Here is a 56295-nt window from a genome sequence, read left to right as displayed (position 1 = left end):
GAAGTTGGGAAAGCTGTGATGTTCTGTGGGTTTCTATGACCTGTGTCCCTTGAAAGTTGTCTTCTTTTGTTTTGTGGTGAAGCTTGTAAATAAATACCTCACTAGGTGTGATCTTCTTTGAAATGGAAAACATCTGGTTTATTTCAAGAGTTGCAGGGTTTCTTAATCCTGCAAAAAGAACCACCCCACAGCTGTACTTGGTTGTAAATAGAGCCAGGAAGGAGACATATCAAAATGACTTCCAGGCATCAGTTCTAGTCTATAGTGCTATGCAATCATATGTGATAACTGATACAGTGATCTAAAAGATTAACCAAAGCCGAATTCCTTTATGTCAAGAATATTGATGGCAATCAGTTAAAAGTATCCTTTCTAAGTGAGAAAAATTAAGTGGTGCTTGGACATTTGTGCTCATCAGCCCAGTTAGAAAAGTCCCAACACTCCACCTGCTGCAGCCTGAGAACTACTTTTGTTCTCCCGTTGAATTTTAGAAAACATGAACTCTAGAATTTATTTAGTTCAAACTTCATTTCTTCTTTTTGTTTTTTATAAGAAGATACTAAGCAATAGGATCATGACCAGAGCAGGATTCATGTAAGTTTGACTGCAATCCTGTGAGAGGATAAGGGATGCAGGTATTAGGGAAGACTTTGCCCACTCACCTGCTACGGCTGAGCCATGTAACAATCTGAAAGCAACTCTTCTTCAAATCCAGTACTCTGCAACACTGGGTTCTGAAAATGAATAGTCAGTTCCCAGATGTGTTTTTCTTTTAAAGTATGGTTGATTTACAATATTGTGCCAATTTGTGCTGTACAGCGAAGTGACCCAGTCATACATCTTTATACATTTTTTTTTTTTGTCTTTTGTCTTTTTTAGGGCTGCATTCTCAAGCATAGGGAGGTTCCCAGGCTAGGGGTTGAATCGGAGCTGTAGCTGCCAGCCTATACCACAGCCACAGCATCTCGGATCCAAGACACTTCTGCAACTTACATCACAGCTCACAGTAAGGCCAGATCTTTAACCCACTGAGAAAGGCCAGAGATTGAACCCACATCCTCATGGATACTAGTCAGGTTCGTTAACCACTAAGCCACGGCAGGAACTACTCTATATACATTCTTTTTCTCACATCATCCCCCATCATGTTCTATCTCAAGAGACTGGACACAGTCCCCTGTGCTGTACAGCAGGACCTCATTGCTTATCCGTTCTAAATGTAAGAGTTTGCATCTACTAACCCCAAACTCCCAGTCCATCCCACTCCCTTCCCCTCCCTGCTCCCAGATGTAGTATTGTTCATCATCATTACTGAGAACTCCTAGGCATTTTTGCCAACTACAACATGAGATATACGTATTATTCCCATTTTGCAGATGAGCTAAGGCTTAAAGTGGTGATCCAAAAGCAAGCAATTACTATGTAATGACATTGATGTCTTGCTCTACTCTCAACCACGAAATCAGTGTCTCCACACTGTGTTCTACAGTGTATGAAGAAGAAGGAATCCTATGGGCATGTTTGATTAGGAAACGTTGCATTACTGCATTTACATTTGAGAGATCCCCAGTGCACATCAGCACATTAAGAGTTTTGAGAAATATTGCAGGGGAAAATTAAAGCACACATTTAAAAGTTTAGTTTTGAAAAAAATAAAAAAGTTTAACTTGGAGTTCCCTTTGTGGCTTGGTGGTTAGCAAACCTGACTAGGATCCATGAGGACAAGGGTTCAATCCCTGGCTTCGATTAGTGAGTTAAGAATCTGGTATTGCCATGAGCTATGGTGTAGGTCGCAGACACAGCTCAGATCCCACGTTGCTGTGCTGTGGGGTAGGCCAGCAGCTATAGCTCCAGTTCTGGGAACTTCCATATGCCGAGGATGCAGCCATAAAAAGCGAAAAAAAAAAAAAAAGTTTAACTTTATTTAAACTTGAATTTACCAAACTAATTTGAACACTAAATCCTTTTTTTCAAGGAACAGCTGTTAAAATCTTGAGAAGTTTCTAATGGGGCAAATTGATCAATGCTTTACTAATGATAGGATTCAGGACATGCTTCCACAAAATATGGCACCTTGGCATATTGATGTTTTAAGGGAAAGAAGTTTGAGAAAACAGTAGAAGCAAAACGGTCACTCTGCCCTTCCCCCCACCCCTCTCCCACTCTTCTCTGAAATAGTTCAAAAAGCCTCCTGTGAGAGGTGTTTTCCCTATACCTATAGGAAAGGTGTATTCTTATCTCCAAAATCAAAGGACACAGAGAAGAATCCTAACAAACCAGACTTGCCGTTTCCCCCAGTTTACTACGATTGTCTCATACTCTTTGACCTATCATTTATCACCATGATTATCCACTCTTCATCAAACCTAGCATAAAGATATTCAGGTCTGTTTCTGCAGGTCTTCATTTCCTTATGAAGACTTCCATGTCATGCAAAACTTATGTTAAATAATTTTGTATGCTTTTCTCCTGTTCATCTGTCTTTTTCAGTTTCATTTTCAGACCCAACAAGGAACACTAACAGAATCAAGGAAAACTTTTTCTATCTATCTACCTACCATATATTCAATAAATATTACAAGGCACATGAGATGTCTTGGACATATCATGTAAATCTACACTGCCATGATATGAGATGTACACTGTGTTACAAATTTATCTCCCAACCAGATGTCAATGGACTCCTCCCCATAAGTGCACCACACACCCCCACACACCCCCAAACCAGTGTTACATATTGTACAAGGTGTGTATGAGATGTGATACTATGAGTAGCATAACATAATGGAGAAAGTAGTCCCCTCTACCCCAGGAAGTCAGGGAATGTTTCCTCCAGAGAAGACCATAAAGTTTGAGTTGACTCTTAAAGGCAAAAGAGGTGAACTGAGACCAAAGCTCAGGTGAAAAAATCTCAGAAGAATGAAACAACTTGGGAGAGGCACCAAGAGTTTAGCGGATGTGCAAACCCTGAGAAAACTACCTAATATCTATTATGTCATGCTATTTCTTTTTGAAAAGGTCTAACACACCAAGTTTATGCTGCTGTTGCCAAGATTTTGGTGATCCTGTTTGCAGTTTATTCTTGGGGAAGTTGAAATATTTATAATGTGCCCACCATAGTGCCAGGTACAAAGGAATTAAGTACCATTATTCTGGTTTTCAAGAGGTTTGCAATGGAAATATCTAGAGTAAAGGAATGTTGCTAAGAGAGTAGATCTTAAATGCTCTTACCACAAAGAAGAAATGGTAATTATGTGACATGGTGGGGGTATTAGCTGTGGTAATCATTCTGCAATTTATAAATGTATCAATCAATATGCTGTATGCATTGTTTGTCTTAAACTCACAGAATGTTATTTGCGAATTGTATCCCAAGAGAGCTGGAAAAAATAAATAAAATAGTAGACAACATTTTTCTTTTTAAGCAAAGGAAAATAAATACCATATCCTTTACTCTCCATCAGGAAATCACTACTGTATAGTTAAGTACATGGTCTTAAAATGTTGGTTTGAAAACCAATTTCAAGTTAGTGAAGTTTCCCAGCCTCATTTTTATCTTCTGTAGAATGGAACTACTGTGAGTGAGCTACTGCTACATGTCAAGGGCTAAGCACAATTCTTTACCCAGGATAAACACTATATAGCTTGACACTGGTAGCCCAGGAAGCTGTTACCACCTTATACATGAGTGAGAATTTTTTTTCCATTTTCTTCTTGCACATTTCTTCTGCTTTCTCTTCCTACCTAAAAAAAGTACTTTTAAGACAAAGACCATTTTTTAATTTATTTTGTATCACCTGCAGTTAATAATAATAATACAATGACTATACCTAATACATGCTACATAAATACTTATTTCTAACTAGTCGTTAGATACAAGAGTAGGAATCAAATATTCTGGGTCCAATGTTACAACCGTTTATGTAGGTTTTCATATTAGTGTGTATATATGAATGTTTGTATAACTGAATAAAATATTAAGAGCAGATCAAATACCTAGAAATAGACATTAATCAAAATAAAATAACGATAATAAAATTAAAGAATAGGGTGTTCCCGTCGTGGCTCAGTGGTTAATGAATCCGACTAGGAACCATGAGGTTGCGGGTTTGATCCCTGGTCTTGCTCAGTGGGTTAAGAATCCGGCAATGCCGTGGAGCTGTGGTGTAGGTCACAGACGTGGCTCAGATCCTGCTGTTGCTGTGGCTCTGGCTTTGGCTGGTGGCTACAGCTCCGATTAGACTCCTAGCCTGGGAACCTCCGTATGCCACAGGTGCAGCCCTAGAAAAGACAAAAAGGCAAAAAAAAAAAAAAAAAAAGGAATAAAGGGCACTTCTTTAATCATGCCTGGGTCACTGATTTATCATATAAACATAATTGATCAGTCAGAAAATTCTGTTTTGTTAAAGTATTTAGAGAATAAAGCTCTTGTCATGAAATAGAGGCTCAAAAATAAACATTGATCCTTAATATCCAAGCCTGTAAGATATCAAGTAGTAAAACTCAATATTATATTATGGAAATTATTTTAAGGAGATCTGGGAGTACTGCTGATGTTTTTCTGCCTTCTTTGCAAATGGAATACTGCTTCTGATAGAAGCCCAGGGTGAAGTGATGGTAAGGTAAATCCAACTGTTTTGGCTTGAACTTAAAATCACAGGGAGAACAAGCTTAAAAAACCTTGAGATTCTCAGAGCACTTAAAGAGAAACATGGAATGTTGAAAAAATCATAATATTAAATTCTGAGTGTGTTATCACCAAAAATCCCAGATGAGAAAGAGTGGGGCAAAGCATCCAAAAAAATCAATGGAGCTTCTCAGGGAGCTCAGCTATTAGAGAATATTCATAAACAGAGAGAAAATAACCAAAGAAATACTAGAAGAAATTAGTTTTGGTTGACTGTCTATGTTTTTCCTTTTGGGAACTTGTGGTTTGTTTTTGCCTGCAGGGCTGTGTGAGGAGTTCTAGAAATTGCCAAGTAACAAGACTCGGGTTTGTGTTTGAGTAAGTTGTTTCTGATTATTTCCCAGGTTTGAGTAGTTCTCTACAAGAGGTGTCAAGTTATTGCAGCAAGGAAGCTCACTGATCTATTAAGAGTATTAAAAACAAATCAGGAGTTCTCGTTGTGGCTCAGTGGTGATGAGCCTGACTGGTGTCCATGAGGAGGCAGCTTCGACCCCTGGCCTCACTCAGTGGGTAAATGCTGCGTCCAGCGCTGCAGGTCAATGGAGATCCTGAGAGGGACAGCGTGGCATCCAAAATACACAAGACTCTTTTACATTTTAGAAAAGTGGGGGATCAGGAGGCACTCTGTTTCTTAGAACAAAGGCCCCTATGCTTTACCCACATAGCTTTTATTAGAGAAGATGACGTATTTAGGCTAGTGGGCAGAAACAGGCACAGGCAGCTTCAAGGTTGCCTCCTCGTGAGATTACAGAAAGCTACTAGCAACAAAGTCACTGGTGCAGTTATCTAGGTCACAATGCATTTGCTTGCAGGACAGAAAAGTGATTGTATTAGTCCCTTAATTTATCTTAGCAGGAGACACTGTACTTTAGAACTCTGAGTCAGCATGTATGCCTATCTGACCATTGCCACCATAAGCATTCCTTGGCTTATTGTGCCCTTGCATGTCCCAAGTCTGCCTTCTGCAGAGCTCAGCAGTTCAGTGGTCTCCAACAGGTAAAGGATCTAGCATTGCTGAGCGCTGTTGTGTAGGTTGCAGACGTGTCTCAGATCCCACGTTGCAGTGGCTGTGGCGTACGTTGGCGGCTACAGCTCCGATTCAACCCCAGGCCTGGGAACTTCCATAGCCACAGGTAAGGCCCTAAAAAGATAAAAATAAATAAATAAACTTATCAAAGAGCTCAACTTTTTTTTTTTCAACTTAAATTTGTTTTCTATTTGGCCTTAGTGTACCTAATTATATGTAGGGACGTAATTTCCACTAAGACATATCTCAGTATAGAAAAGATTTCTGTTGAATTGTGTGTCACAGTCACAAGAAAGGGAAAATGCATCTGTGGGCAAGAAGATGTCCTGTAGACCAGTGCTTCTCAAACAGAAATGACCGTCTGAATCAGCCGCAGATCTTGTCAACATGCATTTCCTGATTCCACAGGTTGGGGGTAGAGGGTCTTCATTTTGAAAGCTGCTTGGTAATGCTGATGGGGCTGGTCCTTGGACTATACTCTGAGTTGCAAGGCTGTAGACTAATCAGTTCACTAAAGAACAAAGAGTGAGCAGAAATGGTCACTCCAGTGGAAGGGTACTGTGTGGTTCCGTCAGGGAGCACAGGGCCTCTTCCTCTTTGCCAGCCTGGGGCCTAGGTTCATGGAAGGAAGGGAAGGCATTTCTTGGTGTCCGTGGTAGACAGGACAACAGCAGTTCTTGTCTCTCATGCCATCTGTTTCAGAGAACAATGGCGCCTTGTCTGCAGCTAGGCTGCCATCACAGCTACTCTGAAATGGAGTAAGGAATAAGCCAGGAGGGTGAACGGGTCGAAATGACGCAAAAGTGGAAAGAGGAAGTAAGCAAAAGCCAGAAAAAAAAAAAAAAAGAATAGGACAAGTGTATTCAGGAACTTTGAAAGAAATATTCTTTCTCTTTCATTAGTTATTCATTTCAATTTATTCTAAATGGTTTGCCCTGGTGTACAAGGTAACAAGATAGAATGACCTCACACACAGGGCTCATTTTAATAACAAAATATCTGCATGGGGCAGTTTGATGATGTTGGACACATAAAGCCAGAGGTAATTCATCCCTTTGAGTGTTTAAACCCCTACAGAGAAATTATAAAGGAAAACAATCTTCATCCCCAATAAAAATAAAACAAAGAAGTGTACATCAGATCATATTGCTTGGTGACTTTATGAATTGGAACAGAAACATTATTGCGTGAGGTTGAGCTCAGCAGTTTTTCAACCATTTGAGGGATAAGAACTCTAATTTTGGTCCAACACTCAAAGCCAAGTTTTCTCAGGTGGATGAACAACAGTTGGCAGGTTGGCTTGTCATGGAAATTGCACCGCCTTAAATCACCAAGTGAACTGTACTAAGTCTCCACTCTGATTCTTACCAGCTCTGTGAATTCGAGCATATGCGATGGGTCTGACACATAATAGGTACTCAAAAAATGTGAGTTCCTGATCATTTTCCCCTTAAACTTTCTAAGGGTTTGTTTCTCAGTTTCCTCAAATGTAAAATGAAGATAATAATGTCTACTAACAATTATAGCATGTTTTGTAAGGTAATGTACATTAAAATGTTTTTTGAACAGTAAATGCGAAGTAAAATGATATTATTGATATTGTCTTTATAATTGATTTTCAGAGATAATTGTGAGATAGGAGAAATTTTTTTTTCTTTTAACAACGGTGGCATATGGAAGTTCCCAGTGCAGGAGTCAAACTGGAGCTGCAGCTGCCAACCTACACTACACCTACAGCAACACTGGATCCAAGCCACATCTGTGACTTACACTGCAGCTTGCAGCAGTGCCGGATCCTTAACCCACTAAGTGAGGTCAGAGATTGAACACACATCCTCAGAGACAATATCTGGTCCTTAACCCACTGAGCAACAAAGGGAACTCCTAGAAAGAAGAAATTAACTAGATAATTTAAATAATATTTAGGATCTCATGGGGTCACCAAGGCAATTACATAATTGGATGTGCAATGGACATGGTCACCTGCTGTCCCCTGAAAATGTACAATCCATGCTAGAAAGGGAGTCTGGACTGCAAAGACTTGCTTAGTTGCTGGTCTAGAATTAAATAGAATACGTAAGAATAAGTCAATCAAATACTAAGTTCAGAATTCATTCATATTCTCTTTTTCTCTCTCTTTCAACTATTTTTTCATATTATTTTGTGAACTTTATGTAAGATGGACAGGTAATTATTGAGCAGCTTTTTTTGTGGTCTAGTCTCTAACTTACCCTCCTGAAGATACCCCCAATAGCAAGGCAATTGTTCTTGTTCTTCCTCACTGGGCCCTTTCTGTGACCACTCTGCTGTCTCCTAGAGACAATGTGACCAGATGGCCCAGGCTTCTTAAGGCTCCATTTCAAATATTCTACCCAGTTTCATTCTGTGCCGCAGTCAATGTCTCTTTTCCTCCATACCCTATTGCATTAAAATTCATAGTTGATGTCTCGTTTCCACAGAAAACTTTTCACGATGGCTAATTTACATCTAGAATTTACCCTGCTAAAGCTCTCTTTTGTCCTTTCATCCTGCACATCCCACCCAGATATTCTGAAAGTGCTGTTGTCATCATGTCATTCCACACCTTAAGCACTTGCACATGACATCTAATATATACAACAAACTCCAGAGTGTAAGACCTATCCTTCTTCCCATGCTCCTAATCCCAAACCGTTTTCACAAGCTGGCTACGGCTTGTCTTTTTACTTTATAATTCATTACCCCTCTTCTCTGCCCAAATAAACAGTCAACTATCCAACTCCAGAACAGTTTTATCAACAATTTGATCTTCTTTCTTCCATCTTCTCCCTTTCCTGAGATGTTTTCCTTCTCCCTTCCTCTCTTTTCTGTTATTTCAGTCATATGGTTGTACAAGCAACCTTCTAACAAACACATTCCTTAAATGCAGTGGTGATATAAATGACTAATCAGTAGTGGACATTGAACCATCATAAAAGCTCTAGCCAACGTGCTGGATTGGTGTCCTAAAGAATCCCTTTGGGGAGTTTCTGTCGTGGCTCAGCGGAAATGAATCCGACTAGGAACCATGAGGTTGCAGGTTCAATCCCTGGCCTCGCTCAGTGGGTTAAGGATCTGGCATTGCCGTGAGCCATGGTTAGGTCGCAAACATGACTTGGATCCCGTGTTGCTGTGGCTGTGGCGCAGGTGGGTGGCTACAGCTCCAATTTGACCCCTAGCCTGAGAACCTCCATATGCCACAGGTGCGGCCTTAAAAAGCAAAAAAAGAATCCCTTTGGGCCAAGCATTAATCCTACAGTTACTAGACCCTAAAAGGTGAGGGTAAAAGTGTTGGGAATTCCTGGTGGAGATATGGCCTGGTGGAGATATGGAGGCACCGGGGTGCACTTGAGGGAATACTGCAACCAACTAGCACAGAAATATTTTATAATTTAACATCTAATATGAACAGCCAAGGCATCCTGGCTGAACACCAGTGTCAGACTTTGCTGATGCATCTCTAGACTCAAATTAAGCTCCTGTCCAACAACCCCAGGAGGAGTGATCCCTTCTCCTCTAGAGTATTTTAGCATGTTTTGCCCATAGCACTTACCAGGTACATTTACAACCTTGCATTGCTAATTGTCTTTTTGGAGATTATCGTGTAATTCATCCCACAAAGATGGCAATCTTTTCCAAAACAAGAGTTGTACTGTAAATTTATCTCTCCCTAAATGTCACATATAGTGCCTGCTTTTAGGCAATCACTTATCCTATATTTATTAATGAAAATTGAATAATTGAGAACTATATACATCAAAAATGTGGTCATTTCAAATGCCCTCAGAGAGTGAGGGAGTGACAGACATCTTTGAGATGCTGGTAGAAGCTGGAGACTTTCTTCTCAGAAACATTCATAGCCACACAAAATCATACATACAATTTCAGATGTCTCACATATCCCCTAAAGTCACCCTTGCTGTACAGTAGTTGTTCTGTTAGCATGTTATAAGTACATTTATTCATGCCATGAAGAAAAGGGCCCTTATGCAGGTGTGCAGTGATATTCCATGTTCCCAGCTAACAGGGCTTGCTTACATTTATAGCCAGACTGATGTTTCCTCTGATGTACACTTCAAATAGGGCTGGCTGATGATGACTGTGAGCAGGCCCAGGACTTGAAGTTTTCAAAACTTTACTTCTTTTATCAGCACTCTTGATTTTATAAATGATGAAGCCCCTCAACTCCATTCCTACCCATATCTCCTGGTAAACTTGAATGTAGGCTTCACAGAGGATCCAAACATTGTAAATGAGGTGTTTTTTTTAATTTTTTTTTTTCATTACAGCTGATTTACAGTGTTCTGTCAATTTTCTACTGTACAGCAAGGTGACCCAGTCACACATACATATATATACATCCTTTTTTTCTCACATTATCATGCTCCATCATAAGTGACTAGATATAGTTCCCTGTGCTATAGAGCAGAATCTCATTGCTTATCCATTCCAAAGGCAATAGTTTGTATCTATTAACCCCAAATTCCCAGTCCATCCCACTCCCTCCCCCTCCCCAAAGACACATGCACCGGTATGTTCATTGCAGCACTATTCACAATTGCCAAGACATGGAAACGACCTAAATGTCCATTGATAGATGGATGGATTAAGAAGATGTGGTATATATATATACAATGGAATACTACTCGGCCATAAAAAAGAACAAAATAATGCCATTTGCAGCAATATGGATGGAACTAAAGTCTCTCATACTAAGTAAAGTAAGTCAGAAGGAGAAAGACAAATACCATATGATATCACATATCTAGAATCTAATATATGGCACAAAAGAACCTTTCCTCAGAAAAGAAACTCATGGACTTAAATAAGGTTTTGAAGAATATTGGAGCAGGACCAGACCAGACCTGGCCTAAGCTCTAATCTTGGAGCTTAGGCCAGACCAAAGCCCCACAGCCAACTTACTAAAGACTTAACTTGGATGTTACCTTGGTATTTCAGTGAGAAGAATATTTAGGAGAGCTCATCCTTGTTCACCCCTTGGATCATATCATCCCAGTGCCTTGCCTCTACCTGGAAGGCAGAAAATCCCACATGCTTGCCAAAGTGGTCCAGTCTCCCCTTAGGAAATGTTGTACTGCTGACTAAAGGTTTCAGCCAGAGCATATTCATTACCAGTTATACTCATAGGTGTCAGATAACAAGTGCCAGTAACAATCTGGAGTGGGACCATCTTTGGTCAAATTCATTAACAAGTACCACATGCCAAAGAATGTCTAACTGGGGGAGGAGGAAGGGACACATGAAAAGCAAGATCAACTCTGTCTTAGCTAGAATTTTGTTCATCAGAGAAAGCAACTTTGGCACATAAACTCAAGTGTAGACATGAGGTACAAAACTGAGATCATCGTCACTAAAACTCTGCAGAACAGACTCCCACCGAGTTACGCGCCATGACTCAAAGGGATGGGACTTCCATCAACTCCCCAAAGTAGTTAACTGACCTCCTTTACTAAACTTCTTTCTGGAAGAAGGAAGAGCACTTTTTTACAAGGGAAGCTCCCTGCTATGGCAGAGACATGACAGGCTAGAAAAATTACTCTTTCTCATATTTCATACTGATTTACTTCACTTCTTGGGAAAAAGCTGAAAATCTTTTACATACAATTAATCTTTGGATTGGTTTCTATGGTCAGCTATTACGTGGCTAGTGAGGAGAACTCCAGAAGGTAATAATACGGAAAAAATAGGTCAGTCAAGTGCTCATTAAAAATAGGGCCAATCTATGCTTATCTGGCCAGAGACCAAAGTAATATCACTGGGAGACACAAAAACAGTAGATATTTTCCAAGAAACTTTGGAGAAATGACATCAGTTCTCTGGACACATGTAGAGGAGAAGATGTGCAATACAGGAGGCAGTGACTCAGTACCAGCCCTAGTTTTCATCTGCTTTGACAACTGTGATGAGATATGGGAGTGTCTGAAAGGAGAAAATGAATTCTGTCTATGTCATTCTGCATAGTGCCATGCCCTGTACCACATGTGGATAGAGCCTTACTGAAAATACTGTAATGTAATAGGAGATTCAGGGGAGCTCCTGTGGTGCCAGGAAAGAGCATTAGGAGAAGCCATTTCCCTGCTCTTGTACAGCTTATTTACAACATGCTTTCAAAACCAAACGGCTGGAAGCAGGACAGTGGGGTGAGAAGGTTGGGATAATGTGGAGTTGGGGAAAGCAAAGAGATACCTGACCATCTTCGGCTGTTTCCTGATTTTGGGGGAACCACACACCTTCTCTCCAGCCATCTATCTTGGTTATTGGGCGTAGAGCTGAAGTAGAATTAAGCCTACTGGTTTAGGACTTCTGTCCACTCTTTCCACCAAAGGGACATCTGACCATCATGGGAAGAGTGACTATCAAAGGTGGTGCATTGCACACAGGAGTGACCTGTGAATACTTGTGTTGAATAAGGTAATATGAATCAACCAACCTGGACCTCACTCTTTTCCCATTTACATCACAGCCCTGGCCCTGAGATGCCCTGCCCCCCGAGAGAACAGAAGCTCTGTCTGAGAATGAAAAAATCTCAGAATTCTAGACTGTCAAAATCTGGAGATGTCCGGGAGTTCCCGCTGTGGTCCTGTGGGTTAAGGGTCCAGTGTTGTTGCAGCTGTGGCATAGGTCGCAGCTCTGGCTCTTCGATCCCTGTCCCAGAAATTTCCATACGCTGTGCGGGCAGCCGAAAGAAAGAAAAATCTGGAAGTGCTGGGAAAATTTCAAGTGAAAGAGCAGTAACTTTTCAAGATCCCCATACAGTTAAGGCCAAAATAGAACTATGGGTTACGGGATTATCATTAGAAAATGTTTAGTAAGGTGAATGGATAAATAAAATGCAGTATATACATACAATGGTGTGTTAATTTTAAAAAGGAAGTAAGTTCTGGCATTAGCTACAACACGGATGCACCTTGAGGACATTACGTGAAGCAAAATAAGCCAGTCAAAAAAGAACAAATAGCCACCTCGATGTTTAGACTCCACTGATGTCCTGGCACTTTAGGGAAAGAAGTTGGTGTTTCACCAGGCCCTGGTACTAAGGACGTGGTCCAGGTGGCCCCTGGCCTCTTCCTACCCACCCCTCCGCCCTCCTCTCTTTCCTGCCTCTCTGGCAGGATGAGGTGTGCAGGCCTGGATGAAAGAGTAGCTCCTGGGAACTATGGGTATCCTATGGTGGGTATAGTGCCAATGAAGAAAACAAGAGACTCACAGAAAATCTGAAAAGCAAAGTAACTGCTATAACATTTCTTTCCATTGCAACAGACTATGAGGTTAAACATCAAAATAAACTATTAGCTGAAATGGATTCACAATGGATTCACGTTTTACCTGGATTTCTAGGTAAAACTACAAGAAAACTGAAGATTTTATCTGGAAGGAGCTCTATGCTGCTGTTTTCATTGTCTTTTTTGTCATTTATTGGATTATTAAACAGATGATGCAAGTAAACGTGAGTTTGGAATTTTTTAAAACCTAATGGCTTAGAGTACCACTTTGGTAAGAAATCCACATCCAAACATTCCTAACTTTCAAATACTACGGCTTTTCCGATTGCTGAGTTTTACTTGCTTTATAAATCACATTAGATAATACAGTGCTCTTTTTTTCTTTTGTCTTTTTTGGGCTGCGCGTGTAGCATATGGACGTTCCCAGGCTAGGGGTCGGATTGGAGCTGCAGCTGCCAGCCTATACCATAGCCAAGCCAGACCCTTAACCCACTGAGTAAAGGCAGGGACCAAGCCAACATCGTCATGAATACTGGTCAGATTCTTAACCCTCCAAGCCACAATGAGAACTCTAATACAGTGCTCTTTGAACACTGTTTCTTAATAATGCATTTTTTGCCCTTATTTTCAGGAGTGTTGAAATGGTCTGAGGTTGTATGGCCCTAACAATTTTTTTTCTGTTTTTTTTGCTGTCAGATTAAATAGCAGATTGATATTCTGTTGTTGCCATAAATGTAAGTTCATGTTCCCATAAAGAAACTTAACTGGAGAATAACAGAATTTGTAAAAAGCCTGATACTCAGCTCTTGAGGTGGCAAGTAAATTTGTGATGGATGATAGAAATATTTTCCTGAACTATCATTGCCCAGATAATGTACTCTCTTTCCCTCCTTTATTTGGTCAAAATTGTAGGTTGATTTCTTTTTACCTACTGTTTTCCTAATAATTTTTGATGATGTGACTCCTATTCCCCCTCTGTCCTTGAATAAAATTTATCATTTTTGTATATTTCTAGTAGGGTCCAAAACAAATGTGTACCAGTATAGCTGTCATTTCATACTAACTTTATATACATACCACTAACTTGGCTTATAATAGTTTTATGATTTTAGCTATTTAGATAGGCTGTTTGGTTATCACTTATAACCAAATAATGTGAAGGTAAACAATTGCTTAGCTCAGAGTGGAAATAAAATGTTCATGAAAATTAATTGCCTCTGCTTTATTATGTGCTCAAAATAAATGTTGGAAATACTCAGACACTGAACTTGGAGTTAAGAGTATTGTTGCTTTAATCCAGTGTATTTATTTATAGAAAACAAAATGCAGAAGTGGACTGCTGAGTAGAAAGAGATACTGACATGTTGTTAAATACTCTGTACTGCTACTGTTTGGAATTTGACCATTTATGGGCTCCAAAAATAAAATTTTTAGTAAAATATAAAAATGGACAAACATTGTATGATTCCATTATATGAGGTACAGAGAGTAGTTAAATTCTTAGAGACAGAAAGTAGAATCACAGTTGCCAGGGGCTGGAGGATGAGAGAAATGGAGAGTTATTGTTCGATGGGTATGAATTTCAATTTGGGAAGATGAAAAGAGTTCTGGAGATGGTTGTTGATGAGGTTATACAACAGTGTGAATATACTCAATAACACTGAAATGTACACTTAAAAATGGTTAATCCCTGCTGTATAGCACTGGGAACTATATCTAGTCACTTGTGATGGAGCATGATGGAGGATAATGTGAGAAAAAGACTGTATGGGTCACTTTGCTATACAGCAGAAAATTGACAGAACAAAGTAAAACAACTATAATGGAAAAAATAAAAACCATTAAAAAATAAGAATCATTAAATTCTACTTCTGTGTATTTTACAACAATTAAAAATAAAAATAAAAATTTTAGTCCTACTGCACGAGTTTTGGTGTAACATAGTAAAACTCTGTGGGTTAATTCAGTTACTGGTTTATAAAGATTTACTGTTTTCAGATTGATGGGAAAAAGAAGACTTATTTGTGTATCTGGCATTAAACTTCTCCTCATTATCTGGGAAGTGAGCTCAAGTTATTTCATGTGGAAGTTCAAGAAAGAGAAATTTACCAGAAATAAACCCACACAACTATGGACAATTAATCTTTGACAAAGGAGGCAATAATCTACAGTGGGGGAGTTCCCTGGTGGCCTAGTGGTTAGGGACTCAGTGTTGTCACTGCTGTCAAATTCAGTCCCTGGCCTGGGAACTTCTACATGCCGTGGGCACAGCAAAAAAAAAAAAATATATATATATATATGTGTGTGTGTGTGTGTGTGTATGTATATATATGTATGTAAAATAGATATATATTTGTAAAATGTATATATTTGTAAAATACATATATTTGTAAAATATATACATAGAATTGGTAGGTATATGTATATGTATGCGTATACATATTTTTAAAATATATATAATTGTTAAATTATGTATATATGTATGTATACATATATATATATACACACACATTTTTTTTTTTTACCAATTTGTATTGGGAAAGCTGGACAGCTTCATGTAAATCAATGAAGTTAGAACACATCCTCACACCATACATGAAAACTCAAAATGGCTTAAAGACTTATATAGACAAAATGCCATAAAACTCCCAGAAGAAAATATAGGCAAAACATTCTCTGGCATAAATCATACCTATATTTTCTTACGTCAGTCTCTCAAGGCAATAGAAATAGAAGCAAAAATAAACAAATGGGGCCTAATCAAACAGATAAGCTTTTCCACAGCAAAGGAAACCATAAACAAAACAAAAAGACAACATACAGACTGGGAGAAAATATTTGCAAATGAAATGACTGACAAGGGCTTAATTTCCAAATTATGCAAACAGCTCATACAATTCAATAAAAACAGGAACAATAAAAACCCAATTAAAAAATGGTCAGATCTAAATAGACATTTCTCCAAAGAAGATGTACAGAAGGCCAATAGGCACATGAAAAGATGCCCATCTTTGATAATTAATAGAGAAATGCAAATTGAAATTACAAAGAGGTAACAACTCACACTAGTCAGAATGTGACTTTAATGATTTAAAAAGTCTACAAACAACAAATGCTGAAGAGGGTGTGGAGAAAAGGGAATACTCCTTCACAATTGGTAGGAATGTAGATTGATGTAGCCACTATGGAAAACAGCATGGATGTTTCTCAAAAAAATTAAAAATAGGAGTTCCTGTTGTGGTGCAGCATAAAAAAATCCAACTAGGAACCATGAGGTTGCTCGTTCAATTTCTGGCCTCGCTCAGTGGGTTAAGGATTTGGGGTTGCTGTGAGCTGTCATGTAGGTTGTAGAAATGGCTCGTTGCTGTGGCTGTGGCGTAGGCCAGCAGCTACAGCTCCCATTAGACTCCTACCTAGGAACCTCCATATGCCGCAGGTACAGTCCTAAAAAGACAAAAAATAAAAAATAAAAAAAAATAAAAAGACAAAAAAAACCCCACTAAAAATAGTTACCATATAATCCAACAATCTCACTCCTGGACATGTACCCAGACAAAACTATAATTCAAAAAGATACATGTGCCCCATATGTTTATAGCAGCACTATTTACAATAGCCAAGACATGGAAACAACCTAAATTCCACCCACAGATGAATTGATACATAATATGTGGTACATATATACAATGGAATATTACTTAGCCATTAAAAATAATGAAATATGTATCAACAGGGATGGACCTAGAGATTATCATACTAAGTGAAATTAGTCAGAAAGAGAAAGACAAACACTATATGATATCATTTATATGTGAGATCTAAAATATGATACAAATCAACATATCTGCAAAACAAAAACAGACTCATAGACATAGAGAACAGACTTGTGGTTGCCAGAGGAGGGGGAGGGGAAGGAAGGATTGGGAGTTAGGGATTAGCAGAGGAAAACTATTATATACAGGATGGATAAACAGAAGGTTCTACAGTATAGCACTGGGAACTATATTCAGCATCCTATGATAAACTGTAATGGAAAAGAATATATATATGTACTACTGGGTCACTTTGCTTTACAGTAGAAATTAACACAACATTGTAAATCAATTAAACTTCAATAAAAATTTTTGTAAAAGAAGAGGCTCAGAATATTGGGAGAACTTGGTCATTCGGTGGAAAAGGAAATAAAAGAGGAGGAGGAAAAAAGAGAAGAGGAAGGAAGAAGAAGAGGAAGAAAATTATTTCTGACCTTGGCACTCTTCTTTCATGCAAATCCAATCCAATCTAATTTCCCAGAACTCCCTTACACTAGTTATTTCAGGCGCTTCAATACGTGTAGCCTTTGAAATTTCTGTCTCCTGTCTTCAATCACAGAACCTCAAAGTAGGAGAATTCAGAGGTCATCTTGTCCAAAGGTCAGCCAGATGCTTGAATCCTCACTACATAATTGTTCCTTCAGTGGGGCTGGCATTTTAGGTAGTTACTCTTTCACTCATTTTTTTAATTGGGCTCATAGAATAATTTTACCCCCCATCAAAAGAAAACTTTTGGGAAAAAGAAGGGGGAAAAAAGGAAAGAAGTGCACTATAATTTCAACCAAGAGTTGTTTTTCTCACTTATCAATTTCTTTCCTTTTTTTTTTTTTTTTTTTTTTTTTTTTTTTTGCTTTTTAGGGCTACACTTGCGGCACATGGAGGTTCCCAGGCTAGGGGTCAAAGAGGAGCTACAGCTGCCGGCCTCATCCCAGTCACAGCAACTCAGGATCGGAACCATATCTGTGAACTACACCACAGCTCACAGCAATGCCGGATCCTTAACCCACTGAGCAAGGACAGGTATCAAACCCGAGTCCTCATGAATACTAGTCAGGTTCATTAATGCTGAGCCACAGTGAGAACTGCTATTAATTTTATTTTAATACAATATTAAAATCCAATTAAAAACATTAAGTCTAGCACCATCTTGTTTGCATCCCCTCCCAAATATGTGTGTGTATGTGTGTTTGTGTGTAGAAAAAAAACTCCCTACGTAAATATATAAAGTTCTATGCAAGTAAAGTCATGGGTACTCTTCTTGTCCTACATTTATTTGTATTTTCTAATTTTTATTCAATTAAGGTTTATCGTTTCTTCAATAAGTGAAGAAAGTGTTTACAAAGTATGTTTATTCACAAAAGTTAACAGAATTGAGGTGGAGATTAGTTATCAAATGAAACAAAATTTGCTACAGAACAAGAAAACATGAATTAATTTTGAAATGTACCTGGCAGAATTGGGTCTAATCAAACAAAAGGAGTGAAGCAATTGGTGATGGCCTCATGCTTCCATGGGAAGAAAGATTAGTATTAACAGGATCAAAACTAGGAAGTTCCCTATGTGGTTCAGCAGGTAACGAACCCGACTAGGATCCATGAGGATGCGGGTCCAGCCCTGTCCTCGCTCAGTGGGTTAAGGATCTGGTGTTGCCATGAGCTATGGTATAGATTGAAGACTTGGCTTGGATCCCCCATTGCTGTGCCTGTTTCTTGGCCAGCGGCTGTTGCACTTGACCCCTAGCCTGGGAAATTCCATATGCTGCAGGTGTGGCCCTAAAAAGCAAAAAAAAAAAAAAAAAAAAAAAAAAAAAAAAAAAAATATATATATATATATATAACTAAACCACAAGACATAAATTGAAGATTGAAAGCACAAAGAGCTGAGGTGTCATGTGAGATAAACGTCATTTTTCTCTTTGCTTGAACCTCCACCCAGCTCCATTTATGCAATACATGTTGAATCTTACGGTTTATTGTATGTCAGGCATGGTGCTAAGCCTTTAGTAGGACTTCAAATATCCTTGCCCTCACAATTTTCCTGTTTGGCTAGAAAAGAGCTCCAGTAGGCAACCTGATACTTCTCTCTCTCTCTTTTTTTCTTTTTGGCCACACCTGCAGCATGTAGAAATTCCTGGGCCAGGGATCAAACCCAAGCCACAGCAGTGGCAAGGCTTGAGTCCTTAACTGCTAGGCCACCAAGGAACTCTTGAAGCTTTTCTTAGGAGACGTTTTCAAAAATACTTTGGTTACCCATTGTCTCTCCTCACCTCATAGTCACTAATACACCTAAAAGGAAAAAGCCCAGGGGGTCTTTTTTGTCAGCATATTCAACTTCTGATGTTGCTGGCATAGGCATATTCTATGTACCTCCTGCTAGTTTGTTTTGGTGTCTTTGCTCCAGATGTATTAAATATTGGTAACTGGGGCAATCCCTTCCCCAGGAAAATGCTTAGTATTTCCACAGACAGCCTCTGTGTAAGGACACGGTTCTCCTCCTTCAACTCTGTTCAATAGCCATAAGCAAGAGCTTTGAGTCTCCCTCTACACTCCTTTCTCTCATGATGAATATGAGAAATAGCTGGTAACAAAGGTTAATAAAGGACTTGGACTTATCAGATTAGGCCTGCGAGCTCTCATCCTGTCATTCTGCTCATCAAAATCAAGAGTAAACCTCCAACACAAAATATTCCCAAATCAATATACTTCTTCCGCTTCTCCATTGCTACCACCACTATCCATGCCACCATCATATTTCTTTCCCTGAACATCTGCAGTGGCCTCCTTACATGACTTCCTGTTTTCCCTCTTAACCCACTGTGTGTTATTCCCTGAATAGACCAAAGGAATGTTTTAAAAACAGGTTAAGTCATGGCATCTCCCACTACAGAAAAAAAAAAAAAAAAAAAAAAAAAAAAAAAACAGTAGCTTCCCACTGCACATAGATTAAAGCCCACATTCCTGAACCTTCTTTTCTAGAAGCTACCAGTCTTTCTCCATCCTATCATCCAGCTGTGAGTCTCTGCAAGGCACTTATTATTATCTGACAATTTCCTTGTTATATTTATTTATAGCTTATTAATCTGCCATGGTCACTGGAATGTAAATCCCACAAAAGCAGTGACTTTTTATGTCTTAGCCATTGCTATGTTGGGATTGACATGCAGCACAAAGCAGACATGAAACAAAGAGCTGCTGAATGAATCTGCTAAATGTGTGAAAGAATACGATCATCACTCCAGAGCTGGTGAGCCTAATCTTGTATCCATTACGCAGGCTCATTTGTTCATTCATTTATTAAACATTTTTTATTGAATTAATTATACACCAGAAAATAAAGACAATATAACTGAATTCTTACTCCCCCCCACGCCAAAAACACAGTCTCCCTGCCACTGTTTTAGCTTCTGACTACTCCCTGATCCCCAAACTAATGTTTTTAGGTTTTTGTTGCAGCAGCAGCCCAATTCCTGTTTCAGTTTTCTATTGCCACATAATAAAATACTCTAAACCACCCTTTTATTGTTTAGTGACTTCAAACAATAATAGTTTATTATTTCTTTTGATTCTGCTTTTTGGCATTCTAGGTGGTTTTGCTCATCTCATCTGGACTCTGGGCTGCTGCAGCAACAAAAACCTATACGACTCTATCTAGGTGGAAGCCAGGCTGGCCAGGAAAGTCCAAGGTGACCTCACTATATTTCTGAGAATGCAATGCTGTCTGTTGACCCGGGAGCTTTGTTTTTCCTCCAGGAGGTCCCACTTTCTCCAGCAGGCTAAACTGGGTGACTTCACAGTATGATGATCAAGGCCAACCCAGGTCCCAGTCGGTGGAGAAACAGGGTCATTTGCTGATGAAGTGAATGCAAGGTCACATTACAGAGGAACCTAGACATGCAGAGGCATGATTCACTGAAGGTCATTATTATAATAATCTATTGCACTTATTCAGCCCTGTGTCAAATAGGCCATTGCTACATCTGTCATGACTGAGAAGCTGGTCACAGCAGCCAGCGCCAAAACAACACTACTGCTGCTTAGTTTTATGCCAGTAAAATGGATAATCTGTGTTCTGCCTCTTTTACCAAGTAACTCATTTCTGTGCTAGTCTCATGCAATGCATCTCATTGGCATAATATACATATGCACCCAATACCAAAGAAGCTGGAAATCATATTTTTGGATTCTTTAAAATGGAAATATTTCTACAGTAATTAACTATCAAAATATGAAGAAGGTATTCAAAAGATTTAAATTAGTCACAAATAACAGATGTCTGCTACGAACCAAATCCTTCAGTAAACATAAAAACTTTTTATGACCTTAAGTGGTGGTGTTGTGGAGAACAAGGGAAAGAGCCATAGGTGGAAGGGAGGCTTATCACACATTTACCTGATGCTCAGTCAAGAAGAGCATATTATTGAAAGTCTGAAAAAAAAAAAAAACCCAAAAAACCAAGGAGTTCCCTTGTGGTACAGCAGGTTAAATATCTAGAATTGTCATAGCAGCACCTCAAATGGCTACTGTGGTGTGGGTTTGATCCCTGGCCCAGGATTTTATGCTGTGGTCACAGCCAAAAAACAAACAAACAAAACAAAACAAAACAAAACAAAAAAAGGGGAAAAAAAAATGTGTGCCCAAGAAGCCCAGAAAATGGCAGCAAAGTCAGTCATAGTCCACTTGCAACCCAGAGCATTGGAGAGAGTACAAGATTCCAGACTGAAAACATACTAGAAAAAGGTGGTTAATGTTAAAAAATATTTTATAAAGGGTGTAGTCATAACTCTTAAAAAATATAAAATGAACACATATTTCATTTAACTCCTTAATCAAGAATATAGTAAAATGTTAAAAGCAAAACAAACTAAACATTACAAAGGTTAATCCAAAGAGCAGGCAGAAATACAGGCAATCAGGAATGCTGAAATTAATTAACTAATAGATACAAAGCTGACCAGTATCTGCAGACAATAACTAATTGTATCTCCATTGGATGAATTTATTTACATCTATATGGACAAGACTAATTCGCATTACTGTCAGTTTAATTTGCAAAGTCATGAAATAGTTGAGAGATCATGAAAGTCAAAAAAATCAATAAAGTCTGTTAACTCAGAGGATATGCTATACAACACCTAATTTTCCAGAGAAAATGCCACCAGTAAACTTTTGCTCATTTTAAAGTCTTTTGCAATTTTTTTCTGATGGAGGTTCCCTGGCCAGGGATTGAATCTGAACTGCAGCTCCAAACTATACCACAGCTGTAGCAACATTGGATTCTTTAACCTAATGCGCCAGGCCGGGGATTGAACCCACACTTTTGCAGCAACACAGACTGCTGCAGTTAGCCTTAACCCACTGCACTTCAGTGGGAACTACTTTTCTGACCTTTTAAAGAGAGAGGAAAACTGGATTCTCGAGCTATTTAATCCACATTGGTCTTTCATTTGAACAATTAAATATATTAAGAAAAAATAGGAAATTCCATTTCAAATTAAAGTTTATGAAGTCTTGAGAGATACTTTGCTTCTACTCTACTGGTGAGAACAAGATATTAGCCACAGAATCATATTTTTTTTAAAAAAATCAGAATATCTGAAAATTAATATGTTGCATGTCAATTATATCTCAATTTTTAAAAATCTATATATAAAAGAACTAAGAACATCCTGCCCCCTAAAAAAATCCCTTAAGTTAAATAAACTACAAAGTGATAAGCTCACGCTAGAAGAGACCCACAGCTGATTTCATTACTAGCAGATGAGAGAGAGGAGACAGATTTATTCTGTCAACTAGACTCACACAGGAAGCAATACTGTTTACTTCAGTCTCTACTGAAATCTCTACACAAAATGGCATACAATAAAAAATTCCAAAAAGTAAAAAATTTACTTTTCCAAAAAGTAAAAAATTTCACACAAGAAAGAAGATGTGAGCCAAGGTCAGGAAAGAATGTAGTCAGTAAAGCAAGCCCAAAGATGAAATTATAGACCAGAGAGAGGAACTTTAATGTTACTGTGTTTCTAATCTGCACTATCAGAAATTCTAAGAGAAATTACTCAAGCTGAAAGCTGAGGAAAATTTTATGGGATGGAATCCTGGATCTCCATGATAGAATATACAGCACCAGAAACAATGAATATGTAGGTAAACGTAAAATGTCATTTTAAATTAAATACATTGCTATTATGCTTGCTATAAGTTACATCTATATTTCATGGTACATTACTATTCTTTTGCTTTAAATGTGTTTTACATATATTTAGAGCAAAAAGTATAATGATATAAAAGTAACACATATGACAATAAGAGCACAAAAGATGGGTAGTAAATAGAATTACACAGTTTTAAGATACTTCCATTGCTGGTTAAATAGTGTAATTATTTGAAGTTAGAGATAGATTAAAAATGGATACTATTCAACACAGTATTGGAAGTACTAGCCACAGCAATCAGACAAACAAAAGAAATAAAAGGCATCCAAATAGAAAGAGAAGAGATAAAATTGTCAATGTATGCAGATGACATGATACTATATATAGAAAACCCTGAGGACTCAAGCCCCAAACCACTTGAACTGATTGACAAATTCAGCAAAGTAGCAGGATATAAGATTAACATTCAGAAATCAGTCACATTTCTGTACACTAACAATGAAATATTAGAAAAGGAAGACAAAAATACAATACCTTTTAAAATCACACTGCAAAAAAATCAAATACCTGGGAATACACCTGACCAAGGAGGTAAAGGACTTATGTGCCAAGAAATATAAAATATTAACCAAGGAAATTAGAGAGGATTCAAAGAAATGGAAAGATATTCCACGCTCCTGGGTTGGAAAAATTAACATTGCAAAAATGTCCATACTACCCAAAGAAATCTGCAGATTCAATTCAATCTCTATCAAATTACCCATGACATTTTTCACAGAACTAGAACAAACAATCCAGAATTTTATATGGAACCACAAAAGATCCAGAATTGCCAAGTCAATCCTGAGGAACAAAAACCAAGTAGGAGACATAACTCTCTGAGAATTCAGGCAATATTACAAAGCAATAGTAATCGAGACAGTGTGGTACTAGTACCAAAACAGACAGACAGATCAATGGAACAGAATAGAGAACCCAGAAATAAATGCTGACCCCTGTGGTCAATTAATCTTTGACAAAGGAGGCAAGAATAGAAACTGGGAAAAAGACAGCCTTTTCAGCAAGTGGAGATGGAAAAACTAGACAGCCACATGTAAATCAATGAAACTGGAACACACCCTCACACCATGCACAAAAATAAACTCAAAATGGCTTAAAGACAAATATAAGACAAGTCACCATTAAACTCCTAAAAGAGAATATAGGCAAAACATTCTCTGACATCAACCTTACAAATGTTTTCTTAGGTCAGTCTCCCAAGGCAAGAGAAATAAAAGCAAAAATAAACCAATGGGACATAATGAAACTGACAAGCTTTGCACAGCAAAGGAAACCATAAAAAAAAAAAAAAAAGACAACTTATAGAATGGGAGAAAATAGTTTCAAATGATGCAAGTGACAAAGGATTAATCTATAAAATATACAAACAACTTATATAACTCAACAGCAAGAAAACCAACAACCCAATTGAAAAATGGGCAAAAGACCTGAATAGACATTTTTCCAAAGAAGATGTACAAATGGCCAACAAGCACATGAAGAAATACTCAACATCCCTGATTATTAGATAAATGCAAATCAAAACTACCATGAGATACCACCTCACACCAGTCAGAAGGGCCATTATTAATAAGTCCACAAATAACAAATGCTGGAGAGGGTGTGGAGGAAAGGGAACCCTCCTACACTGTTGGTGGGAATGTAAACTGGTACAACCACATGGAAAACAGTATGGAGGCACCTTAGAGAAGTAACTACCATATGACCCAGCAATCCTGCTCTTGTGCATATACACAGACAAAACTTTCCTTGAAAAAGACACATGCACCCATATGTTCATTGCAGCACTATTCACAAAAGGCAAGACATGGAAACAAGCTAAATGTCCATTGACAGATAAATGGATTAAGAAAATATGGTATATATACACAATGGACTACTACTCATCCATGAAAAAGAATGAAATAATGCCATTTGCAGCAACATGGATGGAACTAGAGACTCTCATACTAAGTGAAGAAAGTCAGAAAGACAAATACTATATATCACATATCTGGAATCTAATACATGGCACAGATGAACCTTTCCACAGAAAAGAAAATCATGGACATGGAGAATAGATGTGTGGTTGCCAAGGGAAAGGGGGAGGGGGAGGGGTAAGGATTGGGATGGACTGGGAATTTGGGGTTAATAGATGCAAACTATTGCCTTTGGAATGGATAAACAATGAGATCCTGCTGTATAGCACTGGGAACGATATCTAGTCACTTATGATGGAGCATGATAATGTGAGAAAAAGGAATGTATATGTGTATGTGACAGGATCACCTTGCTGTACAGTAGAAAATTGACAGAACTCTGTAAACCAGCTATAATGGGAAAAAAATTAAAATCACTAAATTAAAAAAAAAAGTGGAATGTGCTACGAGAAAATGCTCAAGATACTGTTTGTAAAAAAGTATTGCAAAGCAATATGTGTAATATCAAACCATTTTTGTTTAAAAAGTACATATTTGCCTGGTCAGTAAATGAGCATAATATACAACCACATGGAGCAGACACTGTTCTTAATGATGCAAGAACAGTGCATTTTTTCCTAATTGTTTACAATAAACATATGTTAGTTTTGAAAAAAAAAATGGATCCTTTTTTTTTTGTCTTTTTGGGGCCACACCCGTGGCATATGGAGGTTCCCAGGCTGGGGGTCGAATTGGAACTGTAGCCTCCAGCCTACACCACAGCCACAGCAACGCCAGATTCTTAACCCACTGAGGGAGGCCAGGGATCAAATCTGAAATCTCATGGTTCCTAGTTGGATTCGTTTCCGCGGTGCCAGGACGGGAACTACGATAAAGTGGATATTTAATCTCTAGAGCAACTACTAAAAAATAGCACTAAAGAGGCATAGATAGAAATATTAATAGAGTAGAAAGAATGAAATATTAAATACTAATTGATATCATTACCCAAAAGAAGACAAGAAAAAAGAAATAGATACAAGTGGAACAAATACAAAATAAATGGTAAAATGGTAGACTCAAACCCAACCATATCAATAATTATTAATAAACTCAAATGGACTGAACAGTCCATTTAAAAGGTGGATATTGGAAGTCCTGCTATGGTGCAATGGGTTAAGAATCTGACTGTAGTGGCTCAGGTCGCTGTTGAGAAGCAGGTTCAATCCCTGGCCTGACACAGTAGGTTAGATGATCTGGTATTGCCATAGCTGTGGTGTAGGTCACAGCTACAGCTCAGATTCAATCCCTCACAGGGAAATTCCACATGCTGTGGAAGCCATAAAATTAAAACAAAAAAAGGTGGAGGTTGTCAGATGAGGGTGGAGGGGACAGAGACTCAACCATACGCTATTTACAATAAACACATTTAAAATAAAATATATTTACAAACATTCTACCAGGATATTCATAAAAGTCTTATTCATAATAGCTCTAAAATTGGTAACTACCCAAATGTCTATTGCAATAATTTTCCAACACTGCAAAACCAATTACCTGAAATTTTAATGGATTAAAAACAACATTTACTACCTCACAGTTTCTGTGGGTAAAGAATCTTAGCAGTAAGAAGCCGTCTTTTCTCTCATAAGGCTTCAGTGAAGGTGCTGACTGGGGCTATTGCCATCTCAAGGCTTGACTCAGAGAGGGATCCATTTCCAAGATTGTTCCCATGGTTGTTGGCAAGATTCAGCTGCTCACAGACTGTTGGAAGGATGACCAGAGTTCACTGGCTATTGGTTGGAGGTCCTCCACAGTTCCTTGCCATGTGAACTTCCTCACAGGACAGCTCAAAAACGGCAGCTTGCTTCATTAGAGCAAACGAGCAAGAAGAAGAAAGAGATGGAGTTCAAGTCTTTTATATCCAAGTCTTAGAAGCAATATTCCATCACATTTGCTATATTCTTATTCATTAGAAGAAAGTAGAAGGTCCAGTCCCATGTGAAGGGAGGGTATTCCACAGAGTATGGCTATCAGGATGTGAGGATCCCTGGGAACCATGCCAGAAGCTGCATATCACATCTCCACAGAAAATAGATTTTTAAACTGTACTGTCTTCATAAAATAGAATACTATTCTGGAATTATTTTTTTTTAAAAAGAACAAACCACTGAAACACAGAAACATAGATCCATCTAAAATTTTTTTTCTACAAAGTTGAGCAAAAACGAAGTAGCTGCAAAAGAATACAAATAGTATGATTCCATTTATATGATGTCCAAAACAGGCAAAACTCATCTGTGATGATAGAAATTAGAACAATACTTAACTTTGGATGTTTGAAGGATATTGGCTGGAAAGGAGCATCAGAAAAAGTTCTCAGGTGCTGGAAGTCTTTTATGTTTTGTTTTGTCAAAACTCATTGAACAAAACATTTAAGGTCTGTGGATTTTTGTAAATTACACCTGAATTAAAAGAATAATAAAGAAAAATAAAAATAAAGTCTTTAAAAAGTAATCTAGGCTTTTTTTTTTTTGGCCACACCCATAGAATGCAGAAGTTTCTAGGTCAGCGATAGAACCAGAGCCACAGCAGTGACAACACCAAGTCCTTAACTGCTATGCCACCAGGGAGCTCCTAGGCATATTTCTTAAAAACAAAAGTTGTGATGTTGACATTTTGAACTCTTTTAACTAATGTTAAATAAGACATATCAGACTAATGTCATCTTCTTCCACCCCAAGAACCTAGACATGGTGGTGCAAGAAATGAGAAAGATCTGAATCACCAGAGAAAAGCTGTTTTAATGTAATCAGTTTGCATTATATCATTTCTGACTAAAACATACCAATGGAAGAAAAAGTTCCATTTTTCACTAATAATAAAAATAAATCCAAGATTAACCAACCACTAAGTGGAACATAATGTTATTTTTCTCCAACATTTTCACACTGAAGAAAAAAGAAATGACAATTACATAGTGCACAGACATTTTTAGAAAGATTTCCGAAAGCAGAATGAGAATTTTCATACACTAAAGCTTAAAGAAGTGATGTTTTATTTTAATAGACCATAAAATCACTAATAGGAAAAAACTTTTCCTTAAAAATTTCCTTCCTTTCTTCCTTTCTTTTTCACATTCCTCTTTACAACTGTTCTCATAGCCTCATCTCCCTTAACAAAACATGCTGTTGTTCATTATGTAAGATACTGGTTTGGTGGCAGTAAACCAACCAAATAAATAAAAAGCAATAAGAGATGTTTGAACAAAATAGGGGTTAAAGTTAATTTCTCTCCCATGTAACTTTCCAAGCATAAGGATGTGACAGCATTAGAGTGTCAAGGATCCAGACTTTCAAGGATCCATACTTTCTATCTTGTTGCTCCACCACCTCAAGGGTGCCTCTTTCATTCACATTGTCCATGTCTATGTGCCGGGTAGCAGAATTAGTATTCACCAATTCTTTATATTTCATTAACCAGAAATCAGTGGAGAACTATCAGCAGACAGTGCCACAGTTGTTTTTTGTTGTTGGGTTTTGTTTTGTCTTTTTTAGGACCACACTCAGGGCATATGGAGATGCCCAGGCTAGGGGTGGAATCGGAGCTGTAGCTGCTGGCCTATGCCACAGCCAAGCCAGATCCAAGCTGGGTCTGCAACCTACACTGCAGCTCACTGCAACGGTGTATCCTTAACTCTCTGAACAAGGGCAGAGATAGAACCTGCATCCTCATGGATACTAGTCAGGTTCGTTAACCACTGAGCCACAACGGGAACTCTGCCAAAGTTGTCTTTTGATGCCTTAAGAATATAGTGCTCCATAAGCTTGATCATTGGGAAGTAATCACCATTTATACTTATATTAGAATGCAGAAAGTTTGGACTGCCATTCAAATAGAGCAAAGTAAAAGACCTATTTACCCTCATTGTCATTATTTAAAAATCTCAATGAAGTCATGGCATAAAAAATTTTTTAAAGAAAACCTCAAAAATTTACAAGCACAGAGAAGATGGAAGAGGAGATAATAGCAGCTAAGAGATGTCAACAAAACAAGCTTAGGGTAAGTAATTTAGCACGCTAGAGAAAGAAGAAGTGAAATGTGCACTAGGGGTGAAGGCAAGGCATGCCAAGAAGCATGCTGATTAGGCTGCCAAATCCTCCAAAGCCCAGAAATTAGAGCCACAAGCTGTCTCTGAATATAGGAAGTAGATGAGACTGAAAACAAGGACTGGTTCATGGATGCATAAAAGTAGTTCCACCACTAGATCTCCTCACCACCCCTGCACAGCTGGGTAACAGAACTTCCCTCCTCTGCACAGGATTTTAGGAGAGAAGTCTCCCAGCAAATCTGAACAAAGAGTTTTTTTTAATATATTTGCCTATATTGAAAGCAGTTTTATAATTCTGTGGGAAATTTATAACTGAAATAACAATAAAGAGAAAACTAAGCAAATGGGGAAAAAAAGGGCAAGTATTATCTTCAGAGAAAATATCCATCTTGTATAAGAATGGATATTTAACCAGAGAATACTACCTGGCTCAGCTAAGAAAAGCATTTACATGGTCATAATAATGTAAGCACTTAAATATTTGTTTCTATTTCTGGTATAATAGAAATAGATTGGGAGATTGGGGTGAGGAAGTGTTGAGATGATAGGAAAGAGATAAGAAAGCTAAATCCTTATCTTTCATAGTAGAAAATCAATGATTGGAGTTTCTGTGGCGCAGTGGAAACAAATCCGACTAGGGAGCATGAGGTTGCGGGTTCAATCCCTGGCCTCGCTCAGTGGGTTAAGGATCTGGCATTCCTGTGAGCTGTGGTGTAGGTCACAGAGGCGGCTTGGATCTGGCGTTGCTGTGGCTCTGGCGCAGGCCGGCAACTATAGCTCTAATTCGACCCCTAGCCTGGAAATCTCCATATGCCAAAAGTGCGACCCTAAAAAGACAAAAAAAAATTTAATTAAAAAAATTAAATAAAAAATAAAAGAAAATCAATGGTTAATAAATAGAAGTAAAAAATTAAGAAATAGTAGTGTAAGCATATTATAATAGAAATGCAGAGTTAAGTACCTAAAGCAACTACCAAAAGAACCTAAAATGATTGACTCTGGAAGTAGGGGTGGGACAAATTAAGGAGAGGTCAGAGAAAAGGTTGCTATGTCTTATACACCTGTCCGACTTTTTAAACTCCGATAATTTTTTTTTTCCTTTTTACAGCCACACCTGTGGCATATGGAAGTTCCCAGGCTAGGGGTGGAATGGGAGCTGCCGCTGAGTCCTATGCCACAGCCATGGCAACCGGAGACCCAAGGCACATCTGAGACCTACACTGTAGCTGGAGACAATGCCAGGTCTCCAACACACTGAGAGTAAAGCCAGTGTTGGAACCCTCATCCTCACTGACACTGTGTTGGGTGCTTAACCCACTGAGCCACAGTAGGAACTCTGATAAACATTTAAAATTAAGTTTAAAAAATTAAGGGCATTGACATGCATGTTTCCTTTCCAAGAAGGAACTTTTCTGAATACAAAGTTGACTTGAAGATATAAATTTTTAAACTGAAGTACAGTTGATTTATAATGTGTTACTTTCAGGTGTACAGCAAAGTGATTCAGGTGTGTGTGTGTATTCTTTTTTTCCATTACAGGATATTACAAAATATTGAGTGCAGTCCCCTGTGCTATACAGTAGGTCCTTGATGGTTATCTATTTTGTACATAGCGGTGTATATCTGTCAATTCCAACTCCTAATTTATCCCTCTCCCCTTTCCCCTTTGATAACCATAATGTCTCTTTCTATGTCTGTGGATCTATTTGTTCTGTAAATACGTTCAGTTGTCTACAATAATTTTTTACTAATTGATTTTGTTAAATATTGAACAAAATTGCCCTCATTGTGCCTAGTTTTTCTCTTTAAACTTTTAATTTTGAGAAAATTATAGATTAACATGCAGTTGTAAGAAATAATACAGAAAGATCCCACAAGCCCTTTACCCAGTTTCTCTCAGTGATAACATCTCACAAAACTTTAGTACATCATAACCAGGATACAGACATTGTTATAGGCAAGGAATGGGCTGTCCCCTCACCACAAAGATCCCTCATGTTGCCCTTTTATAGGCATACCCACGCCTGCCCCCCAATTCCTGACCCCTGGCAACCCACTAATCAGTTCTCCATGCCTATAATTTTGTCACTATAGATTTTTTTTTTTTTTTTGTCTTTTGTCTTTTTTTTTTTTGTTGTTGTTGTTGTTGTTGTTGTTGTTGCTATTTCTTGGGCCGCTCCCGCGGCATATGGAGGTTCCCAGGCTAGGAGTCTAATTGGAGCTGTAGCCACCGGCCTACGCCAGAGCCACAGCAACTCGGGATCCGAGCCGCGTCTGCGACCTACACCACAGCTCACGGCAACGCCGGATCGTTAACCCACTGAGCAAGGGCAGGGACCGAACCCGCAACCTCATGGTTCCTAGTCGGATTCGTTAACCACTGCGCCACGACGGGAACTCCAGATTTTTTTATAAATGAAATCATACATATGTGAACTTTGGGGATTGGATTTATTCATCAAGCATAATTCCCTGGAGATCTGTCCAAGTTGTTGTGGTTCTCAATAATTCATTCTTTTTTATTCCTGAGTAACATTCCAAGGAATGGGTGTGTCATAGTTTGTGTGAAGGACATCAGTATTCTTTGCGGGTTTGGGTTATTACAAATAAAGCTACTATGAACATTTTGGGCTCAGATTTTGAAGTGGTGCATGCTTTCCATTTCTCTAAGATTAATGCCTGGGAGGGGGAGAGACTGGGAGGGACGGGGAGTCTGGGATTAATAGATGCAAAGTTTTGTCTTTGGAGTGAATAAGCAATGAGATCCTGCTGTATCGCACAGGGAACTATATCTAGTTACTTATGATGGAAAATGATGGAGGATAGTGTGAAAAAAAGAATGTATATATATATATGTGTGACTGGGTCACTTTGCTATACAGTAGAAATTGACAGAAAACTGTAAACCAACTATAATGGAAAAAATAAAAATCAAAAAAAAGATATATGCCTAAGAGTACAATTTTGGAGTCATGCAGTAGTTGCATATTTAGGTATTTTTGACAGTTTTATTAAAATATAATTCACCCATTTAAAGTGTACAATTCGATGATTTGTAATATATTCACAGATTTGTGCAACCAATCACTACAATTAATTTTTAAATATTTTCATTACCTCAAAAAGATATCCCACATCCCTGGGCTATCATTCTCCAATCTCACAACCCTCTAATCCTAAACAATAACTAGTCTAATTTCAAAATCCTCTGTATTTGCCCCTTCTGGACATTTCATACATATGCAATCATGTGGGAGTTTTGCTTTTACTGAGCATAGTGTTTTCAAGGTTCACTCATGTTCTAACGAGTATCAATACTTTGTTCCATTTATATGGACACACATTTTGTTGATCCACCCATCAGCTGATGGACATTTGGGTTGTTCTTATCTTTTGCTATTATGGATAATGATGCTACAAACACTTATGTACAAGTTTTTCAATGAGTGTATATAGGTGTTTCTCTTGAGCATATACCTGGGAGTGGAATTGCTGGGTCATGTGATAAGTCCATGTTTAAATTTTTGAGGAACTTCTAGGCTGTTTTCCAAGGTGGTGGCACCATTTGACACTCCCACTAGCAGTGTGCCCAAGTTCTGATTTCTCCACATTCTCAACATTTGTTATCATCTGACTTTTGATTATAGCCATCCTAGTAGGTATGAAGTGGTATCTCACCGTGGTTTTGATTCACATTTCTCTGATAACTAATGATGTTAAGCATCTTTTCAAGTGATTATTGGCCATTTGTATGTCTTCTTTGGAGAAATGCCTATTCAGATCCTTTTCTCATTTTTAAAATTGGTTTGCCCTTTTTTTGATGAGTTGTAAGAGTTCTTTATATGTTTTGGATACCAGATCTTTATCAGATTTTCCAAATATTTTCTCCCATTCTGAGGGCTGTCTTTGCCTTTTTTTTTTTTTTTAGGGCTGAATCTGAGGCATATGGAGGTTCCCAGGCTGGGGGTCCAATCAGAGCTACAGCTACACCACAGCCACAGCAACATCAGATCCGAGCCACGTCTGAAACCTACAACCACAGCTCACTGCAACCCCAGATCCTTAACCCATTGATCGAGGCCAGGAATCAAACCCGAAACCTCATGGTTCCTAGTTGGATTTGTTTCCACTGCACCACAATGGGAACTCCCCTGTCTTTGCGTGTTTAATAAGATACTACCAACCTGTTTTTCAGAATGCACTTACCATTTGATAGTCCTACCAGCAATGTATCAGTGTTCCATTTCATTTGCATTTTTTATCAGTATTTAGTGTTGCTATTATTTTTAATTTTTGTCATTCTGATAGTTGTGTAGTGATATTTCCTTGCAGTTTTAATTTTGTATTATCTAATAGCTAATGATGTTGAACATCTTTTCATGTGCTTATTTGCCAACCATCTACTTTCTTCAGTAGAATCATACATTCTATTTATGTGTTTGCCCATTTTTCTAGTTGGATTGTTTGGCTTTTTACTATTGAATTTTGAGGGTTCTTTATATATTCTAGATGCCTCTCCTTTGTGAGATATATGAACGTCATCGCTTTCTTCCAGCTTATAGCCTGTCTTTTCATCCTGTGAACAGAATTTTTCCTAGAGCAAAGTCATTTCTTCCCCCCACCCCCATTTTGGTGAGGTCCAATACATTAACTTTTCCATTTTACAGATAGCGTTTTCAGATCCAGCCTAAGACCTGGTCCTTCGATTCTGGAGTCTCTGTCTAGTCTTAGATTCTGAAGAGTTTCTCTGTCTCTAAAAGTTTTGGTTTTACGTTTTATCTTTGAATACATAATCAATATGAATTATTTTTCAATAACATGTGATGTTTAAGTCTTGGTTCATTTTTTGACGTATGGGTGTCCAGCTGCTCTAGCACCATTTGTTGAAAGTGAAACCACGGGTAAGTATTTAGTTAAATTCATTTCACCTGTAACCTGCTTTCATTAATCAAGGTTGTCTTCACTATTGCTACAAAAGACTTGTATGTCCTCCAAGCTACACATAGCATAAACAATAAAATGTTTGCCTGAGTTGTTTTTCTACAAACTTGGAGTCAGTTCCACCTAGTTAGAGTCAATCCAAGAGACAGATGTGTCTAGTTCCAGCTAATCTGATTAAGACTGGATGGGACCACTAACTCTTCAGTTGGTCAAGTGAAAGCGTCATTCGGGGAGTTCCCATTGTGGCGAAGCGTAAAAAATCCAACTAGGAACCATGAGGTTTCGGGTTTGATCCTTGGCCTCGCTCAGTGGGTTAAGGATCCGGCATTGCCGTTGAGCTGTGGTGTAGGTCGCAGACGTGGCTCTGATCTGGCATTGCTATGGCTGTGGTGTAGGCCAGCAGCTGTAGCTCTGATTAAATCCCCAGCCTGGGAATTTCCATATGCCCTAAAGCAGGTACAGCCCTGAAAAAAAAAAAAAAAGTCTACTTGGTGACCTCTGGAGTGTGCAGAGGCCTGTGGCTTACTTATACCCATGCAGGATCATAATTATCCTATCTTTCTCCAATCACCTTTCCCCACACTCTCCTTGTTCTCCTCACCCTAGACTGCCCTGTTTCTTTATTCTTTGAGATAAAGAATGAAGAGCCCTTTGCCTTCAGGGAGGTGGATTTGAGATCTGTTCTCCTGCCTCCTCCCTTGGTCTGCCTCGTGAATAAACCATCTTTGCTGCAGACCTTGCTGTGTATTGGGCAAAACAAACGTGGTTAAGTAACAAAAGTCCATTCCTAATTTTCTTCAATTGAATCACTGTTTCACGTTGGTCAAAAATTAGTTGGATATACTTGTGTGAGTCTATTTCTGGGTTTTTTATCTGTTCTATTTATCTGTGTGTCTACCCCTCAGCCAGTACCACGTTGTCTTAATCATTATAGCTTTTGGTGGGCGTCATATCAGGTAGAGTGATTCCTCCCACTTTATTCATCTTCTTCAAGATTGTTTTAGCTATTCTAGGACTTCATATTAACTTAGAATGAACTTATAAATGCCCTAATTTTTAAATTAATTCAATGCATATAAAAGAGCTACCCAGGAGTTCCCATTGTGGCACAGCAGAAACAAATCCGACTAGTATCCATGAGGATGCAGTTTCGATCCCTGGCCTTGCTCAGTGGGTCAGTGATCCGGCATTGCTGTGAACTGTGGTGTAGGTTGCAGACGAGGTTCAGATCCCAAGTTGCTGTGGCTGTGGCACAGGCCGGCAGCTGTAGCTCGGATTTGACCCCTAGCCTAGGAACTTCCACATGTCACAGGTAAGGTCCTAAAAAACAAAAAATGAAAAATAAAAATAAATAAAAGAGCTGTCCAGATAATATTCTTTCAGTAATTTGTCTTTTTAAATTATTTTGAGACATATGGCACAAGTTGGATTAATGCCTCTGGCTGGCACTGACTGACTCCTTGGCATTTGCAGTTTAAAAAGTTGAGTAACCTGCTAGGGTTTTTTATTGTTTCAAATTAAGGCAAACAGGGGTAATGAGGTTAAATTGCCATTTGTTTGTAGACTTCTACTGCAGTAGCATGAACATGGTTTACTCTAAATGTTATTCAATCAAATCAACAAGAAAGAGATAACCAACCCAACAGGAAAAGTGCACAAATAGCATAAACAGGCAATTTCACAAAAACATGAAGAAAGATGCTCAAACTCTCTAGTAAGCATAGAAATGCAAATTAAAGTCACAGGAGATCTTTTTAGGGGCAAGATCTTTCAAAATGTTAAACATGCACAGCCTTTAACCAAAAATTCTACTCCTGGGAATAGTTTTATCATACTGAATACATAAGTGCATACAGAAATATGAAACACAGTATATCCATGTTAGTGATATTTGTAGTAGAGAAAAATTAAAATAACCTAAGTTCATAAATATGGGACTCACCAAATTAATGGTCTTCAGCCATATTATTTAATACTATGTAGTCATTAAAAAGAATGGAGGAAGCTATCTATATGTATCTAAATGAAATTATCTCCAAGATGTACTAGATAAATGAAAACATGTCATCGAGTGGCATGTATGATAAGGCTACAGATATGTAAAAATGGAGATCTACGAATGTGTGTAGAGATGTGTAGGAATAAAAAGTCACTGCCAGGTCTGGAAGAACACCTACCTCTAGCCGTTAGCAGAGGTTATGGATGGGGAGGGAATGAGATTGGAGGCAGACTAGAGAGGAAGAGGATTACAAAAGAGGCCTTTCCAGTTTCACTTTATATGTTTCTGTATTGTTCCAAATAATTTTTCCATTAAGCTTGTTTCATGCATTTCTTTAGTACTTATAATACTCTAAGATGTTGTATGTTTTAGGAATTCCTATCGTGGCGCAGAGGAAAAAATCCGACTAGGAAGCATGAGGTTGTGGGTTTGATCCCTGGCCTCACCCCGGGGGTTAAGGATCCAATGCTGCCATGAGCTATGGTGCAGACGAGGCTTAGATCTGGTGTTACTGGGGCTGTGGGTAGGCCAGCAGCTGTAGCTCTGATTAGACCCCTCGCCTGGGAACCTCCATATGCTGCAGGTGCAGGCCTAAAAAGACGGAAAAAAAAAAAAAAAAAAAAAAAAAAAAAGTTGTATGTTTTAGATTAGATGGCTGCCAATCTCTAGTAACTCCTTTTTTCTTTTTTTTTTGTTTTTTTGTCTTTTTGCCATTTCTAGGGCCGCTTCTGTGGCACATGGAGGTTCCCAGATGAGGGGTCTAATTGGAGCTGTAGCCACTGGGCTATACCAGAGCCACAGCAACTAGGGATCCGAGCTGCGTCTGCAACCTACACCACAGCTCACCACAACGTCAGATCTTTAACCCACTGAGCAAGGCCAGGGATCGAACGCGCAATCTCATGGTTCCTAGTCAGATTCGTTAACCACTGAGCCACGACAGGAACTCCTCAAGTAATTCTTAAGATAAGTCAAATCAAACCTATTTGATTTAACTGAGTGTCTAGGAGTAATATAATGTTGGGAGGCCAAAAGTTAATTTGTATCTTACCTAATTTAGATTTATGCTGTTTTTCAGGGATTGCTCCCAAATATTACTAAATGACTCCCTTGGCACTCTAGACAAAGGCAAATCTGGTGCTCATTATTGAGTCATTTTCTTTGGCTCTGTTAAAACAAACATGGGACTTCAGAGGCACAGAAGTAAGAATCGACCAACTCTTAAAGACTATAAGCACCAGAGATGGTCAAAAGGCAACAATTTTCTTCATAGGCAGGGGACACTGGCCATCCATTCCTAATGGGGCAAGAGTTTTCAATTTATTTCCTAAAGACTTGTTGAATTTGCATCTATCCATCCCAGCCTCCAGCCTCTGGTGGCACTTGCAAATAGCTTTTCTTTGGTTGCCATGTTTATCAATCAAAGCTTTTGTTTGCAAGTGACTAAAACATGGCAGGCTATCTTAAGCAAAAAAGAAATTTATTGGAAGGTCATCAGGGCTGACTGAATTGATGAGAAGCCAGATGGCCCCACTTGAGAAGTGGGAATAATCTCAGAGTGGACTGTATGATCCGCTGGAGCAACAGAAACCATGGCAACAGTCACCCAAGAGGACAACAAGGCCCCTGCCTCATGTGATAAGTGTGACCTCACAGTCTCGCATGACAAAGTGCAGGACAGTATCCAATAGGAAGATCCAAAGCCATATGTCTCCTGGATCTGTCAAGGCCAAATTGGCTCTTATCTCCCACTGAAAATAAATGTATCGGAAGATTTCTCAAAAGGTAGATGAGAGTGCTGGAAAAAAAAGTGCAACAGTTTACATGATGGCCAGGGCTAAGGACAAAATTGTGGACTATTTATTAACTTGCTAACATGGTGTTCACATAGTGATATCAGAGCGCAGTTCTTGAGTCACCTTGCTTTTTCACAGTATCATTCATTTTCATATAAGAAAAATATATTTTACCAGTATCAACAATTATAAAAGTGGTCTTGTTTCATTAGCAATCAATGACAGCCACATATCGGGGAAAGAAGTGCTTTAAAATATATAGAAGACAAAGAACTGGCTTTTATGGATCTCTCTTTTTTTTTTTTTCACCATAGGAAATTATAATCAGCTTTAAATAGGTAAAGATGATGAATTTAACAAATGTATTAATATTCTCTTCCTCCTAAAATCCCACTAAAATTACATCAAGTGGATATATTAGAAGAGCTTTATCTAATAGAATGAAGATTTTGGAAGCTAGAAAGCAGATGTGAGAGTGGCAACCACCTTAGCAGAAATAAGCTAAATCCTGTCTTAGTAGTGAGGGAATCTGAGAAGCAACCATGACACTAGAGAGAAAAAGAAAAAAAAAGCTCAAAAATTGATGAGAATTGGTTGAAAGTATACTGAGGAATCATCGTTACTCTGAGACCCATGCCCCAAATGGTCTGGGAGCTTGACCAAGTGATCTGATCAGCTTGACCACTGCTCTTCTTCTCCTGCAGAAGACTTGAGGGTATTGTTTCCCCTTTCTAGAGGGCAAAATAGAGGATCTCTGGACAGGACAAAATTAGTTATAGGAGAGAGTAGAAGTTCTATACTAAAAACAGAGAGATTGAGTGGATGTTTTCATAACAAATGATGAGTCCCTGGCCTCTTTTCCCACTCAGCTGCCAGATATGGCAGTCAGGCTATCCCTTCCAAGCAAGTCACTGGAAGAATTTTATCTGCGGAATAGGACCAGTCTAAGAGCTTGGAATTAAGTTGTTTCCCAAAACGCAGTCCAGCCAGATCACCCTAAAATGAAGATCACTGCCAAAAAGACTCATCTGTGCACTCTGGGTCTCTGTTTCTTTTTTCTTTTTATTCCAATTCTTTTTTGTTTTTGTTTTTGTCTTTTGGTGGGGGGGGGACCCTGCACCTCTAGCATGTGGAAGTGCCCAGGCTAGGTACTGAATGGGAGCTGCAGCTGCCAACCTACACCACAGCCACAGCAACGCCAGATCCCAACTGCCTCTGTGACCTATGCTGCAGCTTGCCACAGTGCTGGATACTTAACCCACTGAGTGAGGCCAGGGATTAAACCTGCATCCTCATGGAGTCTAGCTGGGTTTTTAACCCACTGAGTCGCATATGGAACTCTCCCAGTTCTTAAATACCAGCAAACATTCAAGGGCCACAGGAAATTGAGAAAATATCTAATACAAAAATCAATAATGAAATAAATGAACAAAAGAAATTTGGAGCAAACAGAGACTAAGCAAGGAGAAGAAAATTCCAAAATCCAACAAACCAATATCCTCATACCATTAAAAGGACTATACATCCATGAAATATAAACATCTACTTTTAAAAATGGTTCATTCCAGGAGAAGAAAATTGATCTCTAGGGGAATGGGAGTGGGGGCAGGGGATGACGGCAGAAACAAAAAATTAAGTAGACGTGTTGGAAAATAAAGTTAGGTAAATTTCTCAAAAAGTAAACAAATGAGACACGTGTGAAAGACACAAGAAAAGATCGGAAAACTAGAGAGTAAGACAAGAAGTTATAATATCTAATATATTAGATATGAAAAATATGTTTTTACACATTCAGTAATGTGAATGCTAGAAAGAGAAACTTGAAAAACAGGAGAAAGCCGCAAAGTAACCAAGAAAAACTCCCAATATTCAAGGGCATAAAATTCCAGATTTTAAGATCCCACTGACAATGGTGGAAAAAAAAAAATCTCTCAAAAAAGATACAACTAGAGTTCCTGCTATAGTGCAGCTGCAGCTGTAATGTGGTTGCAGCTGTGGCTGGGATTCTATCCCTGGCCTAGGAACTTTCATATGCCGTGGATGCAGCCAAAAAAGAAAAAAATATCTATATTACAACTTTGTGATATTTCACAGCACCAGGGACAAAGAGAAGATGTAACAAGATTCTGGGGTTGGGAGACAGAAATTCAGGTATCAAAATATCATCAGATTTCTCAACAGCAACACTGAAAGTTTGATGCAACGAAGCAATGTCATTAAAATTTTGAGGAGGATTATTCCTAACTGAGAATTCTATAAATGATCAATCAAGCATATCTGCCAGGATTCTGCCTGGAAAGAGAGGGTGCACTCCAGGAGGATAATGGAGAAGTTTTAATAAAGGAACTATAAACGGGTCACCATGCTGTACAGGAGGAAAAAAAATTGTATTGGGGAAATAACAATTAAAAAATAAATAAATAAATAAAGGAACTGGGAGTTCCCATCATGGCTCAGTGGTTAATGAGCCCAACTAGTATCCATGAGGACGCAGCTTTGATCCCTGGCCTTGCTCAGTGGGTTAAGGATCCGGTGTTGCCGTGAGCTGTGGTGTAGTTCACAGACAGCAGTGGTTTGGATCTGGCATTGCTGTGGCTGTGGCATAGGCTTGCAGCTAGAGCTCCAACTAGACCCCTAGCCTGGGAACCTCCATATGTCACAAGTGCAGCCCTAAAAAGATATAGATAGATAGATAGATAGATAGATAGATAGATAGATAGATAGATAGATAATGAAGGAACTGATGTTTCACATTGGCCAGACCCCTGAAGCCAGATGGGGGGGTAACTCCAATGATACTATCTATAAATCCCTGCTTCCAGGAAACTGAGTAGGGTAGAGAGAGATAGAGTAAGTTACGAAGACTAGATGCATTAAAATGTGTCAAGTCTTTAGAATAATGCCTATCACCTTTTACACATGCAGTATAATTTAGCTATTATTGTTGTTATTGCTGTTAATTCACTATCATTATTGTCATTAACAGGAAACTATTAAAATTCTCATGAAATCAGGGTTCCCATTGTGGTGCAGCAAGAGCAAACCCGACTTGTATCCATGAGGATGTGGGTTCAATCCCTTACCTTGGTCAGTGGGTGGGGGATCTGGTGTTGCCATGAGCTGCAGTGTAGGTCACAGATGCGGCTCTGATCTGGCATTGCCGTGACTGTGGTGTAGGCCTGCAGCTGTAGCTCCAATTCGACCCTCGCCTGGGAACTTCTATATGCAGAGATTGAAGCCCTAAAAGTCAAAAAAAAAAAAAAAATTCTCAAGAAATCAAATACTGACAAACTTTGTACTGATTTTCTAAATTCCTCTCCTCTTTCCCTAATAAGGTTCTTCAGTACTAATATATAAAATATGTTATAAAATGTTATGTGCCTAAAAAAATGTTCCCTGACTCCCAGGAATTTTGCAACTCTTTTCCAGATGAATTAATGATGCATTGCTTGGAATAAATTTTTATTGACTTACTGGTAGTGATGTGTAAATTGGAAGTAGTGTGACTGGGCAGAGACAGCCACAAAGAATTAAATCAGCACAACTATTTTCCAGGAAAAATGTTACGGCCTTGATAATACTTCCCCTTGATAGTAACTTAACCAGATCACCATAGTGCAGGGTTTCGCAAAATAAGGTCTATAATCCCCGGATGTGCTAAATAGAATGGGGTGAGGGGTTGGGGTAGATGGGGCACGTCATAATAAAATAATAGAATTGAATCCACCTCAAAATATGATTAGTTCAAAAATGCAAATAGCCATTATTACACAAAACATATTGTGCTGTGTTTCACCTCAAAACTAATCAATATGATATAAATTTGAATAATATCGAGATGCCAGTTTTGGTCTGCCAAATTAGCAAAGACTTAAAAAATTATGCTGTCTTGTGTTTGTGTGTGTTGGGGTGGAGGAAAAATGAAGATGGCATATATATTAGTACAAACCTTTCTAGAGGGCAAGATGGTATTATGTTTTGGGGGGATTATCTTTTTGGTTTTTTTTTCAGGGCCACACCCACGGCATAGGGCAGTTCCAGGGAAATTGGAGCTGTAGCTGCTGGCCTACGCCACAACCACAGAAACGTCAGATCCAAGATGTATCTGCTACCTACACTGCAGCTTATGGCAACACCGAATCCTTAGCCCACTGAGCAAGGCCAGGGATCAAACCCTCATCCTCATGGATACTAGTTGGATTCTTAATCTGCTGAGCCACAACGGGAACTCTGAGGCTGGTATGATGTATTAAAAGCCCTTATTGGAGGAGTTCCCGTCGTGGCTCAATGGTTAATGAATCCGACTAGGAACCATGAGGTTGCAGGTTCTATCACTTGCCTTGCTCAGTAGGTTAATGATCCAGCGTTGCCATGAGCTGTGATGTAGTTTGCAGATGTGACTCGGATCTGCCATTGCTGTGGTGAAGGCATAGGCTGGCAGCTATATCTCTGATTTGACCCCTAGCTAGAAACCTCCATATGCCACAGGTGTGACCCTAAAAATACAAGAAAGAAAGAAAGAAAGAAAGAAAGAAAGAAAGAAAGAAAGAAAGAAAGAAAGAAAGAAAGAAAGAAAGAGAGAAAGAAAGAAAGAAAAGAAAGAACGAGCAAGAAAGAAAGAACGAGCAAGAAAGAAAGAACGAGCAAGAAAGAAAGCAAGAAAAAGGTGCATGCACTCCAATGTTCATTGCAGTACTATTCACAATAGCAAAGACTTGGAAACAACCTAAATGTCCACTGACTGATGAATGGATTAAGAAGATGTGCTATAGATAGACACAATGGAACACCACTCAGCCATAAGAAAGAACAAAGTAATGCTATGTGCAGCAACATGGATGGAACTAGAGATTCTCATGCTAAATCAGAAAAAGAAAGACAAATACCATATGATATCACTTATATCTGGAATCTAATATTTGGCACAAATGAACCTATCTATAGAAGAAAAAAAAAAAACTCATTGACATGGAGAACAGACCTGTGGTTGCTAAGTGGGTTGAGGGAGTGGGATGGACTGGTAGTTTGGGGTTAGTAGATTCAAACAATTGCACTTGGAATAGATAGTCAATGAATTCCTTCTGTATAGCACAGGGAACTGTATCTAGTCACTTGGGATGGAACCTGATGGAGGATAATGTGAGAAAAACAATGTACTGGGTCACTCTGCTGTACAGCAGAAATTTTTAGACCATTGAAAATTAACTATAATAAAAAAAATTTTAAGTCCTTAAAACATTCATACCCATCATAGTCTACACGGAGGAGACAGATATGTAAAAAGATATATCATACTGTGCACTCTTGGATCACAGAAGCAGAAATGATTCAAGGAATTAACTGCTCAACAGAAACAAAGATTATTTCACAAGAGATGGCGTTTGGACAAGATTTTGAAGAAGTAATAAAAGTTCATCTGGGAGTTCTCTTGTGAGGCAGTGGTTTAAGAATCCAGTGTTGTCACTGCAGTAGCCCGGGTTATTGCTGTGGTACAGGTTTGATCTCTGGCCCGGGGAACTCCCACATGCCACAGGTGCAGCCAAAACCGTCCCCCCCAAAAACAAAACAACAACAAAAAAGAAACAGACGTTCATCTGGCAGAGAGAAACATTTCGGTCATAAGTTAGTCACACTTCTCCAGAATTACACATCACTATGAAAAAAATATAGAAGCATGGATAGTCATCAATAGTGAGCTTTTAATGTGTCTGGAGAGGTGGGCGGCAGTTTCTGACATTGCTTTTTTTTTTTTTTTTTTTTTTTTTTTTTTTTTGCCTTTTTAGGGCCACACCTGCAGTATATGGAAGTTCCAAGGCTAGGAGTCCAATTGGAGCCATAGCCACTGGCCTACACTATAACCACTGCATCAGCAATGCCAGAACCGAGCTGCCTCTGCAACCTATACCACAGCTCACAGCAATGCTGGATCATTAACCCACTGGGTGAGGCCAGAGATCGAACCTGAATCCTCAGAGATACTCATCAGATTCATTTCCTCTGAGCCACATGGGAATTTGCCCAACATTGCTTTTAAAATCATAATGCAGAGATAAGTTAACCAATTGTCCCTCTGCAGCACTCCCTCCCTGCAATCACTAAAAAACTCTAATCAAGCAAAAAAGAAACAAGGAGGCTGGCATAGAGACAAATATTTAGAAAGAAAAGTGGAATTTGTCCTAAGCAAAAGGACAAGTCAGGTTAGTAAAGAGTGGTCATGAGGTGGTCAATGGCAAGTAGCCTAAGATGCCACACTGCTACTTATATTAAATAAAGAATAAAACAATTACATTTTATAACAATTGTATTGACTATTTTGAGAAAAATTCAATTTCAATGAAGAAGTAATGTTTGCCACTTTTCTTTTTTCTCTTTTTTTTGTCTTTTTAGGGCTGCACCCACGGCATATGGAGGTTCCCAGGCAGGGGGTCAAATCAGAGCTACAGCTGCCAGCCTACACCACAGCCACAGCAACACAGGATCTGAGCCATGTCTGCAAACTACACCACAGCTCAAGCAACGCTGGATCCTTAACCCACTGAGTGAGGCCAGGGATTGAACCCTCATCCTCATGGATTTCAGTAGGGTTTGTTAACCACCAAGCCACAAGGGGAACTCCTTATTTTTAATTTAGGGCCTCACCTTTGGCATGTGGAAGTTTCTAGGCTAGGGGTCGAATAGGAGCTGCAGTTGCCAGTCTACGCCACAGCACAGCAACACCAGATCCATCAAGTCTGCGACCTATACCACAGCTTGAAGCAATGCCAAATCCTTAGCCCATTGAGCAAGGCCAGTGGTCAAACCACATCCTCATGGATACAAGTCGGGCATGTAACCAGCCGAGCCACAATGAGAAGTCTCTCAAAATTTCTGCTTTAGTATTTTTTCCCTGGTTTTTAGTCCTTCTATGTATTTTTTCCTTAATTTTTAAAAATTTTGTGGCTGCTGTGGAAATTTCTATACAGAAGATATGTAAGGGCTACAACCTGTTTCTATGGAGGAGACTTTTAAATCTAATGGTCTGCATTGAGTGCTATCAAAACAGGTAACTACTTCAACATCTATATATATATGTGTGTGTTCTTATATATATTTAATTTATTTATTTTCCCACTAGTGCCTAATGGCAAGATATACTAAATAAGTGGTAATAAACACACCCACACATACATACACACTTTGCCTTTCAGTTAAAAAGTCTCTTCCAGAGTTCCTGCTGTGGCACAGTGTATAAAGAATCTGACTGCAGCAGCTCCAGTTGCTGCTGAGCTGTGGATTTGATCCCATATGCTGCAGCTGCAGCCTTAAAAAAAAAAAAAAAAAAAAAAAAGTCTCGTCCTTTAAAATAGGTTGCAGTCCTTAATTCTTTCAAACAAATGAATTTAACTGGACCAAGGAATTACAGAAGTTCATAGATGAGAGGACTCCTGAAAAGAGTCTTGGAGGTTGAAATAATTATGAAAAAAAAATTATAGTTTCTTGGAACTTAAGAGGTGCTCTTTAGCTTCAGGGTAAAATTCAGACTCCTTAGGTTTGCGAAGAAGACTTGGCTTGTGCCTCCCTCTGGCCTCATCATTTCCCCATATCCTACAATGCCCCTTTCCCCAGCTACACTGAAGAACTTGCAGTTCTCCAAAGGAGTCTGCTATTCTTATTTCTGAACCTCTACATTTGCATGTTCCTTTGCTTGGGACGTTTTGGCCCAAATATTAACACTGTTTAGAGATTATTGTTTGTTTAAAGAATCCAACCAAAATGCATTTATTGCAATTAGTTGCAATGTTTCATCACATTACATGCAATGTTATCTTTCTTTTCAAGGATGCCACAGCAGAATTGATGTGTCAGCCTTCCCCTTGATCCTGAGGCCATCTGTATCTCAGAAAGCTGGCTGTGCAGTGACAGGTATTAGGTATAAAGGCTTCCAGAAAACACCCCATTTCCCTTCTCTGAGACATAACATGTTCACTCTATTAATGATGTGTGAACAGGAATCAACAGACTTGGGTCTTAGTCCATACTCTGATAAATATGCCAAGACAGTTTAATTTTTCTGGGCCTCTGTTTCTACACTGAGGACTCTCCCTGCTCTCTGGGCCTCTATTTCTACACTGAGGACACTCCCTGCTCTCGCCCAGGTTTCAAAGTAGGTAACAGATCAAATAAATCTGGGTTTAAAAAAAAAATTCTAGGAATTCCCATTGTGGCTCAGCAGTAACAAACCCAACTAGAATCCATGAGGATGCCCGGTTCAATACCTGGCCCTGCTCAGTGGGTTAAGAAGCTGTGGTATTGGCTGGCACCTGCAGCTCCACTTTGACCCCTAGCCTGGGAATGTCCATATGTCACAGGTATGGAAATAAATAAATAAATAAATTAGAATTTTAAAAATTCTACTAATTTAACTTTATCCAATAACCAAGACTGTTATTTAAATACTTGAATAATACCAATAAAAAAATGTTCCCATCAGTCTTGGAATTCTTCCTTCTCATTCTTTACACTGCTGCACAGTATTCCAAGATATGGCCAAACCATCATTTATTTAATAATTCCTTTGATGATTTACATCACAGTTGCTTACAATTTATCTTATTATACATGATGTTAGAGGAACATCCTGGTAAGAATTATATATTTTCTAATGTATCTCTAATGAGTTTGTGCTCTGAGCTTTGTCCCCACCATAAACTAAGAAGCACAAAAACAAAGGACTCCTGCGTCTGCAGATAAAAGCTAGAGAACATCGACAAAGCATTTTCACTTGAAACCTGACAACTGTAACCTGGAGCTAAATGACAGTGGTCCCTTGGAAAAGGATGTCAGGGCACCCTCTCTTGAGGTTTGGGCCAAGGCTGAACATTCAATGTGGTTTAGAGAGGGGAATAAATCCTTTTGAAAATATCAGAACTTCACAACAAGGTGAGCCACTTGATTTGCTGAGTCACGGGAGGCATAAAGACAGAAGAAAACAGACTCCTGTATCTTGCTCTTCATATAGTGCCATCAGGCTTGTGAAAGGAACAAGACTGGCCAGAGGAGGAGGGAACCCTTCTCTCTCCTGCTCATGTAGAGGCCACTGAGGGAGGTCAGTTACCACTCTGACCAGAAGAACTGACTCTAGTGAGAGAAGCCCTGGACCAGTGGAGGGCAGCACCACAGAGCAAAACAGCAAAAGTGAAAAAAAAGAAAATCAATCCAGGGAGTGTCCATTGTGGCTCACCAGTAAGGAACCCAACTAGTATCCATGAGAATGCTGGTTTGATCCCAGGCCTCGCTCAGTGGGTTAAAGATCCAAAGTTGCCATGAGCTGTGGTGTAGGTCACAGACCGCAGCTGGGATCCCGCATTGCTATAGCTGTGATACAGGCCAGCAGCTACAGCTCCTATTTATTTGACCCCTAACCGAGGAACTTCCATATGCTGCAGGTATGGCCCTAAAAAGCGCCCCCCCCCAAAAAAAGATTATGAGGTTGTGATAGATTTAAAGTAGGGTGATATCGAGGGACTGTTGTGGGGGTGCTCTTCATCTTGATTGTGGTGGTTACACGTTGTATCCATTTGTCAGAACTCATAGAACGGTATATACCTCATGAAGGGTGACTCATCATACGTAAATTAAACCTCAAAAAACTTGACCTTGAAAAAATAGGCTCCTAACCAAAAAAAGTTATAGGAGGCTGCTTTACACTGGGCAAAAAAGGCCTCACTGAGAGAGGGTCCTAATTAAGTTGACATTTGAATGTAAGGAAGAAGATGAAGCCAAAGGTATGCCTTTTCGCAAAGTCTCTACAGTGGGAAGGAGCTTGGCATGTTGGAGTTAGAGCAGGGTGGGTGAGGCTGGAGAGGTGAACAAGAGCCAGAACACGGGGAAAGTTAGAAACCCAGATCAGGAGACTGATGTTATTTTCATGCCGCAGGAGAACTTAGGTTTTGAAGAAAAGGAATTACAAGTTCTGATTTTTATGATTTTGAAAGATCACTCAGTTCTGATTTTTATGGTTTTGAAAGATTTCTCTTGCCTGTAGAAAGCAAGAGTGGAAGGAAGCAGGAGTTTACTGTAACAGTCTCAGCAAGAGATCGTAATGTCACAGACTAAGGTGGAAGCACAGAGATAAAAAGAGGCAGGTATACAATAAAAGTGTATTACATTAATTAGGGTAACAAGTAAATCCCAATCTCAGTGGCTTAACATTTTATTTGGTCTTTCTGATTTGTGTGCTTCTTTCTATCTGGTAATAGAGAATGAAGCTCCTTCTCCCTTTTGAATGCACTCTCCTCTAGGGCCATGAATAGCCTCCCATTCAGTCATCAGGTGGCAAATGCATGACCACCTGTGGGACATTTTTATGGCCCTGCTCTGAAACTATTAGACATCAAGTTAAGCTACACTTTATTAACTAGAATCTAGCCACATACCCCATGCATCTAACTGCAAAGGAGGCAGAGAAATGTAGTCTATGACTGTGCCCAGGTTGAAAGGGAACTTGGTTTGGTAATCATCTAACAATCTCTGCCGCCGTTTTGTTTCGGAGGTGGAGATCCAGGACATGGGAATGGATTGGGTGAAATTGGTGAGAGGAAGAGAGACATCAAAAAGGAACCCTCAGAATTCTCTCACCAGTGATGCTTGGCAACATGGGTGAAAGAAGATCTAGGAGACATGCTTGATTTCTCTCCTTCCTTTAGCCTCACCCATTGTACTAAAAGAAGGGAGGATGAGTGGAAGGAGACACAGACATCTTGTCCCCAGCAACTGAGCAGGACATAAGGGCAGAGAGGGAGCTGATGAAATGAAGTGTTTCTTTGAAGAAAGGTACACCCACCTAGCTAATTATACATAGCATTTAGTAAGCAGAGCCACCAGTCTCTACGGCACCAAAGCAGCAGCTACTCTTGCTAGTGTTATCAGTATTGAGCATTCTAAGACCACAAGTCTTTCTGGGAGATCCTCCTTTCACTGGGTCAGAGGATGTGGAAAGACAATGAGCATAGTATTACCTTTAACTAAACCCCTTCCCAAAAGTTGGTGAAGAATCAAGACTACTTGATAACTCTTTTTTTTTTTTTTTTTTTTTCTTTCTAGGGCTGCACTAGCAGCATATGTAGGTTCCCAGGCTAGAGGTCTAATCGGAGCTATAGCTGCCAGCCTACACCACAGACACAGCAATGCCTGATCCAAGCTGCGTGTGTGACCTACACCACTGCTCATGGCAATGCCAGATCCTTAACCCACTGAGCAAGGCCAGGGATCGAACCCACAACCTCATGGTTCCTAGTCAGATTCTTTTCCACTGCACCACAGTGGGAACTCCTTGATAACTCTTTAAATAGGAAACTGTGAACTCTTTGAGATCATGTTTTATTAATCTTTATATACCCACCTAGTACACAGCATAATATTTAATATAAACTATGCCCTCTGTAAACATTTGTAAAAAATTAAATACGTATGGGGAGTTTCTGTCATGGCTCAGTGGAAATGAATCCAACTAGTATCCATAAGGACTCAGATTCAATTCCTGGCCTCACTTACTAGGTTAAGGATCTGGCATTGCCATGAGCTTTGGTGTAGGTTACAGACGTAGCTCGAATCCTGCATTGCTGTGGCTGTGGTGTAGGCCGGTGGCTACAGCTCCGATTTGATCCCTAGCCTGGGAATTTCCAGATGCTGCAAGTGTAGCCCCAAAAAGCAAAAAGAGAATTAAATATGTATGTGTAGGCTAAGGTCAAGGTTGATTATATACATAGAAAGTGCCCTGCAGAGCTATCTGAAAATAATCATATATGCCATGTGACCTTAGCACAAATTTATGAACTATGGTTTGGTTTCAAGTCTTTTTTTCTTTTAATGATTTTATTTTTTTCCATTGTAGCTAGTTTACAGTGTTCTGTCAATTTTCTACTGTACAGCAAGATGACTCAGTCACACGTACATATATACATTTTTTTGCCTCACATTATCATCCGCCACAAGTGACTAGATATAGTTCCCAGTGCTATACAATAGGATCTCATTGCTTATCCATTCCAAAGGCAATAGTTTGCATCTATTAGCCCCAAATTCCCAGTCCATCCCACTTAGGACTAATCTAATTTTCCTTGGAAAGACTGGTAGTCTTATCACGCATTTACCTGGTTAGATACACAATACTCAGTTTTCTTAGATGTTTATAAAACTTTAACATTCTGTTCTAGCACATTTTTTTCTGATATTCCAGTTTTATTGTCATGTCAATTAAGTTAATGCCTTTAAGTATATGTATATGAATCATAACTTGTCATTCATTACATAAATTATACACATTTATTAAACAAATACTTATAAAATATAAAAACAAAAGGAAGAAATTAGAGAACTCCCATAATTCACACATGTAGAGATATTTGGCACTTGTATGTACACCCTTCATATAAATTTCATATATATTTATATTTACACATGTCCCTCCTTTTTCAAGATAGGATCGTTCTGGAGTTCCCATTGCGGCGCAGTAGTTAACGAATCCAACTACGAACCATGAGGTTGTGGGTTCGATCCCTGGCCTTGCTCAGTGGGTTACGGATCTGGCATTGCCATGAGTTGTGGTGTAGGTCGCAGATGCAGCTTGTATCTGCCGTTGCTGTGGCTGTGGTGTAGACCAGCAGCTAACAGCTCCTATTCGACTCCTAGCCTGGGAACCTCCATATGCCATGGGTGTGGCCCTAGAAAGCAGATTTTGAGAGAGCATATTTTAAATTTGTTTTCAAATATGTATTCTCTGTTCCAGCTTTGTAGGCCATTGTAATTTTTCCTAAAAGCAGATGCAGGTAAGACTCTGCGGACTTCAATAACAATAACGAGTCAAAGTTTAACTCAAAGGATTTTAGAATTTCGGGTCAACGTAAGTAAGGGCAGCACAGCAGGGATTCACAACACAGGTTTCTAACCAGTTGATCTCCAAGTTCCCAACACTGAATTCTGTGATTCTCTAAGGAGAGTAAGGGAAGCCAAGAGGTAGGAAGAGGAGCAAAGAGTTTTCAAGAGTTATCAGAGGTATAGGGAACTGTTTGATTGAATGAATACATATGAGGGAGCACTAGTAAATGCATTTGGAAGGCAGATCATGGGACAAGGGGGAAGCTGTGTGTTGTAAGGAAGTGAGTGGGAGAGACAGAGGATATTAAATACATTAGTCACTATCTCCTCATTGTTCTCTCCTCTTCCTCTTTCTCCTTTAACTTTTGCATCTGAATGTCCCCAGACACCCCAACCTTCTGAAGTCATCCTTCGCGTTAAATACCCATATATGCTCACTTCTTCCTATAAATCAGGACAGATTAAGTTACACAAATAGTAATGAACAACCCCAAATCTCAGCATTTTAAAATATTAAAGGGGAGTTCCCGTCGCGGCTCAGCAGAAACAAATCTGACTAACATCCATGAGGAAGCAGGTTTGATCCCTGGCCTCACTCAGTAGGTTAAGGATCTGGCCTTGCTGTGAGCTGTGGTATGAGTTACAGACATGGCTCGGATCTGGCACTACTGTGGCTGTGGCTTAGGCCAGCAGCTACAGCTCCAATTGAACCCCTAGCCTGGACACTTCCATACATCATGGGTGTGGCCCTAAAAAAGACAAAAAATAAAAATTAAAAAAAAAAAAACAATAAAGGTGTATGTGTCATTTATGCCACATAACATCAAGCTCAATCAGGGATCCAAGTGATAGAGCAGCTACCATGTCAGACATTCCCTTCCATGCCAGAGACAAAGAGATTCTGCAGCCTTGGCAATATCTGAGATAACATATCTAATTTCTGCTCACATCTCATTGGCCAGAAATAATCACGTGATCCCGCCAAACCACAGAGGGCCACAGGGTATAATGCTACCCTGCTGCTAGAAACCAGAGAACCAAAATACTTGGGCACTACTAATGACTGTCACACTATACACCTGTAGAAGTCCAATGACAGTTTCAGAGCTCTTTCTGACATGTTCTCCCATAAGCTTGAAAGCACGTGGTTCAGTTCAGTGTCATATTCGGTTCCTAAAAACAAAATAATTAAATATTTCACTTCTCTGTATATTTCCACTTAGTCTGCATAGGCTCCATTTTGCTCACTGGCACTGTAAGAATTTGCAGCATTCTACTTGAAGATCCTGAAGCATTTATTGAATGAGTGGAATATTTTTATTTCTCTAACTTTGTTGTATTTCTCTAACTTTGTTCTATGCCATGAATTAGAATTTCTCTCCAATTGTTTTAAGTCATGCACTAGGGGAGTGGGCTTTATTTCTTTTATTGTTTTTATTCATCCCCTAGTCCATATGGAGCTCTTAGGGTGGGTGGGGCAGTCCTGTATTGTAATTTCACATCCTTACTGGCAGTGTTTTTAAAGCTCTTCTCTACTGACGTACTTCATAATTCACCGAGCTCCACCCTTTGCTTATCTTCTCTTCTTACTCTTTCCTTCACTTTCCAAGATTACAAAATACATGATACAATCAGTAAATAATATGATTTATGTTTTAGTTTTCATCCTATGTGCCAAAGAACTGCATTTTCCAACAATGCCTTGCTTTTCAAATCCAGTCCTTTTAAATAACCAGACATGTGATCTCTTAGAACTTGTTTCTCTTCCCTCTCTTCCTCTTTCCCTCTTGGTCTACATCCACCTGACACTTCTCCACACCTTTTGCCTGTCAGCTGAGACTGACCAGGTCTACACCACAACCACAGCAACAACTCTGAGTCAATCCCTAGCCTGGGAACTTCTATATGCTGAGGGTGTGGCCCTAAAAAAAATACAAATAAATAAATAAAATAAAATAAAATACTTTCGACCTGCTCAGTCAGGCCTACATCACAACCACAGCAACACCAGATCTGAGCTGCATATGCAACCTACACCACAGCTCACAGGGCAATACCAGATCCTTAACCTACCAAGCGAGGCCAAGGATCAAATCTGTGTCCACATGGATACTGGTTGGGTTGTTATCACTGGGCCACAACAGGAACTCTTTGGTCAAAAGGATTTTAAATGCCTTCTCTCAACCTCTGACAGATGCTTGAAATTCCACCCTAGAGTCTCATCTTTTTAGCTTAAAGTTTATGGAATTGTGACATCACTAAACCACTGTGCCAGCTTAGGCAATCTTAAAGCTTGTTCATGGTGGTCTTAGCCCAAATCAGGTGCAGAATTCTCTCCTCCCTTGTCTTTAGGTAAGTGTCTGTTAGGTTTGTCAAGGGAGGAACATGCAAGGCCAAGTTGGTAAAGAAAGGTTCGTTAAGGCATCTGAGACCAATGGGCTGAGCTCAAGATGGAGCCAGCTCCAACTGCTAGGAGGTTTTAGGCTTATAAAGCATCCATGGCGGGAATCTGTGGTGGGAGTTTATGGCAGGAACTTGTGGCAGGAATGATAAAGAAGGAGCGGAAGTTTACACAATTCAGGGGAAGGGGAGGGGATCGAGTCCCATGTCAAAGAGCAGTTAATCTTTGCAGGTGGTTAATCTATGCAGGCAGTGGTTTTCTGCAGGTCATATTGTTTCTCACTGCCCCACCTGAACATCCGCATTCTGGGAGGGGGTGTAGAGCTCCTGCCAGGCCGCCATACCCATGTCCCTAGCAGGTCTCCAAGGTGAACAGCCACGTTTAGGGGGTAAGGGTAGGGGGTTTTGTCACTATCCCCCTGGGAACCTATCATTCCAGCCTTTTGTTATAGAGGATAGGAGCCACGTTTCTCTCTTCTATAGCCACTTCCTGCTGGGTAGGGTGATGAATATTAGGTGGTCTTATGACGGGGCATGATAGATAGGTTCCTACTATGGAGGATAGGAAGATCAAATAAGATCAGACAGAAGTTTGGGGTTTATATAGGTTGATATCGGCACTGTTGAAGGAGGAGTGTAGTTTTATTTAAGTATACTTTAATGTTTGACATGTTATTAACACATAATTATCAGGAGCTGTTGGTCATTGTACATGCATCTCCTTTCTGCTGCAAGAGGAGACCTTGAAAAATATACATACAAACACACAAAACATAGGCCACAATAAGGCCTATGTTTCAGCCATGAATAAGGTACTGTGTAAAACCTGTCAGTTGCAAAAGAGACTGGATTCAAACTGGGTTTCTGGCAGATGGAACAAATCAAGGTCACCTGTCTAGAAGGCTAAACCCCTTTTTGCTAGTGTTTATGAAAAAGACATAGGATTTCTATTTGTCCTTGAGAATTCAACCTTCAACTTGTACCTCTTTTCCTGAAATTTGCATTTCAAAAAGATCGTGGAGGAGTTCCCATTGCAGCTCAGCAGTAAGGAACCTGACTAGTATCCATGAGGATGCAGATTAGATCCCTGGTCTTGCTCAGTGGGTTAAGGATCTGGTGTTGCTGTGAGTTGTGGTGTAGGTTGTAGATGCCACTCAGATCCTGAGTTGCTGTGGCTGTGGTGTAGGTCTGCAGCTGCAGCTCTGATTAGACCCCTAGCCTGGGAACATCCATATGCCACACATGGGGCCCTAAAAAAAAAAAGAAAGAAAGAAAAAACAGATGGTGGAGATAAGGATTCCAGAAGACCCGGTATACATTTGCTTCTCAAAAGGCCAAGAAAATTCCTCCTGGGATAACTTTGTTCTCTTAAGCTCAGAAAAAAGTTTCCCTTAATACTTACAAGCCTCTTCCCTGAGACTTCAAAAGTCGTGTCAAGACCAGGAATGGAGTTTGCGGGCCCTGTTCTAATTTTTGTAATTTCTGTCAGGGGAAGCCTGGCTTATAAAATGGACTGTGAGAATGGCACATCCTTCACTGGTCTCAGAGTCTGGATTAGTGCATAGATCAGACATGGGAAAGGGAACATGAACCCCCAATAGTGCCTCAATCTCCACTGCAACTTCTCTCAGGGGGAGCACATTGGGGTTGACCAGGGTATGTGGATGGGTCTTTTAACTTCACTTGAATGGGAGCATGATACTGAGCTATGGAAGGGATGGAGGTATCCCATACCTTGGGTGAAACAAGGGAAGCTGGGAGAGGTAGTTCATCAGTTTCTGGATGAGGGAGGGGGGAGGGGTCGGTGATGGAGAAAGGAGTGAGAAGCATAAGGGAGGCTCTGAATTTAGATAGAATATCTCTGCTGAGAATTGGGGTAGCTGAAGGTTGTTCCTGGTAAGAGGCAATTTAGAGAAGGCACTGTTAACAGATTGGAAATTATGCCATCAATTCCCACAGTGGAAACTTGAGAGGGGTGTGTTTGGCCTGCAAATTCACGCAGTGCTGAGTAAGTGGCCCCTGTGTCGATAAGAAAGAAGACTGGCTTACCTGCTCCCAGTAGAGTTACCCTGGGCTCCAATGGAGTGATAGGCTGGAGTGATAGGCGTGGAGGCCGGGGGGCCCTGGGCACCCTCAGTCTTCGGCAGCCAGGCCAGGGAGGCCTGGCAGGTTGAGGTTTTAGGATTCTGGTCTCTCCACAGGGATGATGCGGGCCTCCCCTAATGGGGTTGGTCACAGTTGACCTTCCAGTGGCCTCTTTTGCCACATTTGAAACACGGGCCTGGAGGGCCCTTGGGGCCCTTGTTTTTGTGAGCCTCTGTTAAGCGAGAAAGAATGAGGGCAGGGTTTTTGTCTGAGCCTTGACAATTTTCCTTTAGTTTTTCATAGTTAACAGCTGGGGAATCTACTGTACTAGCCCCAGACTGGATCTTGTCTGGGGACTGCTGCTGCCCTAACCAGCTGGTGGTTATTTTGCCAAAGGAGGTCAGTCAGCATGGGCCTGAGCAGCAAACCAGAGCCTTTCGTTGTTCTCAGGGGAAGATAAGATGATACAGATGTTGTATCAAGGTCATAGGACTTACTGAGATATTTGAATTCCTTAAGGTCTCAGACACAGAGAAAGGGATACAAACCAGGACAATCTCTTCAGTTCCTGCAACTTTCCATAAAGGGAGCAAAGGAGGTGGTTGTGGGGTGTCTTTGGAGGCAGGGTTCAGGACCCTGTATGAAGAGGGAAGAAAGAGGGTTTGGGATCTGGATTAGGATCCTCAGGAACTGAGGAAGCCGAGGATGGAGGAGAGGATGATTGTGAGTTGGTGGGAGAGGCGGTGGCTTGGAGAGGGTCACGCTGGGGAGGCGGATGACCTGCAGGATCAGAGGAGGAGACGTCAGAATCAGAGGGAGGCAGTTGTGAATCTTTGGGATGAAGGGGACGTATTTGAAAGGTGGAGCAAGATGAACAGAGGGAGGTTCAAGGACAGAGGGAGGATCAAGAGCAGAGGTTCTGAACATAGGGAACTTCGGACCACTTGCCATTACAGTGGCAAAATTATTGAGGTCACTTATATTAAAATCGAAAGTACCCTTTGGGGGCCATTGAGACCCGTTAGCCAATCTGTATTGTGTCCAAGCCATATTATAGAATTAAAGGCACATGGATCTAATGTCCCCTCTCAGTCTGAGAATATCTAAATTTCATAGGAGGCAGCCAAGAGGTGTGTTCCTGGAGCAGAGGAGGAAGTGTTCCCCAAGATGAGAAGAGAGGACTAAGAGGGGATGGAGGGTAAATAAGGAAC

At 39.6% G+C, this 56295-nt stretch overlaps 1 pseudogene; it reads left to right on the top strand.

The window, feature by feature from the left end:
* Positions 12867–55549, top strand: LOC110257091 (annotated as a pseudogene).

Source organism: Sus scrofa, chromosome 15, assembly GCF_000003025.6.
Source record: "Sus scrofa isolate TJ Tabasco breed Duroc chromosome 15, Sscrofa11.1, whole genome shotgun sequence".
Taxonomy (NCBI): Eukaryota; Metazoa; Chordata; class Mammalia; order Artiodactyla; family Suidae; genus Sus; species Sus scrofa.
Note: the sequence above shows the minus strand (reverse complement) of the source record. Positions and strands in the feature narration are given on the sequence as shown.